At 37.3% G+C, this 72089-nt stretch overlaps 1 protein-coding gene across 1 annotated transcript, besides 3 other annotated features; it reads right to left on the bottom strand.

The window, feature by feature from the left end:
- Nucleotides 16998-17511: an enhancer, noted in NCBI's record as "OCT4-NANOG-H3K27ac hESC enhancer chrX:110792373-110792886 (GRCh37/hg19 assembly coordinates)". NCBI's record gives its function as "activates a minimal SCP1, AML or CMV promoter by ChIP-STARR-seq in naive and primed H9 embryonic stem cells {active_cell/tissue: H9 hESC(naive and primed)}" and the evidence as "EXISTENCE:reporter gene assay evidence [ECO:0000049][PMID:30033119]".
- Nucleotides 22650-23163: an enhancer, noted in NCBI's record as "OCT4-NANOG-H3K27ac-H3K4me1 hESC enhancer chrX:110786721-110787234 (GRCh37/hg19 assembly coordinates)". NCBI's record gives its function as "activates a minimal SCP1, AML or CMV promoter by ChIP-STARR-seq in naive H9 embryonic stem cells {active_cell/tissue: H9 hESC(naive)}" and the evidence as "EXISTENCE:reporter gene assay evidence [ECO:0000049][PMID:30033119]".
- Nucleotides 27306-27807: an enhancer, noted in NCBI's record as "H3K27ac hESC enhancer chrX:110782077-110782578 (GRCh37/hg19 assembly coordinates)". NCBI's record gives its function as "activates a minimal SCP1, AML or CMV promoter by ChIP-STARR-seq in primed H9 embryonic stem cells {active_cell/tissue: H9 hESC(primed)}" and the evidence as "EXISTENCE:reporter gene assay evidence [ECO:0000049][PMID:30033119]".
- On the bottom strand, nucleotides 44257-55011 carry SERTM2 (serine rich and transmembrane domain containing 2). The gene is made up of 3 exons (NM_001354473.2): nucleotides 54822-55011; nucleotides 54562-54658; nucleotides 44257-48581 (listed from the first exon to the last, which is right to left on the bottom strand). Exon 3 carries the CDS (start codon nucleotides 47796-47798, stop codon nucleotides 47526-47528), a length of 273 nt encoding a protein of 90 aa, NP_001341402.1. The 5' UTR covers nucleotides 47799-48581; nucleotides 54562-54658; nucleotides 54822-55011; the 3' UTR covers nucleotides 44257-47525.
- Between the last annotated feature and the right edge of the window lie 17078 nt (nucleotides 55012-72089).

Here is a 72089-nt window from a genome sequence, read left to right as displayed (position 1 = left end):
AGTACCAACACAGAAGGGCTGCTTACAACCCAGCAAGTGTCACTATATATAATCAGGATCAATATTAGGGTTGCCTAACTTACCTATTTGCAAAAGCTATACCCAGGTGGGGATAGCATAGCCAGAAGGGCACTTATCACATTTAGCATCAATCTAACGGTATGCCTAATTTGCATAAATGTGAAACCTATACCAGAAGGATGGGAATAACAGAGCTAGTTGTGCACTCAATTAGTATACCACACACAAATATATTAAGGTTTTCTAAGTCTAGGAACTCTCAGGATGCATAGCTTGATGGCACTTGTTTCCACTGCAAGGCTTTATGCAGGTCCTCCACTCTTCTAAGGCTGGAATGTTGTGCCTCTAGCTGGAGACTCTTGAGCTTGCTTTGAAAAGAGCCTTTGTACCAGAGCTCATCCACAATGATGGCCTAAGTAACCACAGGAGGAAAGCACATCCATACCTAAAAAGCAACCAGTGGGCCATTTCAGGCACCAATCTAAATGTTAAACATAAGATAAAGGTTAATGTACCTTTTACCCTTGCCCCAAAGAAATATGCCTGACTGTGGTGTGTATTAATAGGAATATTTACTTAGATTAGAATTTATATTAGATAATCTTTTGTTATGCTCAGTAATTCCATAATAAATGTAAGTAATTTGAAAAAGCTACCTCCTTGTTATGTCAGTTTGCCTTTGTTATGTCAAAGCCAGTGGGAAAAATGGGACAGGGTTCCCTGTAGGTCTTAGACATGCTAACCTCCAGCTTTGACTGCTATGCTTTGTGAACTTGTTATGATTTAACTAATTAGCAGTTTTGTGAAATTATTAAGAGCATGGCTTCTGGAGCCAAGTAACTTGAGTTCTAATCCTAGCTCTGCCATTTAGTAACTGTGTATCACGGGCAAATTATTTAACCTCTCTGTTTTTCAGTTTCTTCACTTGTAAAGTGGAGGTGGTAGTAGTACCTAGCTCATAGGGTTATCATGAGGTCTGAAAAAGTTGTTACATGTACAGTACTTAGAACATAACTTAGCATATGACCTCTCAGTAAGCATAACTTAACATATGACCTCTCAGTAACTGTTATCTAATATTGTTATTATTTGATCTTTTGCTTTATGTCAGCCTTCCCTTTAAAGCTTTGATGTCCAACACAGTAGTCACTAACCGCATGTGGCTATTTGAATTTAAATTGATTAATATTAAATAAAATTTAAAATCCAGTTCCTCAGTCACAGTGGTCAATTTTCACTCAGTAACCATATGTGACTAGTGGCTAGCATTTTGGACAATTTACACAGTCATCTCTTGGTATCTGTGAGAGGATTAGTTCCAGCATCCCTGCAGATATCAAAATTTCTTGAGTAATACCCCACAAGCCCAGGCAACCAAAGCAAATATGGACAAATGGAATCACATCAAGTTAAAGAGCTTCTGCACAGCAAAGGAAACAATCAAAAAAGTGAGAAGACAACCCAAAGAATGGGAGAAAATATTTGCAAACTATCCATCTGCCAAGGGATTAATAACCAGAATATATAAGGAGCTCAAACAAATCTATAGGAAAATAATTGAATAATCTGATTTAAAAATCGGCCAAAGATTTGAATAGACATTCTTCAAAAGACATGCAAATGGCAAACAGACATATGAAAAGGTTCTCAACATCACTGATCATCAGATAAATGAAAGTCAAAATTATAAAGAGATATCATCTCATCCCAGTTAAAATGGCTTTTATCCAAAAGAAAGGCAACAACAAATGCTGGAGAAAATGTGGAGAAAAGGAAACTCTCATGCACCATTGGTGGGAATGTAAATTAGTACAACCACTATGGAATACAGTTTGGAGGTTTCTCAAAAAACTAAAAGTAGAGTTAACATATGATCCAGCTATCCCACTGCTGGGTATATACCCCAAAGAAAGGGATTCAGTATATCAAAGAGATATCTGTATTCCCGTATTTGTTGCAACACTGTTCACAATAGCCAAGATTTGGAAGCAACTTAAGTGTCCATCAGCATATGAATGGATAAAGAAAATGTGGCAATTATACACAATGGAGTACTATTCAGCCATTAAAAAAGAATGAGATTCTGTTATTTGCTACAACATGGATGTAATCGGAGGTTATTATGTTAAGTGAAATCAGCCAGGCACAGAAAGACAAACATTGCATATTCTCACTTATCTGTGGCATGGAAAAATCAAAACAATTGAACACATGGAGAAAGAGTAGAAGGATGGTTACTAGAGGCTGGGAAGGGTAGTGAAGTGTGCAGCAGGGGAGCTGGTGGTGGTTAATTACTACCAAAAAAAATGTGAAGTAGTGAATAATACCTAGTACATGATAGTACAACAGGGTGACTATAATCAAAACAATTAAATTGTACATGTTAAAGTATAATAACTATAAGCCTATAATTGCATATAAAAGCCTCTTAAATATCTGGAAGTAAAAATTCCCCTTGTTCTTCCTTTTTCAAAATACACACCACATCTAGTACAGAGTGCTAAGCTGTTAAATTTACTGAATTAATAATTTGGAAGCTGAGAGAATGAGATCTTAACAAATGTATGATAAGAAATATTGCATCTCACTGGGATTCTAATTTTAACATATGGCGATTTACTTTGGACTAGACTGTCTGGTTCTTTTTAATTGATCAGAGACATACATGGTTCATGCTTGTATTAGTCAGCTCAAGCTGCCATAACAAAATATCATGGGCTGAATGGTTTAAACAACTTAAACAACTCAATTAATTTCTTACACTTTTGAAAGCTGGAAGGCTAAGAGCAAGGTGCTGGCCAATTTGGTTCCCTAGTGAACAATTTCTTCCTGGCTTGCAGACAACTGCCTTCTTGCTGTATTCTTACATGGTGGGATGGGGGCACAGGTGGGAGAGAGAAAGCTATCTGGTTTCTTCTTTTTTTGTGAGACAGATCTAACTCTGTCATCTAGGCTGGAGTGTGCAGTGCAGTGGTGCAATCATGGCTTGCTGCAGCCTCGACCTCCTGGACTAAAGCAATCCTCCCACCTCTGCCTCCCGAGTAGATGGGACTACAATTGTGCACCACCATGATTTCTGTTTATGAGGGCACCAATCTCAACATGAAGATTTTACTCTCATGAGTAAACGTAATTACCTTCCAAACATTTAAACGTAATTACCTTCCAAAGGCCCCATCTCCAAATACCATCACATTGGAGGTTAAGGCTCTGATGTAGGAATTTGGAAGGGACACAATTCACTTCATTGCAATGTCATAAATGGGTTTACAATCTAATAAATTGAGGAGAATTCATTAATTGAATTAGTCAATGAAGCATTTATCAAGCACTCACTATGCGCTAGGCTGTGTTTTAGGTCCTGGGGGTACAGCAGTGAAGAGAAACAACCAAAAAAACTCTCCCTTCACAGAACTTTTATACCTGACTGCATCTGATGGTTTGCCTCCCTACCTAATCCCTATTTCTCAAATTTATTTCTATGTCTCTAGCCAGATTGCCTTTAGATAGGGCCCTGACTATTAATCCCAGAGATAAAGAACTTGTAATATTCCATAAGAATAGATAATTATGCTTTTGAGACCCTTTTTTTCCTCGATGGTATGAACATATAATGGAATACATTGTCAAGTAAATCCTAAGTAAAATGTACTTTTTTGAGGAATGTTTTCTTTTCATTGTCTCTTCCCTGATAAGAAATATGGACCATCTATCATCCATACAGGTGGTGAACTCTGCCATTGCTCTGATTTGATGGACTGATAACTGAAACTCTGGAATCATTTTTATAAAGGTTGATGACATGGAGATTCCAGCACACTCTCTTCTGATTGGTCTTGTGTATGCTCTCCTATATACCCATGCGAGTGAGTGTAAATTACAATGATGAAGGAATACCATCTCCACTATCCTTTCCAGTCCAACATGCCAAATTGTATAAAGTGTTGGAATGAGTGGAAAATGTAGTACAGGTACCGCAAGTTGGTTAGCATGTCAGTTAAAACACACACATGTACACATATATACCACTATCTTTTATGGTCAAAGTGGAAATATGCTACTGTTTTTATGAGTTATACAGAACTGAGGATTTTTCATATTTTCAAGTTTGTTAAGATAATGTTCAGACATACAGAAAAGGTGAAAGAATTTTACAGTGAACATCCATATTCTCACCACCTGTATTATATAATTTACATTTTACTTTACTGGCTTTATAATGCGCTCTTCCATCTATCCACATCCTTATCCATCTATCCATCTAGAACTGAAGATTTAACATCCTTTCCATAGGCTTACTCAAAATACTGGTGCACAAATAGACCTCTTGGTTGCTATACCCTTGCCTTATGCTCTTCTTTGAATTTAATCTCTTTTATTTGTCGAACTGAATTTAGCTTTCAAATACTGATGGCTCTGTAAAGATGAATTTTTCTATTAAGCTCTTGTCCAATTGAAGGGAATTAAGCTGATTGAAAGGCTTCTGGTGATTTATTTGTTTAAACATTTTTGCAGTTGCTCAGTATGTGTCCAGAAGTTCAGATAAAATGTGAACTTCTTTCATCTTAATAATAAGATATGCTTATAATAATAATTCTGTTAAATGTCACTTCTTATCCCTGGGCTCTCTTGATTTAATCCAGGACAGATGTATTGCTGCCAGCATCTTTTCGTAGACTGTACATGTTAAATTAATTATACTATTTAAAATATGATTATCTATATTCATATTCAACTTGATCTTTGTCCTTTTCACCCTTTCAATTTGTTTTTGTACACTCAGTTGTTATTCACCTCAGTGATAATATTGAGTGCAAAAGGCATTAGAGAAAGGATTAAACATGGAAAGCCAAGATTATAATATCAACTCCACATCCTAAAATATACTTATGATTTTTAACACAGTGAACTTATGTGTTAAAACATTATCCTACGATAAAACGTATGTGTGAAAGTGTGGCAGGCCAGGTCTCATTAACAACTATTTCAGTACTGACTGAGTGGTTAAGTTCAATATTAAAAGCCAGTGCCCTTATACAAAGGCTAGGATGTAACAAAAGCCTACCAAGAGTTTTGCCTCAGCCTTTCCTGGGCCTCAAAGCATGACAAAATAATGAAGGAATTCTTAACAGGACCCATTTAGGATTAAACAAGTTTATTGGGGGTCTGAAGGAACTCCTCAAACCTCCGTGATGTAGCAGGTAAGGGTAATCATCCCAGCACCTGGACCCATTTAGATTAAGTAAATTTACTGAGGCTCCAGAGGAATGTCTTCAGGACTCCAGACCTTAGTTATAGATTAAAAGAAGTTAATCACTTATGCCTTTAGATGAATGCACACTTACACGTAGACGTATAGCCTAGAAGGTATATAAGCTCTGGAAAACTTTGTAATTTTGAGTTGGTCTGGCGACAATTTCCAGGCCTTCTCCCTATAACTGGTTACATAAATAAAAACTCTCTTCCTCCCCAGTTCATCTCCATCTCGTTATTGGGCCATGAGAAATAGCAACTCAACCCTCAGTTTGGTCCGGGAACAAATTTGGTGAGCCAGCCAGTAGATAAGGACAGTGCTGCATTCAGCAGCTGGCAGCTTGTGATGAGACAGGCTTCAGGAGGATCCAGCAGCTACCAGGTGAGGTTTCCCCTGGGGACCCTCTGGAGGGCTGTTCCATGTGCAAATCTGCATGTCCTTTTCTGTACTGGGGAAGAACAATGATGAGGAGTGGACATGCTCAAAGGGTGAGTTAACTGGATCGTATGCCAGGAGCCTATTTTTTTCCTATCTGGGCTTGTTAAGCCATTTGTCCAGTACCACCAAGGGAAGTGATAGGGCTTGCTCATACCCCTGCCTTGCATTTTGGTTGAGATCAGGTTTTGAGTTGGTTTTGAGTCTGTTTTGCCTGAATGCACTCCCTTTTGTCTTGTCCAAAATTTGTCTCCACTTGTTTGTGTATCTGCTTATTTTTTTTGATACCATGTAAATTGAAAATGGGAGATATTGGGTCCATTCCTGCTGAGAGGCCTCTGGGAAGGAAAAAAATTTTTTTAGGAGTTCAATGTTTAAAAGTCAGCCTAATTAAAGCTAACATCCAGGATGTGTATATGTATGTTTGCATGTTTGTATTTAAAAGACCTTCATGTTTTTGTTTTTGTTTATTTCTCTCCTAGGAGGACCTTGTCTTTTTGAGCAAAAGTTTTTTCTTCTTAGTTGACTGAATCCTGTTTTCTTCATTAATAGCTATTACAACAGAAGCTACTCTGGGGTTTTTGAGAAAAATTTATAATTTAGACATTTAGAAATATCTTTGGGAAAAAATTTTTTTAAGTGTACTGTAAAAGCATCACGTGGTCTAGCCTCACAATAATTTTCCCTTTTGAAAAACCCAGGATTCAGTGTGGGCTCTGCCCAGAGCTCAAAGATCTAGTTAAAAGATAAGAAAAAGGAGGTCTCCTGAATCTATAAAATGTACTTCTGTTGGCATGTCTAGTACGTCTATGTATTTATGTCTTGTGTACATCATGTTTCACTACTGAAAATATATAAAAGAGTTCTAATTAATTGGCTCAAAGAAAAATAAAAGCACTTGAATACTTTAACAGCAAAGACTAGTCAAATGCTTTTTCAAGTTTATGTGACTTAAAATCTTTAATAAATAAGCTAGCTTTAAAAAGTATTGGCAAAGGCCGGGCGCGGTGGCTCACGCCTGTAATCCTAGCACTTTGGGAGGCTGAGGCGGGTGGATCACAAGTTCAGGAGTTCAAGACTAGCCTGGCCAAAATGGTGAAACCCTGTCTCTACTAAATATACAAAAATTAGCCATGCGTGGTGGTGGGTGCCTGTAATCCCAGTTACTCGCGAGGCTGAGGCAGGAGAATCGCTTGAACCCGGGAGGCGGAGGTTGCAGTGAGCCACTATCGTGCCACTGCACTCCAGCCTGGGTGACAGAGTGAGACTCTGTCTCAAAAAAAAAAAAAAATTATTGGTAAAGTAATATTAGAAATGCCTTAAGAGTTACCAGCATACATTTTTGTTTGCATTTATTGATTTAGCAATATCATACTTATCTCTGCCAAATACTATAAGGTGTCAAAATTTGGCATAGAGGCTACAAAACCATAACTCAGCCCAAATAGAATGATCTTTGCTTGGGTAATTTTTTAATAAATGAAACATTAATATTGGTTTAAGGAAGTTAGCTATATCTTGAATTATTTAGTTAAATACCCTAACTTCTAATCTTGTGGCCTTAGGCAGGCTAGTCCACAGACATGAAGGAAGTTTGTTCTGGGAAAGGACTGTTATCACCTTTGTTTCAAAGCTAAACTCTAAACTAAGTTAATGAACAAGAATAGCTTCTAGGTTAGAAGCAAGATGGAGTCAGTTCAGATCATTTTCACTGTCTTAGTTATAATTTTGCAATGGTGGTTTTATAATTTTAAATTATGACTACACAGTTTTCATAAATAATCCAGGTAAATGATTAAAATAAATAATTAGATAAATACAATGGGATAAATACTCATAAACAAACTTCTCATAATTTAGAATCTGAAGTTATATCAAATTAAACAACAGATATCTCATTATTTGGGTATTTTCCAATAAAAATATATTGTAGGAAAACATTCTTTCTAAAAATGCTTTCCTTTTTAAGGGATAACTAGTTTTTGTCTAATTCAAAGCTTATTTAAAGATTATATATAAAACAAGGTAAACAAAACTAGGAAATAAGAGAAATACAAAGAAAGTTATAAAAATAAAGAGAATTTTAAAGATTATTGGTAAAATAAAAGTATCTTCAAAAATGTAAACATTTGATCTAAATTTTGCAGGTCAAATATTAGGTTTGCTAAATGCTTTAGGTCATAAACTGCTTCTTTGACTTAAAAATTGTTCAATTTATTTTGGAGTGTTAAATTCTAGATAAAGCCTGGGACACGTGGAGTCAGACGCTGAAATAAGTCAGACCTTATCTGCACTTCTGTCTAGGTCCTAGGCTCCACACCTGGTACATAATTAAAATCCCAAACTTACCAAGGTTTTCACCAAAAGTAAAGGTTGCTCAGAGTTAACAGTGTAACATGCATTTAAGACTATTGAAGAAAAAGTTTACATGCAAGGTGTGTAAGGAAAGTAAAATATACTTTTGGTAAAAAGATTATAAGGAGGCATGAGAATGTAGATTCTTGCCTAGATTAAAAGGTTAAAGGATTATTTTAAGTTGGATAAAATAAAGATGAAGGTTTAAGCAAGCTGTGGAAGGTTGATTGTAAAGGAAATTCTGTGTGTAAACATATTGGCTAAAGTTAAAGGGCAATCATCCAGTTTTTCTGTAAATTGAGCATTAAAATAAAAGCACAATGGGTTTCCCTTAGAGCACTACCTGCTCTTTTTTTTTTTTTTTTTGAGATGGAGTCTCACTCTGTCACCCAGGCTGGAGTACAGTGGTGCAATCTTGGCTCACTGCAACCTCCAACTCCTGGGTTCAAGCGATTCTCCTGCCTCAGCCTCCTGAGTAGCTGGGACTAGAGGCACATGCTACGACGTCTGGCTAGTTTTTGTATTTTTAGTAGAGACAGGGTTTCACCACGTTGGCCAGGATGGTCTTGATCTCCTGACCTTGTGATCCACCCTCCTCGGCCTCCCAAAGTGCTGGGATTACAGGCATGAGCCACCACGTCCTGCCACTAACCTGCTCTTTAACAAAATTTGTAAACGGTTATAAAAGGTCTGTAAAAATCTTATGGTCAAACATTAAAATTGGGTAAATATGTCTATAAGATTTTATTAAGAATTGGGTTTAACATTAATAGTATGCTAATGTAAAGGTGAAAGTTTGGCTTATTTGGCATAAAAATTATACAGAAATAATTTTCAAATATGAAACGGTATTTAGTTTTCTTTGGGTATATTTGTATAAATATGTTATTGGTATGTGTTCCAAAATTATGGGAGACTCCTGTAATTCTGATATATTCTAGTGTACATTATCAGTAATAATCATAATTGTTGTGTTAAATTATTGTGTGCCACAGAGGTAACAGATATCCTAGTCAATTGTGTCTTTAACTATGGCTACCCTAAAACCTTTTGTCATCCATAAACAATTATTGTCTTGTTTTGCTCCTCTTTAGAAGGTGGTTTTATAATCAGCTATAAAGCTCTATCTGGTGCTCTTAAATGCAGGTTTCTGATAACTTTGGAGATTGTGATATCAGAATAGAGGAACAACGTTCAGGACTCTTGAAGAGCTAAAATGTTCATTAATATCAAGCAGGACAGGAATTAACTGCATGAACTGAACTAATAGGAAACTGAAGTGATCTTTTTGGCTTTTTGCTTAAAATTTTGCTAATCCTTTGTTTTGCTTTTCAGAGTCAAGGAAACTTTTGATCTATTAACAGCTTTTAAAAATTAAGTAAATTATACTCTTATGAAAAAAATTTGGAGCACATTTGTTTCTACCTGATTCTCCAGAATTTGGAAACTATATGTGAGTATTCTTAACTTATGGCAATACAGTTATTTGCATAAGTGCAATAAGAATCTGTTTTCTTTTGTAACAGGACACAATTGGAAAAACTGGTTATTTTACCAAGGGTTTGGCTGGAATGGTTTGCTCTCCTTTAAAGAATCAAACTTGACTTATGGAGCCAATAAAGCCCTTGGAAAACTGGTCAAATACTTTGTGTACAAAGTCCCTGTACAGGGTTTCTGATCTGTGGGAAGTAAAGAATGTCACTTTCTGACAGGCCAGGAACCCCAAGTTATCATGGAACCTCAAGAGGAAAGGAATTCACCCAACTTATAGGTATTTGGTGGTACAAATCCATGGCTGGGCTCGGCTTTAAAAGGCCTTATCTTAGATTCCTTTTATGGAATAAAGTTCCATCAAAGCCAATATAAAAGGCCTATGTGAAAAATAATTATTCTTGCTGCACTGTATACAAATAATCAGGCCAAGTATAATGAAGCAAACCAATCCCACCATGATTTGTCTCTTAATAAAAATGGGAAACTAGAGACAGAAAAATTATGCTTCAAAAACTATAGTATACCTGTTGTTAAATTCTAGTCTTGCCTGACGTTTTTCAATTTTTATTATTTTCTGCAGTTTGGATTAAATTCCAAAATAATGTTTTCAATTTTTTCCTTTCTCTTTTCCTTTTCCCTCATTTTTTTCCTAATTGGAAGTCACTAAAACCGAAGCTGTGCTTTCTTAAAGCCCTGTGAACTGAAGACTAAATGTTTCAGCAGGCGCTGCCTCTAAGCCCCCGAAACATAGAGTGCTACCAGGAACAAATCAACCTCTTTTACTCCAGTGCTGTGTTTGGTACCCCATAATGACAACCCTCTCTCAGCAGGAAGTAGCCAGAAATATTACGACGCCCCATCTCCCGACATGCAAGCATGGTAGAAATCATGTGCAAATTGACATTGGGGAGTGTAGCAGGCCAGGTCTCACTATCGCAGGCCTCCATAACAACTGTTTCAGTACTGATTGAGTGGTTAAGTATTAAAAGCTAAGAAAAAGCCAGTGCCCTTATACAAAGGCTGGAATGTAACAAAAGCCCACCAAGAGTTTTGCCTAGGCCTTTCCTGGGCCTTAAAGCATGACAAAATAACAAAGGAATTCTTAACAGGACCCATTTAGGATTAAACACATTTTATTGTGAGTCTCAAGAAACTCCTCAGGCATTTTTCTGGAAGTTTCATTACATAGGCATGATTGATTAAATATTGGTCATTGGTGATCAATTCAAACTTCAGCCCCTCTCCGTTCCTTTAAGTGAGAAGTGGGGCTGAAAGTTCCAGCCCTTTAATCACATAGTTGGTTCCCCTGGCAACTAGTCCCCATCCTGAGGGTATCGAGGAGCCCCAGCCATCAGTCATCTCATTAACATGCAAAAAGACACATTACTTTGGAGATTCCAAGGGTTTTGGGAGCTGAGTGCCAGAAAACTCAGCTTCCAAAGACTAAATGTATGCATCTTATTATAAATCCCAATATCCCTTGCATACATTGCCATGGGAATGTAAAATGGCACAGCTGCTCTGGAGAAGAGTTTGGCAGTTTCTTACAAAACTAAACATGCAACTTACAGCCCAGCAATTATACTCTTAGGCATTCATCCCAGAGAAATGAAAACCTATGTTCATACAAAACCCTTTACATGAATGTCCATAACAGGTTTATTTATAATAGCTACAAACTAAAAACAACCCACATATCCTTCAAATGGTGAATGCTTAAACAATTGGTGGTACATACCTACTATGAAACACTACTCAGTCATAAAAATGAACTATTGATTCACACAGAAATTGGATGAACCTCAAGGAAATTAGGCTGCATTAAAAAAATTCAGTATTAAAAGGATAGTCCATGGTTCCATTTATGTAACATTCATTAAATAGCATAATTATAGAAATAGAGAACTGATCAGTGGTTGCCAGGGGTTAGGGATGGAGAGAAAGAAAACACTTGAACACATGTGTCTACAAAGGGATAACATAAGAGAATCTTGTGGCAATGGTACAGTTGAATCTCTTGATTGCGGTGGTGGTTATGCAAGGCTACATATGTGATAATATTGCACAGTGCCACATGCTGTTGAATTTGAATAAGCTCTATAGACTGTACCAATATAAATTTCTTGGTATTGGTGACGTATTATTGTGGTTTAAGAAGTTAACATTGGAAGAGGCAAAGGAATGGGTACATGGGACTTTCCTGTACATTTCTTTTGCAACCTCTTGTGAATCTCTAATTGTTTCAAAATCAAAAGCATATATAGATATACAAAATAAAAAGCATCTATATACTATACACACACAGAGAGAGAGAGAGAGAGAGAGGGAGAGGGAGAGAGAGAGAAGTGAATGAATGTTATCTTCAATTTAAATTTTGTTTATTGAGTGCGTTCTATGGCCAAGACTCTGGTTAATGCAAACTTGAATAAATACATTTTCATTGATCATCCATTTCATTAAAGAGAGTCTTCTTGAGACATTCCAATCAATATACCATTAATCTCTCAAAGTGAAACTTGCCAGTCAGTAACATAAAGTAATTGAAATGTATCAGCTTCCTCAAAATAGATATGAGGATTACATCATTTATTCTTCCCTCCACCATGCCACTAAACTGTTTTTGCTAAATCCACCAAAGATGTCCAAATTTGCCAAATGCAAGTCTAGTTGATCTTTCTGCAACATTTGTCCTTGTTAACCACTTTCTCCTTTTTTTAATAGCTTCTGACTTCTTATTTGGCATTATTTTTCTTTTCAGCAATTTATTCTTTTTTTTTTTTTTAGTTTTCTTTATTATTATTATTATACTTTAAGTTCTGGAATTCATGTGCAGAACGTGCAGGTTTGTTACATAGGTGTACATGTGCCATGATGGTTTCCTGCACTCATCAACCTGTCATCTACATTAGGTATTTCTCCTAATGCTATCCCTCCCCTAGCCCCCCAGCCCCTGACAGGCCCCAGTGTGTGATGTTCCCCTCCCTGTGTCCATGTGTTCTCATTGTTCAACTCCCACTTGTGAGTGAGAACATGTGGTGTTTGGTTTTCTGTTCCTGTGTTAGTTTGCTGAGAGTGATGGTTTCCAGCTTCATCCATGTCCCTGCAAAGGACATGAACTCATTCTTTTTATGGCTGCATAGTATTCCATGGTGTATATGTACCACATTTTCTTTATCCAGTCTATCATTGATGGGCATTTGGGTTGGTTCCAAGTCCTTGCTATTGTGAATAGTGCTGCAATAAACATATGTGTGCATGTGTCTTTATAGTAGAATGATTTATAATCCTTTGGATATATACCCAGTAATGGGATTGCTGGGTCAAATGGTACTTCTGGTTCTAGATCCTTGAGGAATCACCACACTGTCTTCCACAATGGTTGAACTAATTTACACTCCCACCAGCAGTGTGAAAGCGCTCCTATTTCTCCACATCCTCTCCAGCATCTATTGTTTTCTGACTTTTTAATGATCGCCATTTATAATGGTGAAGTTAGGATGTTTATAAGATTGTAAAGTCTGGTCTTTTAATCATAACCAAGGGGCTTAGTTATGATTGGGTGAGGATCATGATATAATAGTTTAGTCATGGGCCAAGCAGTCCACCAATGGTCTTTCAAGACTATCCTGATGGTTCTTCCAGGAAGTTCCTGGAATGAAAAAATAGTTTATTTGCAACTTTTATCTTTCTGAGAAAGAGTTTCCTGGAATGGTAAAATTACACCGATGAAGGCAGTGAAAGAATAACGTCATGTTAATGTAGATGGTAAGCTGTGTGGGTGTATATGGTCTCAGTTTTCATTATCAAGCAGACAAGAAAGAAAGAATAAGAAAAAGAATAAAAATATATTTACATATTAAATTAGTAAAAATGGATACTGAACAAGTAATTTCCATTTATTATCATATTTTTGTTGTAACCTGACTTAAGCCAATTTGTCCTCCACAAGGGTTAAGTTTGAATATCTAGAAGCTGAGGACTATAGGGCTTCACATTGCACAATCTTGCTACTACATGGTATGTTACAATGAATGGACATTGTAGACTGAGTTATCCCGCACATGTAAACATTTATTAGCAAGCAGGCACAAGAAAGTCTTACAACTTGTTACAATAAGCTCAGAAAAGTCCTGCTCCATCTTTTTGAGCACTTTTACAAGCATCCTGCATAAAAGTTTCACCCTAAAGCAAATGTTCTGACAGTAAACTTCTGTAAACTATTTGGGTCATGGAACAAAATCCTTTCTTTTAATGGGAGTTGGGGGCGTTACAGGAAAGGAAAGAATTCTAGGTGTGAAAGACAAAATACACTGGATAATTAAAGAGATAATCTCATTGAAGCTACTATAATAGGGAGAACATTCATTAATGGGGAACATCTCCGTGAAAAGGAAGGGGGCATGGAGTTTTACAGAGGCAGGTAAACAAGGGAGTCATCCACAAGGCTTATGGGAGCCCTGAGAAGGATGAAAATGGATCTTATATGAGAATATATGAGAGTAGAGTAGTACTTTGAGGTTAGCCAGAATATAAAAGGGTGGGGAAAATTCTTAACTGTTGCTGCCTTCCAGGAGCACAGGGATCAGATAAAGTTTGGCATTGTCATCAGTACTCCTTAGAAGATATTGGGCTCTTGGCTCACCAGGTTCTTATACCCTTTTTGTGCAAGGGCAGAGCTGCCTATAGAATATTTCCAGCCAACATATATTTTTTGAACATCACTGATTAGAACCAATTATTTTGAGAAGAGTATTTTAGATAGGATGGCCACGGGAGGCCTCTCTGAGGAGGTCATTTTGGAATAGACACCTGAACTCATTAAGCGAGCAAGTCATGCAAGGGGAAGTGTATTCCAAACAGAGTAACAGAAAGAGTGAAGACCACTAGGCACAATGATCATCTGGAAATAAATTAGGCTACACAAATGGGAACAAGCACAGGCTATTTATTCAGAACTTGTTATAGCTTGGGAGTCAGCAGCCACCATTACTTGCATTTGGCAGAGACTCAATAGTAGGTAGAAGAGTAGGAAATCTTTGTCATGGGAAAAAGGGATTGCTTCAGGCATGCTCTGATTGGAGGCTGTTGGCATGGTGAAGCTATAGGCAGGCTAACTAGAAACAGGGCATCCTATGTGATCGGCTAGTGATGCATATTTGGCTTTCTCTGGTTGGTCCTAAGTTGGAAGTGGGGGCAAAAAATAGGAAAGCTGTCAGGTACTAATCAGTCCTGGCTATTATGAGCTGATTGTTACAGAGACTATTGTTTGGCTTGCTGGATTGGCTATTAGAGACAGTAGTCTGGCTTCCTACAAATCTGATTTCTGGTTAGTTAATTGACTTCCTGAACTGGTTCCTGCAGTTTATGGGTCAGAGTTCTATTTTTTTTTTTTTAATATGGTTTGGCCATTGTCTGTATATTCGGTCTCTTAAGCATGATGTGTTGGAAGAACAGCAGGAAGGCTAGTGTGATTAGCGTAGAGGGAAGGAGAAATTGTTAGGAGATGATGTTAGAGAGATCGGTAGAGAGTAGATCTGGTAGGGTCTTGAAATCCATGGTAATGAGTTTGGTTTTATTCCATATTCCCTTTGGAATATTCTCAGTGGGGAAGTGACATGAGTTGATTTAGTTTTAAAAGGTTACTTTTGCTATTATATGGGTAAAAAAGACTACAGAGAGATAAGAGTAGAAGCAGAGAGGCCACTAAGGAGATTATTGCCATAGTTTAGGTGAGAGAAGATAGTGGCCTGAACCAAAATGGTAGCTATGGAGGTAATAAGAAGCAGTGAGTTATTTGGACATGTTTGGAAGGTAGAGCCAACATGATTTGTTGATGGGTTGGATGTATGTGAGATAGAGCAGTAAAGAATATCTCCAATGGGTTTGTCCTGAGCAAATGCTACCATTACAGAGATGAAGCAAACCTTTGTGAATGTTTTTATGCTCCTTCATTAAATCATGTCTTCTTATCCAGCACACATATGCTACTTGAGGGTAGTGATGGAGCCTACTCAAGTTTTCTTTCCATTGTGCTTATTAGAGGATTATATAGCATACAGACTTAAGTGACTATTGCTGACTGACACTGCTAAATAAATTGAACAAAAAATTTTAAAGTTTTGATTCTAGGCCACCAGGTGACATTTCTAATTGGGATGCCTCTATTCTCTTTCTTTCATCATTCTTTTGATAAGTAAAAGAAATGCAGAATATTTAGCAAATCTTTAAGGGGTAAATTTACCTGCTTATTATTATTACAGTTATTCTAGGCAAAGTGGCCAGATGTTATAACTTGATATAGAAGAATACAAATATTTACATTCATTTGAATCCAGAGTTTAGAAAAAAAAACTATTTGCACATTGTACTCCTGGAGAAAAGGAAACATCAATATCAATGAGAAAATTATTGCTGAATTGTAGATTATATATAAATCTGTTAGCTGCATTCTCATTCTAAACTATTTGTTAAGTGCCTGGGTATGGAAGATTTTCTTCTGCTATGATATAAATCTGGATTTTTTGCTTCTTGTAAATCTGTAAATGCAACATAAGGACTATTTTTCTCCATTATTCTATCATGATACTCCTATTAATCATAGTGTTATGTAGAAATATTAGGGAACAGTAATGCTTGGTTAGTAATGGAATTTACATATGAAAAGCAAGTGATGCATATTCAATTGCCTCTCTTTCAGAGTCTCATCATTATCACATGAGTCATTACTGTGTAACTACCTTGTTTTGATTGATTATATATATGAATCCAATATAAATGAGCATAGCTGTTAGGAAAGCTTCCTCCCATTACATTCTCATGAAATAGCCATCAGTATATTTAAATTCTGCTTTTATAAATTTTTATATGGTACTCCCTAATTATCATATGTATCTGAATGTAAGCAAGAGTTTTTCTTTATTATCTACATTTTCATCTTTTCTACTTTCAAAATTGTGCTACAATATTAAGTTTATGACATCACCACTATTTACTTTGATAGAACAACTTACCTTGATAGTAATAGTACATATAAGGTTAAATAAAGGATCGAGCAAAGTGAATATACAGTCTAATAAACGATCAAGCAAAATGATTAACTTTGACTAAAAGTAAATGGAGTCATTTGAACCCAAATATCTACCAGCAAATGAAAAAGATTATAAAATGATTGTTGAAAAACAACCTGTTGCATAGCAAGAGTAAGGCAGTCTTGAAGCAAAACTGCTGTAGTGATTGATGTTTGACTCCTGTAGACCAAGGCATTTTGCAGTGAAGTCAAGAAGCAATGCTTGTAGCATAGATAACCACTCAAGACAAAAACAATGCCCATAGATAAGCCTCCTCCATAAAGATGCCTATCTAACTTTCCCAGTGATCAAAAGTTTTATAAAAGGGCCTGAGACATGACCAGTTGCATATGTTTTCATGCACGTCTGTGTGAAGAGACCACCAAACAGGCTTTGTGTGAGCAACATGGCTGTTTATTTCACCTGGGTGCAGGCGGGCTGAGTCCGAAAAGAGAGTCAGGGAAGGGAGATGAGGGTGTGGCCGTTTTATAGGATTTGGGAAGGTAATGGAAAATTACAGTCAAAGGGGGTTTTTTCTCTGGCGGGCAGGAGTGGGGGTCACAAGGTGCTCAGTGGGGGTGCTTTTTTGAGCCAGAATGAGCCAGGAAAAGGACTTTCACAAGGTAATGTCATCAATTAAGGCAAGGACCGGCCATTTACACTTCTTTTGTGGTGGAATGTCATCAGTTAAGGTGGGGCAGGGCATATTCACTTCTTTTGTGAATCTTCAGTTACTTCAGGCCATCTGGGCATATACGTGCAAGTCACAGGGGATGAGATGGCTTGGCTTGGGCTCAGAGGCCTGACATTCCTGCCTTCTTATATTAATAAGAAAAATAAAACAAAATAATGTTGAAGTGTTGGGGCGGTGACAATTTTTGGGGGGTGGTATGGAGAGAGAATGGGCAATGTTTCTCAGGGCTGCTTCAGGCAGGATTAGGGGCGGCGTGGGAACCTAGAGTGGGAGAGATTAAGCTGAAGGGAGGTCTTGTGGTAAGGGGTGATATTGTGGGGATGTTAGAAGAAACATTTGTCGTATAGAATGATTGATGATGGCCTGGATATGGTTTTGTATGAATTGAAAAACTAAATGGAATAACAGAAGGAGAAAAACAGGTATAAAAGGTCTAAGAATTGGGACGACTCAGGATATCTGATTAGAGAGTGCTTAAGGAGATTTGGCATAGTCCTGCCAGCAAAGATTATTTATTTACTTCAAGAGTTAAGAGTGGCAGTTTGGGGATAGCACCAGGAGATATCAGCTGTGATGGCTTGGAAAAACAGTGTAAACCGGCAGTGTAAACAAGAGCAGGGCGTGTATGAGTAGTCGAGAACGGTGAATAGGAGTATGACTAGACAGAAGATAGTAGGGATGACAAGTTTTTTGGGGCACAGTCTAAGTTGGTCTGGTGTCCGGAATGAGACTGGGGCCTAATAAAAAGGAGCGTCTATACAGGAGCTTAAATAGGCTGTACCCTGTAGCATTCCAAGGACAGGCCTGAATTCTGAGACGGGAAAGTAGTAAAAGTATTGTCCAGTCCTTTTTAAGTTGGTGGCTAAGCTTGGTGAGATGTGTTTTTAAAAGACCTTTAGTCAATTCTACTTTTCTTGAAGACGGAGGACCATAAGGGATATAAAGGTTTCACTGAATACTAAGAGCCTGAAAAACTGCTTGGCTGATTTGACTAATAAAGGCTCATCTGTTATCAGACTGTATTGAGGTGGGAAGGCTAAACTGAGGAATTATGTCTGACAGAAGGGAAGAAATGACTGTGGTGGCCTTCTCAGACCCTGTGGGAAAGGCCTTTACTTATTCAGTGAAAGTGTTTATTTAGACTAAGAGGTATTTTAGTTTCCTGACTAGGGCATGTTGAGTAAAGCTAATTTGCCAGTCCTGGGTGGGGGCAAATCCTCGAGCTTGATGTGTAGGGAAGGGAGGGGGCCTGAATAATCCCTGAGGAGTAGTAGAATAGCAGATGGAACACTGAGAAGTTATTTCCTTGAGGATAGATTTCCACGATGGAAAGGAAATGAGAGGTTCTAAGAGGCGGGCTAGTGGCTTGTACTATAGCATAACCTGCCTTTGCTGGTGTGTGGCGATTAGGCCTGGTGGAACCGCCATCAATAAATCAAGCGTGATCAGGGTGAGGAACAGGAAAGAAGGAAATTTGGGGAAATGGGGTGAATGTCAGGTGGATCAGAGAGATACAGTCATGGGGGTCAGGTGCGGTATCAGGAATAATGTGGGAGGCCGGATTGAAGTCCAGGCCAGGAACAATGGTAATTGTGGGAGACTCAACAAAGAGTGAGTATAGCTGAAGGAGCCAGAAAGCAGAAAGTATATGCGTCAGGTATGAGGAAGAAAATAGATTTTGGAAGTTATGAGAACTGTAGAGAGTGAGTTGAGCATAGTTTGTGATTTTGAGGGCCTCTAAAAGTATTAAAGCAGCGGCAGCTGCTGCACACAGGCATGAGGGCTAGGCTAAAACAGTAAGGTCAAGTTGTTTGGACAGAAAGGCTACAGGGTGTGGTCCTGGCTCTTGTGTAAGAATTCTGACCGCGCTAACCATGCCTAGGAAGGAAAGGAGTTGTTGTTTTGTAGAAGGTGCTGGGGTTTGAGAGATCATTCGGACACGATTGGCAGGGAGAGCACGTGTGTTTTTATGAGAATTATGCCGAGATAGGTAACAGATGAGGAAGAAATTTGGGCTTGATTGAAGTAATGGGGGCTGTCTGTGAAGCTTTGTGGCAGTACAGCCTAGGTAATTTGCTGAGCTTGATGGGTGTCAGGGTCAGTCCAAGTGAAAGTGAAGAGAGGCTGGAATTAAGGGTGCAAAGGAATAGTAAAGAAAGCATGTTTGAGATCCAGAACAGAATAATGGGTTGTAGAGGCAGGTATTGAGGATAGGAGAGTATATGGATTTGGCACCACGGGGTGGATAGGCAAAACAATTTGGTTGATAAGGTGCAGATCCTGAACTAACTTGTAAGGCTTGTCTGGTTTTAGGACAGGTAAAATGGGGAAATTGTAAGGAGAGTTTATAGGCTTTAAACGGCCATGCTGTAGCAGGCGAGTGATAACAGGCTTTAATCTTTTTAAGGCGTGCTGCGGGATGGGATATTGGCGTTGAGTGGGGTAAGGGTGATTAGGTTTTAATGAGATGGTAAGGGGCGCATGATCGGTCACCAAGGAGGGAGTAGAGGTATCTTATACTTGTGGGTTAAGGTGGGGGAATACAGGAGGAGGACGCAAAGGAGGCTTTGGATTGGGAAGAAGGGAGGCAATGAGATTTAGCTGTAGTCCAGGAATAGTCAGGGAAGCAGATAATTTAGTTAAAGTGTCTCAGCCTAATAAGGGAACTGGGCAGGTGGGGATAACTAAAAAGGAATGTTTAAAAGAGTATTGTCTAAGTTGGCACCAGAGTTGGGGAGTTTTAAGAGGTTTAGAAGCCTGGCCGTCAATACCCACAACAGTTATGGAGGCAAGGGAAACAGGCCCTTGAAAAGAAGGTAATGTGGAGTGGGTAGCCTCCGTATTGATTAAGAAGGGGACGGGCTTACCTTCCACTGTGAGAGTTACCCGAAGCTCGGCGTCTGTGATGGTCTAGGGGGGCTTCCGAGGCAATCGGGCAGTGTCAGTCTTCAGCCGCTAAGCCGAGAAGATCTGGGAAGGAGTCAGTCAGAGAGCCTTGGGCCAGAGTTCCAGGGGCTCTGGGAATGGCTGCCAGGTGAGTTGAACAGTCCGATTTTCAGTGGGGTCCCACATAGATGGGACGCGGCTTAGGAGGAATCCGGCGCTGCGGGCATTCCTTGGCCCAGTGGCCAGATTTCTGGCACATGTAGCAAGCTCCTGTGGGAGGAGGTTCTGGAGGAATGCTTGGCCGCTGCGGTTCAGGCGTTTGGAAGTTCTTGTGTGCTGGAGATGTGGCTGGAGTTTGTCTCAGAGTGGAGGCAAGGAATTGCAACTTTTTTCTATTATTGTACACCTTGAAGGCGAGGTTAATTAAATCCTGTTGTGGGGTTTGAGGGCCGGAATTTAATTTTTGGAGTTTTATTTAATGTCGGGAGCAGATTGGGTAATAAAATGTACTTTGAGAATAAGATGGCCTTTTGACCTTTTAGGGTCTAGGGCTGTAAAGTGTCTCAGGGTTGCTGCCAAAGAAGTCATGAACTGGGCTGGATTTTTATATTTGATGAAAAAGAGCCTAAACGCTATCTGATTTGGGATAAAGAAAAAGGAGTATTAACCTTGACTATGCCTTTAGCTCCAGCCACCTTTTTAAGAGTAAATTGCTGGGCAGGAGGGGGAGGGCTAGTCATGGTACGAAACTGTAAGCCGGACCAGATGTGAAGAGGGGAGGTGATAAAAAGATTATAGGGTGGAGGAGCGGAGGCTGAGGAAGAATTGGGACCTAGCTCGGCCTGGCGAGGAGCAGCCTGGGGAGGAAGGGAGAGGTCAGATGGGTCTGTAGAAAAGGAAGATTAGAAAGACTCAGCAACGCTTGGGGTTGGTACAGAGGGGACAGGCGGGAGGGAAAGAAGGAAGATTTCGGATGAGTTGCACTGGGCACAGAGACTAGGAAGGGACTGATGTGTAAAAGAATGCCTGGACGTCAGGCACCTCAGACCATTTGCCTATTTTATGACAAGAATTATTTAGATTTTGCAGGATGGAAAAATTCAAAGTGCCATTTTCTGGCTATTTGGAACTACTGTCGAGTTGGTATTGGGGTGAAGCGGCATTGCAGAAGAAAATAAGGCATTTAGGTTTTAGGTCAGGTATGAGTTGAAGAGGTTTTAAGTTTTTGAGAACACAGGCCAAGGGAGTAGAAGGAGGAATGGAGGGTGGAAGGTTGCCTATAGTGAAGGAAGCAAGCCTAGAGAAAAGAGAGAGTAGGGAAAGGAGGGAAGGGGTTCGGGGGTTCTTACCTTCCAGAAAAGTGGGAAAAGGGGTTGGGGCGCAGAGATAAGAGGTCGGGGCACAGAAATAAGGGATGGGGCACAGAGATAAGGGGTTGGGGCATGGAAATAAGGGGTAGGTGCATGGAAATAAGGGGTCAGGGCACAGAAATAAGGGCTCGGGGCATGGAAATAAGGGATTGGGGTGCAGAGATATAAGAGGTTGGGGCACGGAAATAAGGGATTGGGGCACAGAGATACGAGGTTGGGGTACTTGCCCCTCCTCTAGAAAAGCAGGACTTGCTGCTCAGAGTGAAGGAGAAGGGGTTGAGGGGTACTTGCCCCTCCCCCAGAAAAGCAGAGAAGGGGTAGAGACAAGGAGAGAAGGGGTTGGGGTACTTGCCCCTTTCCCAGAAAAGTGGGACTTGCCGCTAAGGGTGAAGGACCAAGGCAGGCGTCCCTGCGTGGTCTGACACCTTTGAATCGTGGGTGAATAATCAGAGAAGTGTCCCTGTAATGATTAAACACCAAGGGAAGTCTGCCTTCCCAGTCCGTGACTGGCACCGGAGTTTTGGGTCCACGGATAAAACGTGTCTCCTTTGTCTCTCCCAGAAAATGAAAGGAATTGAAATTAAGAGAAGGGAGAGATTGAAGAGTGGAAAGGAGAAAGTGGTTGAGGGACAGTGAGAGAGGTTGGAGAAGAGAGTAAGAAGAGGCCGCTTACCTGATTTAAAATTGGTGAGATGTTCCTTGGGCTGGTTGGTCTTAGGACCTGAGGTCATAGGTGGATCTTTCTCATGGAGCAAAGAACAGGAGGACAGGGGATTGATCTCCCAAGGGAGGTCCCCCGATCTGAGTCACGGCACCAAATTTCATGCGCGTCCATGTGAAGAGACCACCAAACAGGCTTTGTGTGAGCAACATGGCTGTTTATTTCACCTGGGTGCAGGTGGGCTGAGTCCGAAAAGAGAGTCAGGGAAGGGAGATAAGGGTGGGGCCTTTTTATAGGATTTGGGTAGGTAAAGGAAAATTACAGTCAAAGGGGGTTTGTTCTCTGGCGGGCAGGAGTGGGGGTCGCAAGGTGCTCAGTGGGGGTGCTTTTTTGTGCCAGGATGAGCTAGGGAAAGGACTTTCACAAGGTAATGTCATCAGTTAAGGCAAGGACCGGCCATTTACACTTCTTTTGTGGTGGAATGTCATCAGTTAAGGTGGGGCAGGGCATATTCACTTCTTTTGTGAATCTTCAGTTACTTCAGGCCATCTGGGCGTATACGTGCAAGTCACAGGGGATGAGATGGCTTGGCTTGGGCTCAGAGGCCTGACATATGTTTCACTGTTTTACTGGAAAAAAAAAAAAAAAAAAGCTTGCCATATAAAGAATACTTTCTGGAGGGCAGGTGTGGGAATCTATAGTCTCTCTGCTGCTGGAGACATCTCTTCTGTTTGTAAGCTCCTATTAGATGTTTCTTTCAAGAAACTGGATTTATCATCCTCTTTCTTCAACTCTCAGCTTCCTCGGCCTTTGGGGAGTAGGTATGCATATACTGTTCACTGCAAAACAGTGGTACTAGGAGCCTATGCTACAAAGAACCATTTGTTTTCTTCCAAATTTATTATGATGTAAATCAAAAATAAAATTCTAAGGCCCCCCAACTGAGGCAGGAGAATAAGGCCTGGAGGCAGGGAACCTAAGGACTTCCTAGAACTAAATCAAATGGAAACATTTCAGCAATGACAGGAATGTGAATGGCTTTGTAACTTGACTTCATCCTCTTCATTTACATATGGCATATACCAAGTAACCAATGGGAAACTTCTATAGGGTATTTAAACCTCAGAAAACTCTGTAACGGGGCCCTTGAACCCCTTGCTCAGCCCGCTCCCACCCTGTGAAGTGTGCTTTCATTTTCAATAAATCTCTGCTTTTGTTTCTTCATTCTTTCTTTGCTTTATTTGTGCGTTTTGTCCAGTTCTTTGTTCAAAACACCAAGAACCTGGACACCCTCAACAGGTAACCCAGCCATCTGAATGGAATTCCTCCTGAGCCAGAGCTCTTGAAATTTAACCTGAGAGACTGTTTCAGGCCATGATGGGAAGTGGGGGTTGAACGGGTCTCAGTATACCTTTCCAGCATTAACATCAACACAGACTTTAAGTGTGATAAGAAATATTTTACAACCTATTCTCTCTGAAGCCTGCTAGGTAAAAGTCTCATCTGTATAGTTAAAACTTTGCTTTCCACAATCTCTTATCTTAGACAGATCCCACCTCTTTAGACAAACTCAACCATTTGTCAACAAGAAAATGTTTAAATTTACCTATGGCCTGGAAGCTCCCACCCCCCACCCCTTTCTGGACCAAACCAATGTATTTCTTAAATGTGTTTGATTGATGTCTCACGCTTCCCTAAAATGTATAAAAGCAAGGTGCACCCCAACCACCTTGGACACATGTTCTCAGGACCTCCTGATGGCTGTGTCACAGGCCATGGTCACTCATATGTGGCTCAGAATAAATCACTTCAAATATTTTACAGTTTGGCTCTTTTCATTGACAATGATTATCCTTTTCCATATGTAAAATAAAAGCTCACTGATTTAGGCTGTACTAAATCACAATGTTCAGAATTCAACATTTGAAGAACACGGAAATGATTTGGTGAGTAAATATGTAAAGAACACTGTTAGTATCATATTTAGGTCATACATGTGAACAACCTGTTTACTAAAAGTAAATTCCCAGTAATAACGACTAAAATGTTCACAGTATATGTCAGTCTTTCATATATTTTAAGTCCCAGCAGGGCCCAATCAAGATGAACTGCATCTAGTTGAAAGAGAGAGTGGTAGGCCAGGTTATGGACTTAGACCTTCCACTGAGCAGATCTAGCTATAAGCGTCAGAGACAGTGCAGTATGAGAGTCAGAGTATGACATTTAGCCATGCAGTCACTCATCCAGTATTACTGAATGGTCAACTATGTGCCAGGGTTTGTGCTGGTCACTGAGGATGTAGAGATGAATGTCATCCCTCCAGGAGCTCATGTATATGCAAAAGAATGTATTGCAATGCAGGGATTTAATGCAAGAGTATAAGGAATTATAACCACCAAAGTCATGCAAAGGAAATAGTTATTAACTGTATTCTAGGGAGAGATTAAGGAAAATGATAGACTTGAATAATAGGGATGGGCCAAGTTGTTTTAAAGGGCAAATAGCAGTATGCCGAGGATGCAGAGGTGAAGGGAACTTTCCAGGATGCAGGAACAGAATGTGACCTAGCTAGAGTGTATTGCAGAAGAGAAAGGAGTGGGGTCTGAGGATTAAACAGAGCAAGTAAGGTGATGCAAAGTTTTTTACTCATGCTAAGGATTTTGAACTGATGTCTGATCATCATACAGTGACGCTTGTGAGTAAACTTAGCTTTTTAGTGTCTCATTCTTAAGTATGAATATCCAGTCAAGGATCACCAGACATGAGGAAATCTTTCAACGTCAGAGCTGCACATAGTTAAAGGTGCATAATTGGAATATATATACATATATATTTATATAAACTTGTGTAAATATGTACATATAAGTATTTCATAAAACCATCCTCACAATCAAGATAGTAAACTTATCTACCACCCAAAAAGTTTTGTTAGGCCACCAGAAGTGGTTAGTCTTTTTTATTCTAGACATTTTAATAACTGTGCAATGGTATCTCATTGTGGTTTTAACTTACATTTTCCTAATGATGATAAACAACTTTTTATGTGCTTATTTTTCACTCATACATCTTCAAAGAAATGTCTATTCAAATATTTTTCCAGTTTTTCAAATTGGGTAAGTTATTATCTTTTTCTTCAGTTTTGAGAGTTCTTTATGAATACTGGATTTGTCAGTTACATGCTTTGCAAAGATTTTCTCACAGTCTGTGGCTTGTTTTTCATTCTCTTATCAGTTTCTTTTGAAGATCCAAAGTTTTTAATTTAGACGAAATCCAATTTATCATTTTTTTTCTCTTATGGATTGTGCTTTTGTTTTCAAGTTCAGTAAATCTTTTCTTATCCCAAGGTCACAAAGATTTTATTCTGTTTTGTTCTAGAAGTTTTAGGTTTTACATTTAGATGTAAGATCCATTTTGAGTTAATTCTTGTATATCATGCAAAATATGGACATCCGATTGTTTCAGCAGCATTTGTTAAAAAGGCTTTTCTCTCGCCACTCCTTTGATTTTGCATATTTGTCAAAAATCTGCTGTCCATAACCACAATCTGTTGTCCATATAGAGGTGGGTTTATGTATGGACTCTGTTATGTTTCATTAACCTATTTGTCTACTTTTATGCCAATAACACACTGTCTTTATTCTGTAGCTTTTAAAAAATAGATTTTATTTTAATTGACAAATAGTGCTGCAAAATCAGATGTTACCCCCAATTTTATTTTCAGAATTCTTTTGGCTATTCTAGGTCTTCTGCATTTCCTTATGATGTTTAAAACCTGCTCATCAATTCCTAAGAAAAAAAAAAGTCTGCTGGGATTTTGATTGGGATTGTGTTGAATTTATAGATCAGTTTTGTAAAGAGTTGACACCTTAACAATATTGAGTTGTCCAATCCATGAACAAGGACTACCTATTTATTTATGTTTTCTACAATTTCTTTCAAGCAATGTTTAGCAGTTATCAGTGTACAGGTCTTTCACATCATTTATTAGACAGTCCTAAAGATTTCATATTTTTGATGCTATTGAAAATGTTATTGTTTTTTAAATTTCAATTTCCAATAGTTTGTTGTTATTGTATACAATATAATTGATCTATATTCATCTTGTGTTCTGCAACCTTGCTAAATTCATTTATTAGCCTTAGTAGATGCTTTTGGTAGATTCTATCAGATATTTTGCATAGGCAATCATGTCATCAGAAAATATAGTTTTACTTCTTCCTTTCCAATCTGGATGTCTTTGTGTATTTATTTTTTCTTGCTTGATTACATTGACTAGAATGTTGCATAAAAATGGAAAAGCAGACATTTGCCTGTCTTATTCCTGATCTTAGGGGTAAAGCACTTCATCTTTTACCACTAAATAGGATGTTACCATTGATTTTTTGGAAGGAGAACTGTATCAGGTTGAGGAAGTTCCCTTCTCTTCCCAGTTTGTTGAGTGCTTTTATCATGACCTGCTATTAGGTTTTGTAAAATGCTTCTTCTGTGTCTATTGAAATAATCATATATTTTTTCCTTTTTAGTTTTTTAAATATTGTTGATTATGTTGATTTTTAAAAAACTGTTCATCCAAACTTGCATTTCTGGGATAAAACCCATTTGGTCATGATGTATTCTATTTTTCACATATTGCTGAACTCAATTTGCTAAATTTTTGTTATGAATTTCTTCATAATGTGAAACGGGAAAGGTTCCCTTGTCCCCCTCGCAGGGCATGTGATGGGGTTGTGGCTCGCTTCTAAAGTGCCCCACTGCTCAAACCTCCAGGGAAGCATACAGACGGCCAGGCTGTGGGGCTCCGACCCCACGGCAGTGTCTAGGGGTGAATGTTTACAACTGGAGCCCCAGTGGGCGTGCGTTACAGGGTGCTCTTTTAGGTTGCTGTCTATAGGCAGCTTGTGTTAGTCAGCTCAATTAGACCCTCTACCTTGTCTCAAGGACAGAGGGCTTTCTGTATCCTGGGGTTTCTTGCCTTGGTGTACTGGAAGAATCAGATCACACGTGGGCTTGGAGAATGAATGAGTGCAAGGTTTTATTGAGTAGAAGCAGCTCTCACCAGATGGGGGAACCAGAAGGGAGATGGTTTTCCTCTGTAGTTGGGCTGGTTGCCTGGCTCTTCTCTGACTGTTCTGGCCAAACTTGACATTGTGCCATTGGTTGATGGCCTGCCGGTCCCCGTCAGCGTGCTCTTCGGCTGGTGGGCTCTCCATGACCAGCTGCTTGTGTCTTCTTCCACCAGTGTGTTCCTCACGATGTCCAGCCACTTCTGTGTCTGCCCACTAGGTTCTCCGGTTTTTATGGGCCCAGGATAGGGGTGTGACAGGCCAGGGTGGTCTTGGGAAATGCAACATTTGGGCAGGAAATTCCTGTCGTCACCTAGGTCTGTGGGGGTGAAGCCCTAGCTAGGGACCAGCCTTTCTCTACCCAGCATTTTCCTGTAATGTCTTTGTGTGGTTTCAGTATCAAGGTAATGATGGCGTCATAGCATGAGTTGGGAAGTGTTTTCTTCCTTTCACTTTTTTGGAAGAGTTTGTGTAGAATTGGTATTATTTATTTATTTATTTTTATTGTTTCTGAAATGAGGCCTTACTCTGTTGCCCAGGCTGGAATGCAATGGTGCAAACACAGTTCACTGCAGTCTCAACATCCTGGGCTCAAGCAACCCTCTCATTTTAGCCTTGTGCCACCACGCCTGGCTAAATTTTTTACTTTTTTTGTAGAGTCGAGGTCTTGCCATGTTGCCCAGGTGGGTATTACTTACTTTTTAAAGGTATAGAAGAATTTACCAGTGAAGCCATATAGACCTGGAGATTTTTTGTGAGAAGGCTTTAAACTATAATTTTAACTTCTCTCTCTCACACACACACACAGACACACACACATGTGCACACACACACCATAACATGTATACAGGTTGCTATTTCAGGTTATCTATTTCTTCTTCAGTAAGCTTTGATAATTTGCATCTTTTAAAGAATTTTCCCATTTCACCTAATTCATTAAATTTATGGGAATAGAGTTGTTTAAGGTGTTCCCTTATCTTTTTAATATCTATAGATCCTGTCATTATGACACTTCTCTCATTCTAGATATTTGTAATTTTTGTCTTCTCTCTTTTTTCCTGAGAAAAATCTGGCTAGCAGTTTATCAATTTTATTGATCTCAAAGAATTTACCTTTGGTTTTATTGACTTTTTCAGCTGCTTTTCTGTTTTTTATTTCACAGTTTTCTGCTTTGATCTTCATTATTTCCTTTCTTCTATTTCCTTTAGGTTTCATTTGTTCTTCTTTTTCTAGTTTTCAAGATAGAAAATGATATTATAATTTGAAGCTGTTCTTCTTTCCTAATATAGGCATTTTTTATAAGCACAGCTTTGGTAGCATTCTGTAATTTTTGATATGTTGTCTTTTCGTTTTTATTCAGTTAAAATCACTTTCCAATTTTCTTTTTGGTTCCTTCTTTGATCCATGTATTATTTAGAAGTGTGTTATTTCATTTGCAAATATTATGGGAATCCTCAAAGATCATTTTGTTATTAATTTCTGATTTAATTCCATTATGGTCAGAGGACATACTATGCAAGAGTTGGATACTTTTTAATTTATGGAGGCCTGTTTTATAGTTCTGAATATGGTCTATCTTAGTAAATATGTCCTGGGTTCTTGAGAATAAAGTGCATTCTAATGTTGTTGGGTGGAGTGTTCTATAAAAGTCAATCAGGTCAAGTTAGTTGATAGTTTTGTTCAAATCTACTATATACATTTGCTGATTTTTCTACCCACTTGTTTTGTCAGTTATTGAGAGAGAGGTATATAGATTCTTAGATTATCATCATGGGTTTGTTTGTTTTTCCTTGTGGTTCTATTAGTTTTTGTTTCATATGTTTTGAAGTTCTGTTATTCAGTGTATAAACATTTAGGATTGTTACATCTTCTTGATAAATTCACACCATTATCATTATAAAATGACTTACTTTATACCTGGCAGTATTATCTGTTCTGAAACCTACTTTGTCAGATAATACAACCACACCAGCTTTCTTGTGAATAGTGTTAGCATGCTATATCTTTTTCTATCCTTTTATGTTTAGCATATTTGTGTCTTTATATTTAAAGTACATTTTCTGCAGGCAGAATATAGTTGTGTCTTAATATTGTATCTAATATGACAATCTCTGCCTTTTAATTTGGGTGTTTGGACCATTTAAATTTATATGACTATCAATATGGTAAGGATTAAGCCTATAATCTGATTGTTTGTTTATATTTGTCCCATCTATTTTTTCCCTCTTTTTCCTTTATTTCCACCTTCTTTTGGATTAATCAAATTTTCTTTGTGATCCTATTTTATTTTCCTTGTTGGCTTAGTAGCTATAACATTTTGTTTTGTTATTTTAGTGGTTGCTTTAAGGTTTATAATGTATACATTTAATTTGCTACAGTATATCTTCAAGTGCTATTATACCATTTCACATATAGTATAAAAACCTTACAATTATATTTTTTATTTCTTTCTCCCAGCCTTTATGCTATTGTTGTCATGTTTTACTTTTATATATGTTCCAAATCCCACAATGCATTGTTATTATTTTTGTTTAAACAGTCTTTTAAAGAGGTTGAAATAAGAAAAAAGTCTTATATACTTACCCATATAGTTACCAATTCCTGTTCTCTTCTGTTTGCTCTTTGTCTAAATCAATATTTTCATCTGTTTTGTTGTCCTTCTGCCTGATGGATGTCCTTTAATATTTCTTGCAATGGACATCTGCTGGTGATGATTTCTTTCAGGTTATGTATGCCTAAAAATGACTTTATTTTGTATTTGAAAAATATATTGCCAGGTATAGAATTCCAGGCTGACAGATTTTAAAAAATACTTTAAAGATGTCCACTATCTTTTCCATAGCATTTTTCTCTGACAAGAAATCTGATATCATTGTTATCTGTTCCCCTTAACAGACAGGTTTGCCTGCTTTTAAGATTTTCTTTTTGTCACTTATTTTGAACAATATGATTATGATGAATCTTAGTGTAGTTTTCTTCGTACTTATTGTGCTTTGGGCTCCTTCAGTTTTTTGTATTTGCGAGTTTATATTTTTTATTAATGTTGGAAATTTTCAGCCATTATTTCTTCATATGTTTTTTTCCCCTTCACACCCTCAGAGATTCCCACTGTGCATATATGAGGTCATTTACTGTTGTCCCATAGTTCACTAATGCACTTTTCTTTTATCAATATTATTTTTTTCTATGTGTCTTTTGTGTAATTTCTATTGCTATACATTCAAATGCACTTATCTTTTCTTCTGTAGTGGCTAGTCTTCCATGAATCCCATCCTGTGATTTTTTTTTCCTTCTCAGACATTATCGTTTTTATCTCTGGAAGTTCAATTTCGGTCATCTTTTTATATATTTTGTATATCTATTTAACTTGTTAAACATATTAAGTAACATTATAATAACCATTTTAATGTCCTTGTCTAATTTTAATATCTCTGTCTGTTATGGGTCAATTTTGATTGACCTTTCTTCACTTCATTATGGGTCATATGTCTCTTTTTCTTTGAATACCTAGTAATCTTTGATTCAGTGTTAGACATTGTGAATTTTAACTTTTTGGGTGCTAGATATATGTGTGTCCCTATAAATCTTTATGAGTTTTGTTCTTGGATGCAGTTAAGTTGCTTAGAAACAATTAGATTCATTTAGGTCTTATTTTTATGGTGTATTAAGTGAGTCCAAAGCAGAGCTCAGACTAGGGCTATTTTTTCACTACTGAGGCAAGCCCTTCCTGGTACCCTACCCAATGCTCTGTAAGTTATTAGTTATTCTAATCTCACTGGTGGGAATAGGCACTATTTCTGGCCCTCTGTGGGTGTATGGCACTGTACCCTGTAATATAATTCTTTCACATTGTTCTTTCCTTGGCCTTAGGTAGATTTTTCTCATACATGCACTGATAAGTATTCTGTTGAATACCTGAGGGGAGCTCTCTGCATGTATCTGGGGTTCTGTCTCTGTTCTCTTAGCTCTAGCTCTATTAGTCTCCCTGCACTCTCAGCTCCATATCCTCAACAAGAGTCCAGTATCCTTCACCTTAATACATCCTTCCTGTGCCATGGCCTGGAAAATATCTTAAGGGAGTAAGCTAGGGCAATCATAGAGATTACCTAATTTGTTTCTCATAGCTCCAGACTAATGTTCTTCATTTTCTGACGTCTAGTGCCTTGAAAAGCATTATTTCATATATTTTATCTGTTTTTATTTTATTTTTTGCTCGTTGCAGCCAGGAGAGTAAATCTGATTCCTGTTACTCCATTATCTGGAAGCAGAAATCCTGTTTAATTTTTAAAATTATCTACATTTATTATTTGATTTATCATTTAATAATGAACATTTCCAAACATATCGAAAAATTTAAAGCATTATACAATACACATCTGTATGCCCACACTCTAGATTCTACAATTAGCAATTTGCTATATTTGCTTTATTATATAACTGTTTCTTCATCCATTCACCAAAACATCTTGTTTGTTGATGCACTTCAAATTGAAAATATCAATACAATTCACCTTAAGCCTTGAGCATGCACATCATTCATTACAGTCTAATATTTGTTTTTGGCTCTTTGTCAAGGAAAAAGATACATATATTCAAATGCACAAATCTTAAGTGTACCAATTAACAAGTTTTGACAAATTAAAAACCTATGTAATACTATCTTCCATCAAGCCACAAAACATACTTATCACCCCAGAAATTTTCTTCCTGACGTTACCAGTCAATTCCCCCACCTTCCCAAAAGAAACCACTCTTTAGATATTTTCACAATAAAAAGTTTAACGTTTTTAGGAATAGCACTGTTATATAGAAATATAATGTTAGCAAAAAACAGGGCCACATGCGTAATTTTACATTTTCTACTAGCCACAATTCTAAAGGTGAAAAGAAACAGGTGATATTAATTTAAATATTGCATGTTGGATTTTGATTCCAAAATGGCAGGATAGAAACAAGTTGGCTTTACTCCCCAATAAAAAAAAACCCAAGAACCAATATACAGTACCAAGTTTCTCAGCAGCACTATCCCAGAGCTCAAATATGAGGATGAGACAGTTCCCATGGCCATACAGAAGTGAAAAAACTCTGAGCAGATGGTAAGAGAATAGGATTTCGATATTCACAATGCCCTTCCACTCAATCTGCCCTGCACCACAGGCATGGAAAAGTTTGCCCTGATTCATGGTTTCTGCACTGGAAAAAGTGAGATAGAGGTAGACAATCAGCTTCCCCAGCATCTTGGGTTCCTTGGCAGGAGACCTGTCCCTGCTTCATCCCATTGAAAGCATCAGGAATGCCTAAAGAAATAAATATCCCTGAGGACAAATGGAAACCAAAAAAAGAACAGGAGTAGCTTTGCTTATATCAGATAAAAATAGACTACAAATTAAAGACTGTAAAAAGAGACAAAGAAGGTCACTATATAATGATAAAGGGGTCAATTTAGCAAGAAGATATGACAATTATAAATATTTATGCACCCAACACCAGAGCTTCCAAGTATACAAAGCAAACATGCATAGATTTAGAGGGAAAGATAGAATACAATACAATAATAGAAGGAGGCTTTAACACCCTCCTTTCAGTAGTGGACAGATCATCCAGGGAGGAAATAAACAAAGAAACATTTGAATTGAAGTACACACTAGACCAGCTAGGCCTAACTGACGTTTACAGAACATTTCAAACAACTGCTGTAGAATGCACATTCTTTTCATCAGCACATGGAACATTCTCCAGAATAGATCATATCTTAGGTCACATAATAATTCTCAACAAAATTTAAAAGATAGAAATCATATCAATTATCTTTTCTGACCACAATGGAACAAAAGTTGCAATCAATTACAAGAGGAACCTTAGAAACTTCATGAACATGTAGAGATTAAACAACATTCTCTTGAACAACCACTGTATTAATTAAGAAATTAATAAGGAAATTAAAAAATTTCTTTAAACAAATGAAAATGGAAATACAATATACCAAAATATATGGGATATAGCAAAAGCAGCACTAAGAGGGATCTTAATAGCAATAAATGCCTACATCAAATAAATAGAAAGACTTCAAAAACCTATCAATGCACCTCAAAGAACTAGAAAATAAAAAAAATCTAACCCAAAATTAGTAGAAGGAAAGAAATAATAAACATCAGAGAAAAACTAAAATTTAGATTAAAAAACAATACAAAAGCTCAATTAAACCACAAGTTGTTTTTTTAAAAAAGATAAATAAAATCAGCAAACCTTTAGGTAGACTAAGGAAAAGGAGATACTATATAAATCAATAAAATCATAAATGAAAACTGAGACAACAGAAATACAAAGAACAATTAGAGACTATTAGGCACAACTATATGCCAACAAACTGGAAAACCTAGAAAACATGGGTAAATTCCTGCACACATATAACCTACCAAAATTGAACCATGAAGAAAAGGATGTGGGGGAAATGGACTCCCCCCAACACACACTATTGATAGGAATCTAAATTGGAAGTAAACAGCTATTAGGAAGTAAACGGCTATTACGGGAAACTATAGAGAGGTTCCTCAAAAATCTAAAAACAGAATTACTGTATGATTCAGAAATTCCACTACTGTGCATATATTCAAAAGAAAGAAAATCAATATATTGAAGAGATATCTGCACTCCCATGTTTATTGCAGCACTATTCACAATAGCCAAAATATGGGTTTAACCTAAGGGCCCATCAATGATTGGAATGGATAAAGAAAATGTGATATATATACACAATGGAATATTATTCAGGCATAAAAAGAATGAAAGCATGTCATTTGCAGAAACTTGGATGGAGCTGGAGGTCATTATGTTAAGTGAAATAAGCCAAGCACAGAAAGACAAATATTGCATGTTCTCACTCATAGGTAGGAGCTAAAAAAGTGCATCTCATGAAGATAGAGAGTAGATTGGTGGTTATCAAAGGCCAAGAGTATGGGAGAAAGAGGGAATAAAGAGAGGTTGATTAATGGGTACAGCCATACAATCTGATGGAAGAAATAGGCCTAGTGTTTGATAAATCACTAGGGTGACTATAATTTACAAGAATCTATTGTATATTTCAAAATCGCTAGAAGAGAATAATTGGAATGTTTCTAGCATTAAGATATTTGAAAGATATTTAAGGTGATGGATAACATTTATACTGATTTGATCTTTACAAATTATATGAATATATTAAATTATCAGGTGTACCTCAAAATATGTACATCCATTATGTATCAATAAAAAATAAAAATATTGTATTTTATATAATCTAATGTATCCCCAAAGGTTATCATTTTCAACATACAATCAGTGCAAAAATTTTGAATGATATATTTTACATTTTTTAATATTATGTCTTTGAAATCCAAAGTGCAATTTATACTTATAGTGCATCTTAATTTGGACTAGTCATATATCAAGTGCTCAATAGCCACATGTACCTACTAAATACCATATTGGACAGTAGAGTTCTAGAACTTTATATAAATGTGAGTATAAAATGTGTACTCTTTGTCCAAGACTTATTTACTTAGCGTGATGTTTTTGAGATTCATTGATTTATTTTTTTAATCAAAATAAAAATTAAAACAAAGTAGAAATAAATGTTCAAGAGTAATATAGAAGATGAAAGGAAAGAAATTGGACTCAAAAAATTCTACTGTGTAATCCTATGTTACAAAACAGCAGATTAGACATACTGATGAACTTTATCCTTTACAATAAGTATGATAAAATATGTTAATATTTTAGTCTGGTCACTAAAATAATAAAAATAGAATATTTAATTCCAAAATCAGTAGAGGAAATAAAAGGAAATTAAAAACTCAAGCAACTGAATGAAATGTGGGGAAAAAAAAGCAAAGAAAAAAATAACAAAGTGATAGTAAGAAATCTAAATAAATTGGTAATCCCAATAAATATAAATGGGCTTAATGCACCAATTAAAAGAGACATTTTTAAATAAAATAAGAATATTAAACCCAACGGATATTCTAATTGTAAGATATACACCTAAATATAACAACACACATAGGTAGGGTGCTGTAGCTCATGTCTGTAATTCTAGCACTTTGGGAGGCCAAGTGGGAGGATCGATTGAGGCCAGGAGTTGAAGACCAGCCTGGGTAACATAATGAGACTTCATCTATATTAAAAATAAAAACAAATTAGTTGGGAGTAGTGGTGTGTGCTTGTAGTCGTACTTATTTGAGAGGCTGAGTGGGAGGATCACTTGAGCCCAGGAGGTCGAGGCTGCAGAGGGCTATGATTGCATCACTGCACTCCAGCCTGGGTGACAAAGTGAGACCCTGTATCAAAACACACACAAGCACACACACACTTTAAGTAAAAGAATGGAAAATGTGTGTCTGGCAGATACCAAAAGAAAGCTGATATATCTCTATTAATATCAGGCAAAATATTCATGAGGAAAATGGATCAAACATGCTTATGCAATGTAATACAATAGTGAAAATTAATGACACCTTAAGATACGTACATATGTAGTGAAACAAATTAAATCATATATTATAATGATAAAACAAATTCTAAATAGTAGTGTTGAATGCTGGTTCTCTCAGTATTATCAACATAACCTGTTGAGTTTGTTTGCTTACCATGGTAAGAGATAACACCAACTTCCCAAAACTTTGGTAGTATCTCAGAGGAGAAAAGACAAGGTCAGAATTTATTCAGAATTGAAAGTTTGTTTAAAAGTGGCTCTTTCAATATTGGGACTTCGTTAGGACTGGGTAAGTATCATAATACAACAGTCTTGGATTAGTGGAAACAGAGGAGGATTTTAAGGAGAGGTATTCGAAGAGTGCAAGGCACAAATTGTCTTCTGACACTTTATTGACACTGATGATTCTCTTGGGAAGTTCCTATAATGAACGGCCAAACCACCTTCCTGCACAAGAGACTCCTGGAAGACTCATTTTAATGTAGACAGTTAGGTATATTGGGGGTAGAAGTGTACATAAATTTAGTCCCCAGTGTTCAAGCTGGGAGTAGGGGTAGATCATTTTAGCTCTAAGTATTTAACTCTAGGGAAGAGGAATAGGATCATAGAGATGTACACAGGGACACAGGGGCTTCAACTCTGCCTATAATGTTTTATATCTCTTAAAAGATCTGAAGCTAATATGGTAAAATGTTAAGAATTGTCAAAAGTGGTTCACAGGTAAAATGGTTTTTCTTTCCTAATATTTTTTGCATTTTTCTATAGGCTTAAAATAGTCCATAATTTAAAAAATAGTGCTTTTGCTTCATAAACAAAGACCAATTATTTGTCTCCTTTTTTTTAATGAAGATGTTGTATAGATTTCCCTTTTTCTGATTCAGCATCATAGACAGTCTACCTACAGTACAGTTGAGATAGTTGACGTTTCTTCACATCTCAGTCATAGCTTCCAGGCTATCTAGCTCTACCTAGGTCAACTTCATAGGACTTGGTGGTCACTTTCCATGTCTTGTTAACCAAAATTTTACAAATCACTTCTCAGTTTGTATTGATTTTAAATTGCGCTGAATTTTGCTATTGAGAGGGCCATCTTTTTCTCACCTTTTCCTTGGATTAAGGAGTTTCTATCTCTAGTGTTTTATGTATGGAGATATAGACATATATATGTGTATGTATGTACTATTTATGGAGCTATATAAATATGTGTTTCTTTCATGTATGGAGATATAGACATATACACACATACATTTTTTGTGTGTAAATATGTCTGTTTATGTGTGTATATGCATATTATATTATAAACAGACATATTTACACACACAAACAGAATCTCAGAATTAGGGCTGGGCGCAGTGGCTCATGCCTGTAATCCCAGCACTTTGGGAGGCCGAGGTGGGCGGATCACAAGGTCAGGAGATAGAGACCATCCTGGCTAACACGGTGAAACCCAGTCTCTACCAAAAATACAAAAAATTAGCCGGGCGTGGTGGCGGATACCTGTAGTCCCAGCTACTCGGGAGGCTGAGGCAGGAGAATGGCGTGAACCCGGGAGGCAGAGCTCTCAGTGAGCCGAGATCGAGCCACTGCACTCCAGCCTGGGTGACAGAGCAAGACTCCGTGTCAAAAAAAAAAAAAAAAAAAAAAAAGACCCCCAGCTCATCTGATCTAACTTCTTAGCAAATATAAAAATCACTTCTATAGAATTTGGTAGGCAGTATAGCATAATGGTAGTATATGGGTTCTGGAGTCAGTTGGCTATGGGTGAGAATCTCAGTTATGTGTCATTTGTCAGCTGTGTGACCTGGGGCAACTTATTTAATCTTTTTAAACCTCAATGTCTCATAGATAAAATGGGAATAATAATACTTATTTTGCAGGCTTTTGTTAAGTTTAAATAAGAATGCATGTAGAATATTAAGCATAGAGCTTGACATATAATAAATCTTCAAAATATATCAATTATTGTTAGTATAATTATCTTTTATAGGTATGTCCATTAACCTTTACTTTAACTGTTTCAATAATATTCTACTTTGCAAGAAAGTCTGCCCTATTTTGGGGAATCTGTCACTAGAAATACAATGCATCAAAATTCTTTTCCTATAAACTCTACTCCCCTTAAATTCTACTTGTTGGTCCTAGTTCTGTCCTTTGAAACTACATGGGTTAGGTCTCTACTGCATCATTGTAGAAATTCTTCAAAGGTTGGAAGGAAATATCTTATTCTGCAGGGCATTCTCTACTTATGAGTCTAAACTCTAGAGTATAAATAATGTTAGAATTAGCTAACAGATTTCAGCATCACCTACAAATATATTAAATTGGTGAACAAATATTGGATATTCTGGTAGTTTGAAATGTTAAATGTTGAAGAGATTGTTTTAGACATTTAATTAGCCTGTCTCCAGGCATCTAATGAGTTTTAGAATCTAAGGTTCAGGTAAAGTCTTGTATTTCTTTCACTTATCTCTGGGTTGAAATTCCTACTTTTAGTAAATTTACCATTTTTGTTCTATGTTTTGTCTTCTCTCTGTGTGTGGTCTCTTTTATCCACCATGTTACCACTCAAGACATCATAATAATCCCTTCACTCAACCAAAGTACTGCTATCTCTAGGCTATGTGAGTTTCAGACTTTAGTGAAGGTTCAGTTATGGTGGAGGGTTATACTTTAGGGCATCACAGCAAAAGACTTAGAATTGAGCATTCACCATTGCTATTCTTCTGAGGAAAGAACCTTCACTGGTTACTCTTCTGCTTGGTCTCCAGCCTCTCGCCATGTTGATAGACCTCTTTCTACTTTGTATTCTTTACACTTAATCTCTGGTTCATGCTCAAAAATTCTTCAAATAACTGTTCATTTCTATTTCTTTTTCCGATTTTTTAACATTTTTAATTTTTGTGAGTACATAGTAGGTGTATGTACATATGGGGTAAATGAGAAATTTTGATACAGGGATGTAATATGTAATAACAAAATTATGAAAAATGGAGTATTCATCCCCTGAAGCATTCATCCTTTGTGTTACAAACAATCCAATTATACTTTTTTAGTTATTTTAAAATGTACAATTAAGTTTTTATTGATATAGTCACCTTGTTGTGCTATCAAATACTAGGTCTTGTGATATCAAATACTAGGTCTCGTTCATTCTTTCTATTTTTCTTCAACCCATTAACCATCTCCACCTCCCCCTCATCCCCCAACTACTATTTCCAGCCTCTGGTAACCATTCTTCTACTCTCTATGTCGATGAATTCAATCGTTTTGGTTTGAAGATACCACAAATAAGTGAAAACATGTGGTGTCTGTCTTTCTGTACGTGGCTTATTTCACTTAACGTAACGACATCCAGTTCCATCCATGTTGTTGCAAATGACAGGATCTCATTCTTTTTATGGCTGAATAGTACTCCATTGCGTATAAGCACCACATTTTCTTCATCCATTCATCTGATGATGAACACTTAGGTCACTTCCAAATCTTGGCTATTGTGAACAGTGCTGCAACAAACATGTGAGTGCAGATATCTCTTCGACATACCGATTTCCCTTCTTTTGAGTATATACCCAGCAGTGGGATTGCTGGATGATATGGCAGGTCAGTTTTTCATTTTTTTGAGGAACCTCCAAACTGTTTTCCATAGTGGTTGTACTAATTTACATTCCCACTAACAGTGTAAAAATGTTCCCTTTTCTCCACATCCTCACCAGCATTTGTTATTGCTGGTCTTTTGGATGAAAGCCATTTTAACTGGGATGAAATGATATCTCATTGTACTTTTGATATGCGTTTCTCTGATTATCAATGATGTTGAGCACCTTTTCATATGCTTATTTGTCATTTGTGTGTTTTCTTTTGAGAACTGTGTATTTAAATCTTTGGCCCATTTTTAAATTGGATTATTAGGCTTTTCCCTATAGAGTTGCTGGAGCTTCTTATATATTCTGGTTATTAATCCCTCATCAGATGGGTAGTTTGCAAATATTTTCTGTCACTCTTCGCTTTGTTGATCATTTCCTTTGCTGTGCAGAAGTTTCAGCTTGATGTGACTCGTTTCCTCCACTTTTGCTTTGTTGCCTCTACTTGTGGGGTATTACTCAGGAAATCTTTGCCCAGGCAGATGTCCTGGAGAGTTTCCCCAATGTTTTCCTGTAGCATTTTTATAATTCAAGGTCTTAGATTTAATTCTTTAATTCATTTTTATTTTATTTTTGTATATGGCAAGATATGGGATCTAGTTTCATTCTTCTGCATATGGATATCCAGTTTTCCCAGCACCACTATTGAAGAGACTGTTCTTTCTCTAACACATGTTCTTGACACCTCTGTTAAAAATGAGTTCACTGTAGGTGTGTGGATATGTTTCTGGGTTCTCTATTCTGTTCCATTGGTCTATGTGTCTGTTTTTATGCCAGTACCATGCTGTCTTAGTTACTCTAGCTCTATAGTATAATTTGATGTTAGGTAATGTGATTCCTCCAGTTTTGTTCTTTTTGCTCAGGATAGCTTTAGCTACTCTGGGTCTTTTGTGGTTCCATATAAAATTTAGGATTTTTTTTCCTATTTTTGTGAAGCATGTCATTGGTATTTTGATAGGGATTGTATTGAATCTATAGATTGCTGAGGTTAGTATGGACATTTTAACAGTATTGATTGTTCCAATCCATGAACATGGAATATCTTTCCATTTTTTTGTGTGTCCTCTTCAATTGCTTTCATCAGTGTTTTGTAATTTTCATTGCAGAAGATCTTTCACTTCTTTAGTTAATTCTTAGGTGATTAATTTTATTTGTAGCTATTGTAAGTGAGATTACTTTCTTGATTTCTTTTTCAGATTGTTCACTGTTAGCATGTAAAAATGCTACTGATATTTGCATGTTGATTTTGTATCCTGCAACTTTACTGAATTTGTTTAAAAATCCTAATAGATTTTGGTGGTCTCTTTAGGTTTTTCCAAATAGAAGATCATATCGTCTGCAAACAGATATAATTCGACTTCCTTCTTTCCATTTTGGATGCCCTTTATTTCTTTCTCTTGTCTGATTGCTCTAGCTAGGACTTTCAGTACTATGTTCAGTAACAGTGGTGCAAGTGGGCATTTTTGTCGTGTTCCAAAGCTTAGAAGAAAGGCTTTCAGTTTTTCCCCATTCAATATAATACTAGCTGTGGGTCTGTCATATATGGCTTTTTTCATGTTGAGGTATGTTCCTTCTATAGCCAGTTTTTGAGGGTTTCATCATGAAGGGATGTTGAATTTTATAAAATGCTTTTTAAGCATCAATTCAAATGATTATATGGTTTTGGCTTTCATTCTATTATTATGATGTATCACATTCATTGGTTTGTGTATATTGAACCATCCGTGCATCCCTGGAATAAATCTCACTTGGTCGTGATGAGTGATCTTTTTAATGTATTGTTGAAATTAGTTCGCTAGTATTTTGTTGAGGACTTTTGCATCAATATTCATCGTCACCCTTATTCACTGCAACCTCTCAGGGCTGTCTTCTGACGTGTACCTACACTGCTCCATTGGTTTCTGACTTCTAATTATTGGCTTTATTTACCTCTTATTTATGGTCTTGCTCTTAATCTTTGTACTTAATGTTTATATTTGGTCTCCCCAGCTTGGAGTCTTACCTCTCTCCCAAGGACTTTGACTCTGACACACTCTTTTACTTCTCCTGCTTGCAAGTTTCTCTGGGCAATGTACCTTAGTTTGAGAACCCTTAAACCTAATCTTCTTTTCAATCTGCTTGAAAAGTGGCCTACGCTCCAAAAATGGGGAGGAGCATGTTTGGGTATATTTTACATACATTATTGTCATTTCCTCAGTTTTATTTATAACCCCTCCCCTGGGTAATCTCATCCTTTATCAGCTCCTAAATTTATGACTCCAGCCCAAACCTCTCTTCAGAGGTCCAGATCCATATTTTCAACTGCCTACTTAACATCTACACTTGGATGTCTCAGAGGCACTTCAAACTAAAATGTCCTAAATTGAATACATCTCTTTATCTGATTTTCCTCCATTGTTCTATATCTCAGTGAATAGAGTCACCAGATCCTTGTTCAAACCAGAAATCTGTAAATCATTCTAGACTTTTTCTTCTTAATTACCCCACTTAGCCAATTCATGGTCAAGTAATGCTGATTTTATCTCCTAAATCTATCGCAAAGATATCCATTTCTTCTTTCGCCTGAATCACTGCCATAGCGTTTCTTCTGGCCTCCCTGCAACCTCCTTTGCCTTTTTTCAATCCATCCTCTATATTGCTGCCAGTGTTCTCTTCTCTACACTTATAATAAAGTAAAAAGTCTATAGCACTGCCCACGAAGGCCTGCATGTTCTGGTTCCTGTAAACCTTTCCAGGCTTCTGAAGACTTCTCTCCCTCACTCACTGTGCTTCTTCAAGTGTGTCAAGTGTATTTGATCTCAGAATCTTTACTCCTGTCATTCTCTCTATGGCATGTTTGCCTTACTCTCTCCTTTTACTCATTCACTAAACTTTAGCATATATATATATATATATATATATATATATATATATATATACACACACACACACACACACACATATACACATATATACACACACACACACATATATATATACACACACACACACACATATATATATAGTAACGTCTTCTCTGCCACTCTAAGCCAGGTTAGGAAGCATCCCTTCCACTTTATAAGTGCCCAAGCACCTTATACTTCTTTATAACACAGTATTCTTGCAATTATGTGGTTGGTGTTATCCATCCTAGTAGGCTATAACCTTCACCAGGACACAGACTATGTGCTAAATAAATGTTTACTGAATGAATGAATGGATGGATGGATGAATTTCTGTTTGTCATTTTTGCCAGATTGCAAACTTTTTGATTGCAAACTTTAGATTCCTGCAGAGCCTAGCCCAGTACGTTGTGTAATCTGTCTCTTTTATTCTCCTCCACATATATGTTTGATTTAATCAATAGACACTTGAATGAATTGGAATACCGGGAATTGCTCAAGTTATTCTTCAAAATCTCCTCACTTATATTTATTATGTGTATTTTCTTTTTCTACTTCACATATGTTCCATATTTTGTCTCCTTCAACAATTCATTCTTTGTGGCTACAGGAAGCTTTTTTTTTTAGTTGGTAATTCTTTCCTTTTTTAATGTCATAGCATTTATTCTAGAGGGCAAATGGAATTGCTGTGTATACTCAAGGCATCATATAATTTTAAAGAACAACATTATCTTTACCTAAGATGAGGTGTTTTCATTTCTGGGAGGTGTTCTCATTTCTGGGAGGCAAGGGGAGAGATAGCAATCATACATATGAAGAACTTGCATTGACTGTGAACATTAAATCCAATGATCAGATGATTGGGATTTGCATTGTGGGTAATAATTCATCCATATTACTGTCTATTCTCTTCATTTATGTAAATCAAAGCTGCAGGGGTTGCCTTTGTGCAAACTTTCCCTCAGTCTGGGAATGTGTCTTGCCACACTACACAACGATTTGAAGAGATGGCAGAATTGTATTAATTTGTTTTGAATTATTGGAATCAAGGAGTTAATCACCCACAGAGCTCAATTGTTGTTTGCAGAACTTGGAGTGTTATAGAATGAATAGCTCTGAAATATCTCTTCAGTGCTCAGAAAGAAAAGCATGGTGGAATGAGTATTAAAACAGGAGTCCAAAGCCTTACAGTGTAATCTTGACTCTGCCTCTGTGTAACCACGAATGCCTCACAAATCTCTCTGTACCTGTTTTTTCTTTTGTCAAGCAGACTTCATATTATCTCCACTCACTACTCACAGGGTTACTGTGAGGATCAAATGAAGAAAGTACAAAATGGAAGCTACATTAAAAAAAAAATCTGGCCAGGCTTGGTGGCTCACACCTGTAATCCCAGCACTTTGGGAAGTCGAGGCAGGTGGATCACTTGAGCCCAGGAGTTGGAGACCACCCTAGCCAACATGGCAAAACCTCATTTCTACTAAAAATACCAAAAAAAGAAAAAAAAAAATTAGCATGCGCCTGTAGTCCCAGCTACTTGGGAGGCCAAGGTGAGAGGATCGCCTGATCCTGGGAAGATGAGGCTGCAGTGATCCATGATCGGGCCATTGTACTGCAGCCTGGGTGATTGGAGTGAGACCCTGTCTCAAAAAAAAAAAAAAAAAAAAAAAAAAAATCCTATCAGCAGAGGAATGTGGAAGGCTATTGGCACTTTAGACACCTTATCTCAATCTTCCCTCAGGTCACTCTTATTGACAGCTGGAAGTCATTCTTTTTTTTTGACAATTTACTACTAAACAAACAAATGCACCAATCACTTGACAAGTGGAGAGAGAATCAGAGAATAAGAAAAAATGAGACCTCAAAATTATAAAAGTCCCACAAATGTGCAGTCGTTACAATTTATACCGGGATGAAGAGACTAATGTCATTCTCTTTACATTCTTCAGACAATAGATACGTGTTATCATCAAACCAGTCATTATTTATTGTCCAGGGATCAAAAATGACATGCTAAATATTAATGCAAATATATTTCCATTTTTATACAATATGAATCTATTTCAAACATTAATAATTTCAAACAAAAGAAACTCAATTTTTTATTCCACACAATTCTTCATTTTGTTAAAAAAAAGTTCTTTTGTACAAATGCAAGTGAATAAAATGTATTACTAAATATAACCATTGAAATGTATTAAAATGGATCCCTTATACCTACTTAGTAAGTATGGTGGGATCTGCAGCAGTCAAACTCAGTTATGAGTCCAAAGCTTCAGATTTGGCATGGATGGAAAGGTTAGGCTGGATGAATTCATCTTTACTTGATTAACCTTAATATTTCCTACTTAATACATAATACATAATACATAAGCCTTTTACAATATACTTCATTTTGTACAACCCATGATTCTGAAATATATGCAAAATATATTTTAAAAAATTGGATTCTTTTTAAACATATTAGGAGAATTTACTATTTACAGAATTAATGTGGTGAGTCTTTGTATTAGGTTGAATTTTATGAAGTTGGTGATATTTGAGCATTTTTTGGCCTATCAAATGGCAATTTCATATGGTTCAGCTAATAAAAAGTGAAGAATTGTTCTTTTCATCTTAAAACAGAGTACACATATATATAAATAACCTACCTGTTTATATACTGGCTAATGTGCAATTTTGGAGGGAGTGGGGGTGGGGGAAGGCAATCCAAGTCAGCATTTCGAATAGAAGGATAAATTCAAATTGTGCCGTCTGGTTACTCTGGCTGCCTTTTTGAGCAGTAATATATGTTAATACATTGGGGAATAAATATAATGTAAAAATTCTTTTCTTTACAGTAAGTTTGCTACAATAAAAACATTCAGTTTATTTTCCTAAAGATTAAATACCATGTGAGTCATTATAATGACACATCTGCTTAAAAGCATTTCCATTTATATTGTCACTGGAAATTGGGTGGGGGGTGTTATGCTGCTATTTTGGTGTAATCTGTGCTGTGTGCTTTGGTTAATGCTCAGTGACGAGCTGGATCCCCATGGGGTAGTTGTGATGAAAGAGGTTGATAGTTTTCCATGTGAGTAACCTAATCATAAATTAGAAATCTTCATCCAAGTCAGTGCTTAAAAAGCAGTTTTATTCTCCTGAAATTTGGGTTGGGAAGGTCAGATGGGCAGAGAATAGATTTTCAGTCTGTATCTCTATTAGATTCAGCAACAAGGTATTTTGTATCTTGCTATTCACTGCTGTTGAAAGTATAATCAGTTCCTTCATTTAGCCAGCCACTGACTTCTCAAATGTAAAGTGCATTCAAATACTGTGGGCACAAAAGTGAGAGCCTGGAATGAGGGAAGATGTGTGTTCTTAAGAAGTTCTGGAGGGGGGGTGTTGCCAGTCTTGAGGAAGTCCATGTTTGGCTGCCAAAGCTCAAATTTTAAAGGGTCCACTGAATCTGGGTGTTGAATAAACACACAACTTAGACCATCAAGGTGTAATAATGTGAGTCACTTTGAGTTTTGAAAAATATATGCCCTATCCAAGTCTTAGCCTATCTGCTAATTTGTTTTGAATGATGCAGAGTGCAGCTCCCATCTCTGACAGTGCACAGTTGTAACAGGTGTGGCAGAGTCAGTCTTACTGCTAAGTTTAGCTCTGCATGTAGGGATTTCACACTTGCAGCCCCTTGGAGAGAGGAGCATTGACAAATGACTGTGTATAAAAGTGGAAAGCACTTGGGAATTTCACTACCAATCTAGATTTAGATCAGAGAAAAAGGGCCAATCTAAATTGGTTACAGACTACAAAGAGCTACATTTCTGGTGGAGGTGGCATTAATCTAACATCTATTTGATTTCTCTCTTACCATCATTACAGTTCCTGAGAGAGTACTCTGTGAAATTTGATGACCCCCCTTTAGGTACAAAAGATAACTTATTTTTTGTTTTAGCAAGTAAAATTTAACACAGGTGTACTCGTCCTTTGGTGGCAAGAATATGACCAGTTTTTTAAATTCTGATTTGTAAATGGTACTCATCTCCTTTGGTTTCCCTTTGAAAAGTTAGTTTTAAAAATTAAATTCTCTCCACACTACTGGCATACTAGGGCTACTTATGAGAATGGAATTTTTCAAAATATAATTCTCTTATAGGTAATAAGTGAAACACTTCATCTTTTGGCAGGGATCAGGAAGGGAGGAACATTTTCTGGGAAATACAAATGTGACATTTGAGGACATTGATCTCAATAAGGATTTGTTGGAGGATGTTGTTTAGTCCTTTCCTCCTTTGTCTCTCTCTCTTTTTTTTATGCTCAGATCTAAAGAGTATAGTGATGACTAAATAGCTCTCTAATCATTTTTCAGCACAAAAACCCTGGGACTCAGAAGGCTTGAATGTTTTGTCCAAAGCCATATTCAACAACAGAATACCAACATCATTTTATTTCTGCTCTAAAGTACAGTTGAGTCTTGTTTGCAAAGGCACCTTTTAAACAAAGCTCATATTTGTGTGCAACTCTATCCTAGAGTGTGAGAGGGAGAGAGAAAAAGACAAAGAAGCTGCATGAATAGAATTAATATGGATATAATATGCACATTTTTCTCTCTCTAGATGAGTTTGTTTACTAGAAACTTCTTTCTGAAAACTTGCTCTCTAAACTGAAACAGTTTCTTTAAATCTCTTCTTTCATTTGAAACAAACCGGATTGCCTAAGATGATCAAATCACTGCTGTTTAGGGAAAGGGCTTCTCTTCCATTAACTTCTGACATAATTTAACTTTGTATAGAGGTGATTCTCTAGGATCAAAACACTAAATTAGAACTTGTCCTTTTCTTGGGATATCCTCTTTGAAGGATCAGCCCTTTCAAAAGCAAATCTTCTTTGTTTGTTTTTGGAGCTTCCAGGGACCCTGTGCTTCTTACAACCACTGCGCATGAATTTCTGTGGTCTGAGGTTTGTGCAAGGCCCAGGCACTGTTTGGTTACTATGGAAACCAGCCCTCCCAACCAGCTGTCTTTTCCTATATTCCTTTCAGAGTGAGTCTTAAACGTTTTAGATAGCCCACAAGCAGAGTAAAGATGAAGAATAACACAAAGAAAACATGAACAGCTTGCTGTTAAATGAACAACTTGTGGATTCCCTACATGGGAAGCTTCATGCAAGAAAGCAAGCTCTCCTGGACATCCATATATAAGGGTTTACCCAGATCCACTAAAGCTCACCTTCATCCTGGCTTTAGGGAGTGGGGATTCGACTCTGCATCTCTACATCTGTGAACTGAGGAACACTTTCTGTGCTGTCAGAGTTGATGGGCGAGATGACATGTTTGAGCCGAAGGAGCATTGTGAAGAGCAGGATGAGGAGAATGGCCAGGAGGCTCAGGAATAAGCCCACATACATGTACAGGTTGGAATACTTGTCTGAAGAGGTATCAACCTCTGTTGCCAGAGTGGGAAAATGGGCACGCCCAGTGAGATTTCCATGGTATTTAAAATGCGCCTCCATCATCACTCAAGACTTGAGTTAGTATGTGTTTCTATTTGATTTCTACTGCCCTTGAGGCATTTCACAGTCACTTAGACTGTCTCTAAATCTATTGGACGTGTTCTAACAATCTGGTAAAAACCAATCACTCTCAGAGCTAAGGCAATAGCACACAAGCAGAAAATGGTGATGCTATTTGACAATTGCAACACCCTCTCTATCCTTCAGCACAGCAATCGCCCCTCCAATAGGTTTTATCAGAGCTTCTTAATCAATTTTTAAAAATACAAGTAATGTTTTATTTTCCACACTCCTACTTTTATACTGATTAAAATAAATATGGGTGAAACTGCTTTATAATACTGTTATTAGAACAAGAATCTTTTAGAGTATTATATCAGTGTTTTGCTCTGTTTTCGTAGATGGAGAAAAGGCTCGTTTTGCCTATACCTAATCTAGATGTGTGGACTAATTATGTGGACTTAATTGGGCTCTTCTGCGAGGAGACTATCTGAAGGCTTTTGTATATATCAGGCTCAGCTTATCTGAGTTTTCACCCCGTTTATCTGTATTTCTGAACCTTCCCTAAGGATGGAGATTGTAAGGTTCCTGCCCAGCTGCACAGCTTGTAAGTCTACAGAATGTGAGTTTTCTGTAGCTTTGTTGACATCCCTCACTGTAGGCTGGAGGGAAAGTGTTGTCAGACCTGGTAATTCTCAGGTGAGAGAGGTCTCAGAGATGCTGACAGCAGTAGGCCTAGGCTCAGGAGATTTGGCTCTTCAGATTCTCCAACAGATATTGATTTTCCTGAAAATCAAAAACAAAAATAAAAGATTCAGTTATCTCTAAGAAAAACAAATGGCAATGTATTTTGAAATAAAAATAAATTGATAAATTGCAAAATGGTTTGCTATATGCAAACTAATTTTAGAATGCTTTTTCTTCTCTGTAGAAAATAGCTTTTAAAAGGTTAAAGAAAAAAATCACATCAGTAAACAGCAGCTAATGACTAACCTATATTAGAACAACGTTTTCTAAACCAACTGATCATAAGATTTACTTGGGGGTACTTATTAATATACAGATCCTGGGCCCAAACCTAGACTTCCTGAATCATAATCTCCACAGTAGGGGCCTGGGCACCACTCTAGAGATTCAGACTTTATTGGTCTGGGATGGGACCCAAGCACTGCTATTAAAAAAAAAAATAGCCACCCATATTCAAAGTTCATGTTTAGAATGCCAAGTTAAATCATTTTGGAAGACTTCAGCAGTAAATAGTTGACCCTATTTACATGGTGGAATGCTTTTGCCCACAAAAAGAAGGTTCTATCTATACCAATGATGAAGGATGCATTTATTTGCTCAGAATAGGCACACCCTCTCAATTCCTTCTGGTCTAAAAACACTGGGGAAAAATGTCTATTTTTACCCCACATATCTAAATAAGAGAGATAGAAGAAAAGCAATAAAGTCTTTTCCAAGTAACTTCAAAGCGCAGCCAGGACTAAGAACCACTGATCTAGTTGAACCAGAAAGCCTAGCACTGAAACAAAGGAATCCTAAGTTTAAGGAATTGTTTTTCAATCTCCAGATCCCAGTGACAATTGTTACTTTAATGAATCAGGGGAACATTCAGGAATGCAGGCTTCCTCCAATTTTCTTTTTTTGTTCTATCTCTCTCATTTAGATCTGTAGAGTGGAAATAGACATTTCCCCCCAATAGTTATAGACCAGAAGGAATTGAGAGGGTATGCCTATTCTGAGCAAATAAATGCACTGCATGCTTTATCGTTGGTAAAGCTAGAACCTTCTTTTTATTGGCAAAAACATTCCACTGTGTAAATAGGGTCAACTATTCACTGCTGAAGTCTTCCAAAATGATTTAACTTGCCATTCTAAACATGAATTTTGAATATGGGTGGCTAAAATAAACAATATAAACAACCATCACCTGTCACACTTCTATGTGCAATAGTAGATTGCTAACAATGTAGCCTAGTTCTGTCTGTTGTTAACATACCCAAGGAGAGTTCATAGAAATAGCTCCAACGGTCACATTATTTTTCCTATCATATTGAATTTTGCCCCCAGCTTGGGAACACTTCAGCTTAAAGTTTGTATTCCCTAGCCCACGTTACTATACTTTCCATAATCCATATTTTTCTTAGTCTACCTGCTTACTGTTCCTATTGCCCATACAGAATAACTTGGTTCATAAGAAACAAGAGCAGAGAGAGAGAGAGAGATATATAATATCTTTCCACTATATTTGGAGCAATGGTCTAGGAAACATTTTTCTATCCTTACAAGTGCAGCTATTTTGATATTTGATTAGCTGGGATCAAGGCCCAGGAATACGCATACTAAACACAAGCCTTTCAAGTATTTCTTTGTATACTGAGCTTTGAGAGTTAATTATTGTTTTTTCTCTCTAGATAGCCCAGCTAAAGAATACAGCTAATCTATCTTATTGGTTGTTTGGAGGCTGTACTTTTAAAAGCATTTAAAACAGTGTTATGGGTGAATAGTGTCACCCCCCAAAAATGGTGAAGTCCTAAACTCCAGTAACTGTGAATGTAACCTTATTTGGAAATAAGACCTTGTAGATGGAATCAAGTCAATATATTAGGTTGGCCCTAATATAATGACTGGTGTTCTCACAAGAAGAGGAGAAGACAGAGGCATACAAGCAGAAGACAGAGGCAGAGATTAGAGTGGTGCATCTACCAGCCAAGGAATGCTGAGGATTGCCAGCAAATACCAGAGGCTCGAAGTGGCAAGGAAGGAGTCTACCCTACAGATTTCAGAGAGTGCACGGCCCTACTGATGCCATGATTCCAGACTTCTATACTCCAGGCCTGAAAGAATAAATTTCTGTTGTTTTAAGTCACCTAGCTTATACAATTTTTTATGGCAGTTTTAGGAAGCAAATATATGGACTAATCACCCTGAAACCCTAGTGTTTTGGAACCTTTGGGGCAGTGTTTCTCAGAGTGGTCAAGGGAAGTGCCTTCATCAGAATCACCTACAGGGTGTTTATTATGAATAAAAACACGGACCCTTTCCCAGACCCTTTCCCTTTTTTCTTAGATTAGAATCTCTGGGGACAGTATCCTGGAATCAATGTTTGAAACAAGTTACCCACTTGTTTCTAAGCACACTCTTCAGGGAATGTTTTTCAGTCCTTGCTCTACTTTAATATTACTTAGTATGTTTTTGAAAATATATATAACTGGGTCTTTTCTTCAGGGTTTCTGATTCAGTAGCTCTGTATGGGGCATGAACATCTGTATTGCTTAAAAGCTCCACAGGTGATTTTGATATGCAGCCAGGGCTGAGAAACACCAGTCTACAAATAGAACAGAGCACTTCAAATCAGGACTCTAACAGTCCCAGACAGCCCACACAGCTCAATTGCTTCACTATGTATTCAGAGTGCTTCATATATAGGTTGTCAGTCTCACTGGCCTTCCTCCTCACCACTTCTCCCAGCAGCTCCTTTCCTTAAGAATGGTAGTAACCTAGAGATAAGAGCTTAATGGATTTTTCACCCATGTATCTCCTAAGTTACTTTTTCACCTGCCTTCCAGAAAAGAAGGGTAAGGAAAAATAAACACTCACTGCTAGTGCAAGTCAAGTGGGAGAAACCTCTACACTATTCTAGTATCTTTATACTCCCTTTTGGACCCCAAGTATACAGAATCAGGTAAGTCATACTCCTTGGTTTATGGCACATTGTCATCACTGGTAAATTTGAGCTCTTTTTATTCACTTATTTAATAATATATTGAACACCCATGGACAAACATCTGTGGGCAAACATCTACCAACTTTAAGATTGAGAATAACTAATAATTTACACGACATCTACCTATGCTCCTCCCATCTCATCCTCTTACCTATCCTTCTCCAGAAATAACCAATAACCAATATTCTGAATTTTGTGACTCATTACCTTCCTTTTATTTACACACACACACACACACACACCCCTATGCCTAAACGATGTTAGTATTATTTGTTTTGAACTTTATAAAAAATATACCAAACTGTGTAATCTTCAACTTGCTATTTTATTCTATATTTTATTACTATACAATTTATTTATAACTAGTCTAGTGGAATGAAAAAGGAAAAAGAAATAAAATGTTGGAAGTCTACATGTTGCCTTTGGATTTTACTCCATTCTCCTTAGCTTGACATTTAAGGCTGTCAATGCCTTGGCCCTGGCTTACCTTAATTCCTTCCATTACCCTCTTTCCAATAAAACTGTAATGCTCACTCTTACCTACTTCCCTGCTTCCACATTTTTGTTTGACCAGTTCCTTCTATCTTCACACATCTCTGGGTGAGGAAATACTACAATTCTTCAAGATTTAGTTCATGAAGCTGATCTTGACTTTCCACCCTAACCCTAATTTCCACAATGCTTTGTATTTCTCTTAGAGGAATTAAATTTGACAAATATTGCAGGTATCTAGTTGATATGTTTTCTTCTAAATTGTAACTTACAAAATTCTTGAGGATCATTTTCAGCAGTCTATCCCTGATACAGCTTTGCTTGCAGTAGCTGCTCAAGAATTATTGAATAAATGCATGGGTATGATGAAGAAATGTACCTAACATTTACAGTTCAAAGAGAGGCACAGTCTTATCTCTGATCCGATTGCTAATATAGCTTGGAGAAGAATATAACTTTCTCTTTTCTTTTTATTCCCTTCCCCCACTGTTCAATTTCTTATTGGAGACTAAATTCCAGATTATAATCTAGAATTAAGAAATTATCACCTTGTTAGAAACTCTCTTCATGAAGTGCTATTTCAGTTACAAGATTTTAAAGGAAAACTACATGGGATTGGTTAGATTTTAAATTAAATTTTAGAAAGTTCACTTGTGTCTGCAGATAATTTTCAATAACAATTGATACTACATTTTCTGCCTCCTACACAATTGACTCTGAATCTTCCTTAGGTCTGAATACTTATTCAATATTTATTAGAATTCTATGAAGCTTGGAGAAGCTTAGAGAACAATGATCTCAGCTAACCTTGTCAATTTCTTTAAACATTTCCTTTGAAAGTTTGGAAAACTAGCTAATCACATATTTCTTAAAGCCTCTACAGTCTTCGGGAGACCAAACAGTCTGGTCAATTTAGGGAGGTTTATCAATTTAATTCCTTAAATCCATTAAGGACTTTGAAATGAATAAATGCAACGTTAGATATTAGGAAATCCTCTTTTTTGTTACTCTGGTCCTATATCTGTGACTACTTCTCATAAAAGCTTTTCAAACAGGATTGTCATGGCTCTCTTTGCTAACTAATTAATGAGTTGCACAGATAATATGATTGCTCTGTTAAAAGCTCTGCACCATTTGGAAAGAAAAACAACCATGCAATTTCAAAAGGAATTCAAATTCTATTAATTCTGAAGGATATGATTTTTTGTGGAAAGAATTATTTTAGTATCCTGCAGTTCTTTCTGGAAAGCTCATGCAATAAAAATCAGTTTCTAGTCTTTGTAAAAGTGATTGAAAGCTGTTGAGGGAAAAGGAGGAGAGTGAGGAATGGAAAAGGGGGTAAGGAATTAGGGAAAGAAAGAAAGGAAGATAGAGGAAGAGGGAAGGGAGAGAGGAGGAAAAGAAAGAAATGTGAGAAATGAGTAAAGACTATGAGGGATGTGGGATGGAGATAAGATGGGGCAGGAAATGAGTGATTATGAGGGGGAGAAGGAAGGGAAGGAGGTAATATTGAGAAAGAATGGAGCAAAAAAAGAGGAAGAGAAGTTTGGGGGAAAGGGAAAAGAGAAAGTGTTTAATAACTGGTCAATGTCCAATATTAACTTGTACATCTGGTTTACTTCACTTCTAATGTAAACCAAAATACTCACAAGTGACATGAATATGCACCTTTGGTTTTCTAATTGCATATTTTGTCATTAATTTGGTAAATAAAATCTTAGTAACAAAAAGTCTTGTGTTTTTAGTATAAACATTGAAATGTCAAGTTCTCACTAATTTTTGACATCAGCATAGTGTATATAACCTCATAGGAGCAAAATAACATACACTCCTAGATCATGAATTTTGCTCCCCAGAATGATAAGGGAATAACTTTCTGCATCAATCAAGCCCGAGAGGGATTCTTTGAGTGAAACTTATTTGTAGCAAGAGCAACCAAGTTCTCCACAGGCCTCCAAAATCAGATTAACATTTCTTTGGCAAACATTTATTGAGTGCCAATCAAGTTCCAGACACTTTTTTAGGTGCTGGAGATATAAAATAAGTGTACCCTGATCTCTGTTTGGTTCTCAGGGTGCTCCTAGTAGTTACTTTTATTTTCTTTAACATGATAAGGTTCTGGGAACAACCCACTGGTAATTTTACATTTTTCTGCATGACACCTGCCTATATAATTCCAGAGCTGAAATCTCATCAAGTAGTTAAGGAAAACCTTCAGTGGAACAATTCAGAAAAGAAATTCAAAACTATCAACTGATATCAGCTTTTAAGAGTTAATACATTCTATTTATATTTATCTTCCTAGCTGAGGAGAAAAAACTGAGAGAGAGAAGTGTGTCTAGTTCCACATCACCCTGTGAAAAAACGATTCCAGCAGCAAATGCTTCTTCAGTGGCTGGAGCCATTAAGTAATAAGCTCGCTCAAGTAGGAGTTGCTGTATCTTCTGCAGCAGATGGTGCCTATTTGTCACACCTGCCGATAAATAAAATAATGCCTCTCACTTCACCGGGATTAACATCGTAATATTTCCAAATATTTCTTACCTCTCCTGGCCCACAGTATGAATAGGATTGGTCACTTAAGTATCCCTTTTGAAGCTTTCACCAACAGGTAACTTGTTCAGGAACATCTCTGGAATAGCTGGAACATAGAATGAAAGCCTTGTTTTGCCAAAGAAGCAGGACTATGTTCATGCAAAGTATGGTTTCTCTTTCATCTTCCTAAAGAGTAATCCCTTTGCAGAAAAACAGAAAAACACCTTCTATTACTTAAAATGTTACTTAAAATGTCAGTTACCACTTACAGCTTCAGAGTGCAGCTTCAGATGCCTGCTCCTTATAAGCTCTGAAAAGCAAAGAGAAGTCTGTTTGGATGTGTGTGTGCCCTCTGGAACATTTGAATGAAAGCAGCCTGAATTAGTCTAAGTCCCCAGTTCCTCTTTCGCAGGCAACAGTTTAGAGTATGCGGGAAAGGTAGTGATTCAGCTCTGCTCTGTCTCAGCGGTGTGGAGAGGGAGGAGATAAGAGAGGCTGAGAAGCAAAGTTTGTATAAGCTTTCTACTTTAACCCCTTAGAGGCTTCCTCATGAATCTGTAAGACTAGCTGAGGCTCCCTATCTTTATAAAAGCTGCTTCATATGTCATTTAAGAGGATCAAATCTCTAGCTAAATTCAAGAGGTTTTTCATCCTGGGTCTTACAGTAATATATGCTTAGAATTGAAACCAAACATTCCAGGATGTGATAGTGCTTAAATAATTCCATCTTTACAAACAGAATGTTTGCATGTGTATATTTCTAGGTTTGAAAAAGATTTTTTAGGCACCAACTTAATACATTTGATTTAAATATTTTGTGGAAATGTAACATCAGCCTGAGTTTCTGGTTGGGGTTCTAAGATTAAAGTAGAACATTTTCTAAGTAGTCATATCTAGCCAGGGTATATATTCCACTATAAGTTATTCATCCATTTGTAGTCAAAGGCCCTTATCATCTTTTACATATTGTGGCAGGAGGAAGGAGATTAACGTTTCTTGAGTGCCTACTCTATATCAAACATTTAACATAAAGAACTTAATTTAATCCTCACAACAGCCCTGTGATTTGGGTATTATGATCCTCATTTTACAAATGGGGAACCTGAGACTTAGAGAGAAAGTATATCATGTAGTTTAGTAAGCCTAGAGCCAGCACTGGAGAACAAGGCCATGTGATCCCAAAATCTCTGCTGTTTTCTCTGTAGCAGTGTTTCTTAATCTTTGTGGATCTTGGATTCCTTTGAGAGTCTAAGGAAAGCTACAGACCTTCCCCTTCCTCAGAAATAGGGATAAAATTTCTGTGCTCCATGGCCTCCAGGTTAAGAACAGCTGAATGTCCCAATGTTACTTCTCCAATATTATACCATCATTAGTGCATTGCTCATCCAACAACACATGATCATAAACAATTTTTATTATGGTATCAATAATCACAATAGTATTAATTATAGTGTCATGCCAATCTTTAAGAAATTACTGCAGTGATTTTCACTTTATTCCCAAATTCTCCTTAACAATTCTTGCATACTATGTCTTTCCATTTCCCTCATTCCAGTGGTTAAAATCAATTGAGGCTGTCCTTGAAATCCTTGCCTTACCAGCATATTCTAGTACCTTCTTTCTCAAACTGTGGAATATGCTGGTGTTTCTCAAACTACAGTAGTATGCTCAAGAAAGTACAGGATAAACATAGTGTATTTTCCTAGATGATTGAATTTACTTGAATATTTGGACAAGGAGAACGTAGATAGTTTAAGTGATAATTTTAAACATAGTTTATATGATAATAAACACACAGAATAGAATGCAAATTTATGCATTTTTATGATCAAGCATGAGATTTTAGAGAAATTTTACACTTGTGGTAGGGCCTCTTTGGGCCACCCATACTTCCCCAGGGATACGTGTTCACTCTTCTCTGCCATTCGGGATTTTTGGATGAAAAAGTTCAAAGATCATGGTATAGCAGAAAGATCAGGGTCTTTGAAATCATATTGACCTGGGTTTTCACCTTAGCTTTGATCTATATTTTCTGGATTACCTTAAGAAGGTCAATTAATTTCTCTGAGACTCAGTTTTCACCTATAAAAGAGGGAAAATTATAAAAGGGGGGTTAGATGAGAAAATATCTCTAAAGCATACGCTACAGATGCTCAACAAATCTTAATGCTGTTGCTTCAAATTGGTAGATATCAATAGACAATGAGGCTACGTGAATCTAACCAGAGGTTTCACCATGGATAATTGACCTTTTCTTACATAATTAGAAAAAATAAGCCTTATTTAACACAATATTAAATTCGAGTTTCCAGGAAGACATAATTAATGACCCACAATAGTTGGGAATTCCAAAGCCAGGTCATCATATACAAAATTTACAATGGAAATACTCCAGAAGAGGCTCCAAGAAATAAAAGGGAGTCAGATTGTGAAAGGGAGTGGGAAGGGAAATTTGTGAAAATGTTTCTTTGCCCAGAGCTGTTGCCAGGCCAAGACTCCACTCCACCTTCCACAGGAGTAGAAGCCTAGTGGGTACTTCACTGGATCACTCATAGAACTTGACATTTATTCCCTGCAGTAGAAGGGGAGCGATTTGGAACTGTACTCCATTCTGAGAAAGCTAATGTGGCCCTTGGCAGGAGAACAGGATTGACTGTGTTGGGATTGGCCTTCATTCCCAGAGTTTGTTAGGGCAGGGGATGTTTGATTTTTTCCTAGAAACCAAATGGGGATCATGCAAGAAAGAGAGCCAGGGTAAGGTCATCCTGAACCCTGTTCAATGCGGCCATCTGGAGGGGAGAAAGGACCCCATCAACAGGAAGCTGAAGATAACTGCTGGATTCCCAAAGGCTGAGGAAGGAGCTGTTAAGTACCAACCTAAATAAAAATGCATCAACCCAGGTCTCCCAAGTTACAGTAGAGGGGTCTTCAGTGACAGAGGCCTTTGAAGAACCCACAGAAGAGCCAAAGACCCAGAGAGTGGGAAGCCATTCCACCAAGGAAGAAATGACCAATCCCTTACCTCTCTTCCCTACTCCTATTTCCACCCTGGTGAGGATCCAAATAGGAACTGGCAAGTGGAGAGAGAAAGAAGAAAACCTATCACTCCTCCTTTTCCAAAGGCATTTAGCCACCACTACAGGCCTTAGCATGGGCTTAGTGGGAAACAAAGCCTCACCATTAAGTGAAGATGGAGAAAGTTGAGTAATATCTTGGACTGAATACATTCTAATTACTAAATCAAGGTTGTGTTTTGTGACTTAGAGTGACCTAAGGACTGTTTATTTTTGAAGAAGTGAGCAGAAAATCATGTGCTCTATCCAAACTTCCATCTATGGTCAGGAAAAGGTTACCTCAATGGGGTACATTTTATTGGAACATGGGGAGACAAAATAAAGTTGTGTTTTGATTCTACAATAAATAATACTGTAGAAAATACTGGTTGTACTGACTAATTCATCCCTTCAACAAGCATGTGATTCCTTTCATGCGTCAGACATTGTGCTAGGAATAGGACATACAGTGAAATAAAACATAGTTCTTGCCCTCAAATTACTTATGATATATGGCAGGGGTCAGCAAATTCTTCTCTAAAGAGCCAGATAATAAATATTTTAGGCTTTAAGGGACACGTACAATCTCAATTGCATATTCTACTTCTTTTGGTAACTAACCTTTTAAAAATGCAAAAACCATTCTTATTTTGAAGGCTGTACTAAAAGAGGCCATGGGTCAGATTTGGCCTGTGCACTCTAATTTTCTGGCTCCTAAATGATGGAAGTAACAAATTTTTATAAACCACCAATTACCATACATTTATTATGATTGAAGATATGTTTAGGGCACTTGGGGGAGGAGACACAGAAGAGCATTTGCTAATTCTGATGGGGAAATCAGGGTTTGCAGGAAGAGGCAGTGTTGATTTGTAACCTGAAGGATGAGTAAGAATTAATCAGAGTTAAAGGAGGTGAGTGGTAAGCTGCCTGTACAGAGGCACCAAAGCTTGAGAGAGCTTGGTTTACTTAAGAAACTACAAAAGGGGAAAACTGAACCTTAGAGAGGTTAAGTAGTTTTCTCAAGGTCACATAACTAGTAAGTGATGGAGCCTAACCTCTTAACCCAGGTATGTCTGACTCCAAACCTGTCCTGTTAGCCACTGTTATCATATTCCTGCCCTAGTATTGAAGCTATGTCTAAGGTCTACTTCTAGTACCTACAAATCAGCAGCTCTGCTTGGCTCACTTCTGATTTCCCTGGGGGTAAAAATGACAACGTTCTAAAAGGTCTTGCAGACCTTATTTTTAAATAAGACAGTGAATCAATAACGTTGGGTTGTCTAAATTAGAACTCTAATTTTCCTTTTTAAAAATAACCCCCTGCCCCAATAAAACCTAGCACACATTGTTCAAATTCAAGTAATTTTCTTGTTTCATCCTTGCAGAAGAGGTTTTTTTTTTTTTTTTTTTTTTTTTCCTGGTAGCTAAGCTCTGGCACTGCTATAATGTAATTTCTTACCTTCTCATTATAGATTTAGACATTTATAAGGAATGGCAATATCTGGCTTCGACTATATACTGTGACTGATCCAAATACTGTTCCCATCTTCATCATTCACATTGATGACCTTGGGACCTTGGGCAAGTGAGTTCACTCAGCACAGATGAACCTGTCAATTTTTTCTACGTTGCTTGGTGGATTTTTATTGAGGTAGTATGGTTTTAAAAGCTAGATTAGCCATGCAGCAACTACTCTGAACAATTCTTCCATTAAAGATTGCCATGTATTTTGGAGTCAGCAAGAATAGGGATTGAAATGAGGAGAAAGAGGGAATGAGAATAGCCCAACTCGCTGTTGCTGGACTTCCAGTGGTCAGTGGTTCTTAACCATAGTTGTGCTTTTCACTCAAGGGGCTCTTACAAAATACAGAGTATTGGCCCTATCCCAGACCTTCTGCAGAGCTGAGGCCTGAGAATATATATTTTTAACAAGCTCCCCAGCTTAAGAATCTCAAGAACCACTACCTTGAGGGAACAAATAGGTATCTAATGAACTGACTGTACTAAATAACATACCAGACATTCTTGGACTATGCACAGAAATTCTGCTTAAGAAATATATACAAGCCAGGCATGGTGGCTCATGCCTGTAATTCCAGCACTTTGGGAGGCTGAGGTGGGCGGAGCATCTGAGGTCAGGAGTTCAAGACCAGCCTGGTCAACACTGTGAAACCTTGCCTCTACTGAAAACACAAAAATTAGCTGGGTGTGCTGGTGCATGCCTGTAGTCCCAGCTACTGTAGGCTGAGGCAGAAGAATCACTTGAACCCAGGAGGTGGAGGTTGCAGTGAGCTGAGATTGTGCCACTGCACTTCAGACTGGGCGACAGAGTGAAACTCTTTAAAAAAAAAATAATAAATACAAGTTTATTGTTCTAATGTTTCAGTGTGTTACACTGTAAAATGGGTTTTTATTGCCAAATCAGTTTGATGCTATCACAGCAGTGAGTATGATGTTATTTAGTGCTCTACTCTCAGAAGAAATAGAAAAAATAGCAAAGTGGGAGCTTAAGCTGTAATTGAAATAAGTTTATGTATTTCAATGAGTTAATGATGGAATACAGATTATATGCATGTATTGCCTCTACATCCAAAGATAGCAAAGGAACACAAAAGATATAAACTCACAACAATGAAGAAAATGGGAAAGGGACCATTGATGGATGAAGGTTGGATGAAAGCTAAAAAGTAGATGAAGGAGTGGTAATTGATGAAGCAGAATAGGAGATGCCACAGTTTAGAATACTTTAAGTGGGTTGATACAATGAGAGAAAGTCAGCCTTCCCTGCATAAATGCTAGGGTTGACAAAGAAACCAGGTGAGATATAAGGCAGAAAGGGGAGGGTGAAGCCATTTTTACACAGCTAATCCTCCCATTGTCCTCCTCAATCTGGTGTACAGAATGCCCTGTATCCGGCTATATCCTCCATGAGCGCCAAAAAATTAGAGTGTTATTCTTGAAAGTAATTGAGAGATCCAAGAGAAAAATCATCTGTATTTCTGCATTTAGGCAACCTCTGAACAAAATGGCCAACTCCCTACTTATGTATATGAAGCTTCCAATCACTTTTTATTGCACCATTCTTCTATGTAAACAAAATATCAATGATTAGCAAATATTTGAGGAACACTTTCAACATGAAACAGAATGGTAAACAAACAGAAAAAAAAGAAAAGACAGATAAGAGAGAAAAAAAGAAAGAGAGAAAAAATTCTAGAATTAGTATACTTAGGTTCAATAAAACATTGCATTCATATAACATAAATAGGATATTTGAAAATAAATATTAAGATGACAAGAAGGACCTCTTGGAAATAAAAATATGATTGCAGAGATCAAATTCAAAGGAAGAGTTGGAAGACAGACTTGAGGAAATATCAAAAAAAAAAGTTAGAACAAAAAGACTAAGAGAGGAAGATAAGATAGAAGGTAATCCTGGAGATCTAACATTTGACTAATAGAAATTTAAGAGAGAGAGAGAACAAAGGAGAGGGAATTATCAAAGAAACAATACAAGATCATTTTCCAAAGTACATTCATGTGAAATTTCAGAATACAAAGTATAGAGATATCCTAAGGCTTCCAGAGAGAAAAGCAAGTAAACTACAAAGAGATGAAAATGATATTGACATCAGATTTCTCATCATCAGTCTCACAGGAGACAACATTGGAGCAATACCTTCACAGTTCTAAAGGAAAATGACTTTCTTCAGCACGACATTCTAAAATCAGTTAAACTATCAGTCAAGTATGAGAATAAAATCAAAGCATTTTCAGATATGAGATGACTCCCGAAATTACTCTGCAACAAATACTTTTAAAGGAAGTTGAGGATTTAGTCCAGTGAAAAAGAGGAAATAAACCAAGAAAGAGGAAGACATGAATTCTTGAAAAGAGCAGATCAAACCCCGGGAAGCAGTGACGTCCCAGGATGGTAGCTTTAGAGTAAGTCTAAAGAGCAACTGGCCTACAGTGGAGCCTGAGGTTGGAGGCCTTGGGGAGTGAATTTCCAGGAAAAAACGGGGCTTCACCTGTTATGACGAAGACTTTGAAAAGAAACCAACAAACTGAGGATATGACACAGGAAAATAGTGTATGGTGGGGGGAAAAGCTATTAGAAAGTCCAGGAAAAATTTAAAACCTGTACAAAGAAGAAAATATAATTTAATTATTGTCCCTGAAGTGAACACTATTGACATAGTCACAAAAATGTAAACACTGGTGACTAATTTTAACTTTTAAGCTAACTGTAGTTATAGAAATAATGCAATAGAAAAGTACAAATGAAGAAAGTTGGGAGGTAAAAGGAAGAGTAGAGAGCTGAAGGAACATGTAATAAACATTCTACATCCAAGAAATTAAAATTTAAAATAACGGATAGAGGAGTCAACATAACTATATAATTATATTAAATGAATGGAAGAAGGGAGAAGAAATGATTTCAGTAAGACCCAGTGGTCTAGGCATTTTATGCAGAGGCGGTAACTATAAGAAGAAACAGTTTTAAACAAGTTAAAAGTGTTGCCCCTGGAGAGCAAACATATGCGCTGTGGCATGATGGAGCAGAAGTGTTGCTTTCCATCATAAGTCCTCCTGTATTTTATTATGTTTTGATACTGTGTGTGTATTACTTCAATAAATAATTTGAAACTGTTTAAGAAATTGATCTATTTGGTTTTTTCAGGTTTTTGTCCAATGAAGATGGTTACCGTGGATAATGGAATTTAGATCAGAAGAAATCAAGGAATAAGCACTTGTTGAACACTTGTTATGTGCCAAGAACCCCGCCAGGTGCTAAAGGGAGCTCCAAGGCTGTTGAAGACACAGTCTCTGCCCACAAAATACTTTAAAAAAAAATCTAGTTTGGCAAAGCAAACTAATACAAGAAACAATTAGAGAATTAAAATACATGGTAAAAGGCTGAACTGTTAGAATGCTAAATTATGCCCAGTAGAAAATATGACAGCGAGAAAATGAAATTAGTTTGGATTGAAATTAGGGAAGGCTTCGGGTAGAGCTAGGGCTTGTTTTTGGCCTAAAATGATGGAAAAGATAGGAATAGGTCACTAGAGGAAGGAGCTTTAGAGGAAGGAAAGGCAACATGAGCAATGTTGGCCTGGAGAAGAATTTTTTCTACTTAGTTATGTATTATTAGGTAGAAACTTTTATCCTCTCTAATATCACAGAAAAGGTCTTTCTCTTTAAATCTTCCTAATATAACAACTTTCTCTGAGTGGATTATTTTTTTCTTGCTGACAGTGCAGTAAATTTTCTGTCGCTTTGCAGAATGGGAACTGCCATTTACTAAATGAGCTCTTCTCTTTTCTGTGCTCCCTTGGTGCCAAGTCTTAATAAAGACAGATGGGTTTCCCCCATCGTGCTACTGCTTCCCATCTCAGGCTGATGAATATGAGACTGAGAGCCTGACCCCTTCATTGTCAAGTAATGTAAAAGGCTTCATCCATATTTATTGCCATACTTTAATTACTAAGGGGAAGTATCAATTAAGGGACAAAGATTTTTAAAAATCATTTCAACAAAACCAAGATGTCTGAGCAAATTAAAATCTTTTTTCCTTTCTATTTTCTCTTCTTTAGTAGTGGGGGGAAAAAGGTGGTGGGATATTTGGTGTTGTTTAGGTTAAATTTAATTAATAGGAACTCAGAGTAGAATGTTCCATGGAAGAATGCACATGTCAAAAACCATGTCTTCATAGGAGGTTGTCAATTCAAATATTTGGGCTCAATTCAGTGAAAACTTTAGCCAAGTTATTAGACTTTACTGGTCATTAGAGAAACCTTTTATAGATACGAGGGAGTCCAAGCATCACTTTCGAGTGGTTTCCTGGTACTAAATCTGAAGATTTAGAAAGTCATTGACTCCATAAACCATTTGAGAGAAGGGGTTTGCTCCCCATATGTTGTAATGTAATGTGGAAACACCAAGAATACCCCTTGTCCCCAATCCACATTGAAATATTCCTGACTTGTTTCTAACTGCCTGAAATCTAAAATGTTATTCATTAATTAATTCATTCATTCATTGGTGGTAGGATTTTGCATCTCTATAGAGCCTCAGCTAAATTGTACCTGCTCCCAGGTCAGATTTTATAGCTCCAATCAGCTTCTAACATGTTAATATGAATCAGTCTGTCTGATTGTGTGTGTGTGTGTGTGTGTGTGTGTGTGTGTAATGATTGTTTTCAGGATAACATAAATGTTTTTCTTTTGTTTAAATTTTTAGTTATGAAATCTATAATGTAATTTTCATGTATGAAATCTATTGTATATATGAGAGCATACGCAACATAATGAATATTGTTTAAAGAATAATAATGAAATGAATACTCGTTTACCCAACTACCCAGCCTAAAAAAATAGAATTAACCCAAATCCTTGAAGCATCTGGGTGCCCCTTCCTCGTCTCCAGAAGTAACTACTACTCTAAATTTTATGTTTGTCATTCCCTTCCTCTTTTTCATATGTGTATCTCTAAACAATGTTGTTTAGGGTTTATGCATGTTTTGGATCTTTACATACATGGATCCACACTGCGTATATTTTTCTGAAACTCTTCTCAACATTATGTTTGTGGTTCATCCATGTTGACATGTAAGGCTATAATTCATCTGTTTTAATGCCTAACTATGCTATTGTACAGATATAGTACAATTTATCCATTCTGTCAGATGCTTACTTTGGGTGAAAAGGCTTTTTAACAAGATAATACACGCTTATGATTTTAAAAAAAACCCCGAAGCAACATGTAGATATATAAAGAGAACTGTCCACTCTTTCCCCTCACCTCTACAGAAGTAACCACTGTTAACAGTTTAGTCTCTAGATTTTTTCTATGAACATACAAGTGTATTTGTGTAGATATAAAAATAGGATTACACACACATTGTTCTACATTTTTTTCATTCAACCACATTATACGGACAGCTTTCTATGTCATAACATACATATTTATCTTGTTTTTAAAAATGTCTTCCATTCATTCCTTAGCAAGTATGTACCTTAATTTATTTAATAAATATCCTATTGATGAACACTAGGTTGCTCATCAATAGTAAAATAAAATGCTGTTATAATAAAGTTGCAATGTTTGTCCTGGTACATATAGATGTCTGCACAGAAAAGTAGAATTATTGGGTTGAAGATATTCAAGTTTAAAAATTTTACTGATACAACCAATTGCCTTCCAAAAAGGGGTCAGTAATTTACACTGTATTGGAACAATCCTTTTCCTCATGCTCCCTCCAGTGATGGATAGGAGCTGACTCAATGCTTTTTGTTTCTGATTAAAATGACGAGTTAATGGGTGCAGCACACCAACATGGCACATGTATACATATGTAACAAACCTGCACATTGTGCACATGTACCCTAAAACTTAAAGTATAATAATAATAAAAAAAGACAATATTTCATTTCTAGATAAATTTGGAAAAAACAAAAAAGATTACTAAGGAATAACCAAAATAGCTTGTATTCCCATTAATCAGCAAGAACTATCATTACTCTTTTGGTGTAATTTCTACCCTTTTTTCTTTTTGTATACTGACGATCTTTAACATTCAAGGGAGATATGTCCTGAGACATTGACAACTCCCCAAAGTCTTGAATATGTCTATGACATATTTCCTTCACAAAACAGTTTCTGCACAGACTGTATTCCCCTCACTGAAATTTTCTAATCACTTTTACTTATTTCCATATATAACATACAGTGAACTTGTTTATATCAAAGATCCACGCCATCATCAAATCCAAACAACTCTACGTTGTTATTTATTTAAAACTTCCGTCACTGGAAATTGTATTTGGCTTTTTTTTAGGCTACTTTACAAGAAATGGAAAATCATGCCTGTTTGTTTTCATTCTATTTTTTTCATTCGTCTTTGAATGCTCACATGTTTTCTGGTGAGATTATATGACACTATAATTCTTAGTTATTCCAGATTTCTCTATTCTTTCATGTATTTGGGATAAATTTTTCAAAATTCCTAGGCCTGAGGTAATAGAGCTATTAATTATTGCCCTAATGACCTCTCAGAATATATGAGTCATCCCTGTGTTAGCCACTACAAAAATGGATTTTTAAAATGCCAAGTTATTTTTTCATTTTTAGGATTGGGTCTACTGTGCAAAACTGATCATGTGGCCGGGCGCGGTGGCTCACGCCTGTAATCCCAGCACTTTGGGAGGCCGAGGCGGGCGGATCACGAGGTCAGGAGATCGAGACCATCCCGGCTAAAACGGTGAAACCCCGTCTCTACTAAAAATACAAAAAATTAGCTGGGCGTAGTGGCGGGCGCCTGTAGTCCCAGCTACTTGGGAGGCTGAGGCAGGAGAATGGCGTGAACCCGGGAGGCGGAGCTTGCAGTGAGCCGAGATCGCGCCACTGCACTCCAGCCTGGGCGACAGAGCGAGACTCCGTCTCAAAACAAACAAACAAACAAACAAACAAAAAACAAAAAACTGATCATGTTACTTTTCTAACTTAATTGTCTTTTTTAAATGTTTTCACCAAAATTGTATCATACTAGACATATTATTATATAATTGGCTTTTTCATTTGATAATTCCTGTAGTCATCTTTTCTATTCAATATATATTTACTTCATTTTTTAAGTAGTTGGATAGTATTCTATAAAATGATGTGTCATAATTTACTCAAGTATTACCCTATTGGTGAACATTTAGTTAGTTTGTTTGTTTTTTTCTGTTTTTTGCTTACTGTAAACAATACTCCTTGGGTTGCCAACTTGTTTCAGGTCATCTGAGACTTTACTGGTTTAAGCACTGAAAGTCCCATTCCGAGGAAACTCTTCAGTCTTGGGAAAACTGGGACAGCTGGTCACTCTACTCTTACATCTTCCTACATCTATTTTTACTGCCTGGTAATTTATATCTGTCACATCCATTCCCAGAAGTGGGATTGTCAGGTCACCTGATTGCTTTCCTACATGACACTTTTTGTAGGAAGTCCTATTGCAATGCAACTCAGGTAATTTCTAGAGTGGGAGATGTGGAGAGGAAGTCACAAAGTATAGATCTGGTCCATATTAGAAGCCATAAGTAAAGTATTTTAGCATTGCGCCATTTGAGCAGAGGGGGAGAAAATCACAGAAAGGGCATGAAGATTGCTGAATGGGTAAAGAAAAATGCAGAAGGGCCCAAAGACAAATTTCACCTTTGTATTTTTACCTAGAATCAGTCCTGCTATGTAGACCCTCTATGTAGTTTAAGGACACAGCAGTGAGTTGAAAATTTGGAAACCTGTCTTGTTTAATATGATTGTGCCTCAATTTTTAAAATTCAAATAGGAAGGACTAAAGATTTGCCCCTTTCTTATAACTTGGGTGTGTTAGAAGGCTAAGTTCCAGTGTTTATAAAAGTAACATGAACTACTTAAATTATAAGGGTTATACAAATAGGAAATACTTGTCCCAGTATCCACAGGTATCTTCTTGGCTTGTTCACAGAGGTTGGGTTATATTAGCATCACTTAATTAATATTGAACAAACAAGGTTTCAATAGGCCTATTTAATAGGTATACGTACAGCTTCTTCTGCCATCTGAGGTAGTGCATTTCAGAGATAAGATTCTCAATAGTGGCTGAGTGCCATGGCTCATGTTTGTAATCCCAAAACTTTGGGAGGTTGAGGCAGGAGAATGGCTTGAGGCCAGGAGTTTGAGACCAGCCTGGACAAAATAGCGAGACCCTATCTCTACAAAAATAAAATAAAGTAAGTTAGCTGGGCTTGGTGGCACATGTCTGTAGTTCCAGCTACATGGGGGCTGAGGTGGGAAGACCCGTTGAGTCTAGGAGTTCAAGGCTGCAGTGAGTCATGATCATGTCACTGCACTACAGCCTGGGAGACAGAGCAAGACCCCAACTCAAAAAAAAAAAAAAAAAAAGAAAAAGAAAGATTCTCAATATTGTTTGCTTTTAGTTAGGCAGCAATTAAGGAAGAAAGAACATGTGCTTTCCAGGACCTTGTACTCATCCGTCGCTTTTAAAATAGTTTCAAGGAGATTTGTTAGGTAATGCTGGCTGAATTACTGAGTTTCCTTTGATTATTGCCAATATATTTCCTGTAAGTCCTGAAGAGGGAGAGGGTAAGGGTTAGAGACAAACAGTCCAGGGCTATTTATTTCTTATAATCTTCTTAGATTAACTCTTTAGAAATTGTTAGCTTTGGAATACCAGAAAAGAACAGCAAATAATTCACCAAACTGTTGTGTAATAACCAAAGACTAAAAAAGTGCCTTTGAGTTACCTATTTGACAACGAGGCAGAACTACAAAAGGCCTTGAAAACTAAAGTCCCAAACCACAGGACAGTCTCTATGGTAAGGGGTCAGGTAGCCTAGTAAAAATAAAACTTTAGGGACTCTGAATTTAGGACCTATTTCTGCTGAGTGACTGTGGCACCTCAGCCACTGAACACCAGTTTCTCATCTGTTAGATGTGCTTAATACAGGTTGAGCATCCCTAATCTGAAAATCCAAAATCTGAAATGCTCCAGAATCCAAAACTTTTGGATTGCCAACATGATGCCACAAGTGGAAAATTCTACACGTGCATATTTAAAACTTTATTTCATGCACAAAATTATTTAAAATACTGCATAAAATTACCTATAGGTTATGTGCATAAGGTATATATGAAACCTAAATGAATTTCATGCTTATACTTGGTTCCCATCCTCAGGATATCTCATTATATATATGTGAATATTCCAAATACAATAAAATCCAAAATCAGATACATTTCTGCTCCCACCCATTTCAGATAAGTAATACTCAACCTGTATCATTGTGTCTGGAGATGCAGTATCAGATGGGAGTGCAGGCCACAGAACCAAAATGCACGGTTCTGAATCTTGGCTGTGTCACTGATTTGCTTGCTTTCTTTTTTCTTTCTTTCTTTCTCTCTTTCTTTCTTTTCTTTCTTTCTTTCTTTCTTTCTTTCTTTCTTTCTTTCTTTCTTTCTTTCTTTCTTTCCTTCTTTTCCTTCCTTCCTTCCTTCCTTCTTTCTTTCTTTTCTTTTCTTTTTTTTTTTTTTGACAAGGTCTCAATACATTGCCTAGGCTGGTCTTGAACTCCCGGGTTCAAGTGATCCTGCCTCCTCAGCTTCCCAAAACACTGTGATTACAGGCACGGGCCACCACATCCAGTTATTTCCCTCCCCCCCACCCTTGAGAATTAGTTTCTTCATCTGTCAAATAGAGTTAATAATGGTATTGGCTCCTAAGGATTGTTGAAGAATCATGAGATAATTAATGAGAAGTGCTTAGAACTATGTCTTGTACCTTTTTCCATCAACATAGGTGAAGCTTGAAATCACAGGATCAGGATTCAGCCAGCCTGTATCCAAATCCTGATTCTGCCAATAAATGACCTTGGAAAATTATTTTACCTCTCTGTGCCTCAGTATTTTCATTTACAAAACTGGAATAGTAATTATAATAACCTAAGAGGGTTATTTCATGAAAGAATCCATGTAAAGGCTTAGAACAGTGCAGGGCACATATTATTTAATAACAATAATTATTATTACCTAAGAGTCTTGATGTAGGCCAAGCTTATATTTAGGGCTTTTCTTTTTCTGACTTCACTCATCTCTACTCTTTGGTGTTAGCCTTTTTCTATGGCCCAATATCTTCATCATTGTTTATTTTCTCCTTTTGTTTATAACAAAACCTGTTTCCAGATTCTTCTTTAATGCTCCATAAAAGTTTAATTGTCACTGAGGCTTTCAATTTAGCTGATCTGTAAGCTGGAACTAAAGGGATTTCAGATTTCAGATTGAGGATGAATGAAGATTGTGAAGCTTTTAGAAGGAAATTACACCACTTGGAATTTAACCTCATAGGCACTGTTTAGTATTCCATAGTTGTTAGATAAAAACGTGAACTATTAGTTCATGCAAAAATCCAAAACTATCAAGTACATACCAAATACTCAAGGGACAAGACTCTTTGTTACCCACCAGCCTTTGCTGACAACTGATAATCATGGATTACAGATATTATTAAATGCATGCTTCCTGTGTGCTGAGCTCTTCATCATTTCAGTGTTGCATTACAATAATCCAATGTGGTAGACAACTCCATTTTACAGTTTAAGAAATAGATAAGTACTTCAAGAATCTTAAGTAATTTGTACCAACTTCACGTAGTGAGCTTCCATAAATGATAAGGCGAAGATTTAAGCTCAGATTTATCAAATTTCAAACACCCCAATCTTTTTACTTCACCATATTAAAAGAGTTGTTATTTTCAGAACACAGTGTCACTGAGTACAAATCACTTTGGGGATTCAGAGGCTTGTCTGGTAGCCTGGCTGAAGAAAAAGCAGAGATTGCTAGACATTTTTCTTATTATTGCATCTCCCCATACAATCTCTTCTGCTATTCAGCCAAAAGGACTGTAGTGGTGAATACCTTGATATTCATTTTAGAACTTTTGTTCCCAGAGTCCCAACTGGGCCCAGATATTAGACTAAACTGATTCAAAGTGCTTATTTTAGAAGTTCGTTGTTTGCAAGGATGTGTCTGAAATAATGAAAGAAGGAAATCCAGTTGATGACTGGGTAGGTTGCTCTTCCCTTGAGCCCTACCAGACTGAAATGAGAGCCAGATCAACATGGTGTTCCTCCCAACAACTGTGTGTTGGAAATATGTGGCTACTTATCTAACTTCACCTCTAGGTTAGAGCCCAGACATCAGTTGATTATGAAGCTGGCTGATAAGATGGGAAAAGCTGTGCTCCACACATTTTCTAAAATCCCTTCTTTTCCATGAAGATAGCAAGAACAGATTTTGAGGAATAGGTAATAGACATAAGCATAGATTTTAGTGGTGGTTGGCTAATGTTTTCTAAGGAGTACACTGGAGACTTTCCATAATACTCTTTTTAGGTTAGATTTTAGAGGTATATCTTAAGGAGGGCTTTCTGCGCTTGCAATACAAACATTCCATTGGATGAAGCAGATAGCCTTTTTTTTTTTTTTTTTTTTTTTTTTTGAAACAGGGTCTCGCTCTTTTACCCCAGGCTGTAGTGCAGTGGCATGATATTGGCTCACTGCAATCTCCGCCTCCAAGTTTCAAGTGATTCTCCTGCCTCAGCCTCCCGAGTAGCTGGGACTACAAGCATGCACCACCACTCCTGACTAATTTTTGTATTTGTAATAGAGACGGGATTTCGCCATGTTGGCCAGACTGGTCTCCAATTCCTGACCTCAAGTGATCCGCCCACCTCTGCCTCCCAAAGTTCTGGGATTACAGGCACGAACCACTGGGCCTGGCCTACTCTTTTGTTAAATATAATACTGGCTCATAGTGTATTAAGTCTTTGGAGGACTTTTTGACTCAATCAATGCATGTTTTATCTGTGGTGAATAAGAAAAAAGAATGACTGTTTACCTTTTCCCCAAATAATATAATGGGATGAGGACCACTTTGAACAAAGAGCCACAAGGGCTGGGAGATTCTATGTCTTGAACAAAGATGAACTAACATCTGCCCCCAGACCACAAATTGTTCACAATATAGTGGAAGAGACAATTATATAAACATTCTTCATACAAAACAGAATGAAATGCATGCTAGACAGAGTTATCAGTGCTAAGCAAAGTGGTGTGAAAATATAGAGGAAGATTAAGTTAGTTCTGCCTGAAGAAATTAGGGATGGCTTCACAGAAGAGGTTAGCTATTCATGTGGGCCTTGGAAAATGAGTCCAGTTTGGTAAAGAAGATGCAGGAAGAATATTCCAGGCTGAGGGAATCTCATAATCAAAGGTGCAAATATGTGGAAGCAAATGCCATTTTTTTCCCTTTGACAATAAGGAGATATAGCCATGCAGTTAGAGTATATAGTATGTGCAGCCACCTGTGCAAGCTGGTGAATCTGAGTGTGGAAGTAGGAGTTAAGTACTGAACTGCAGTGATGCTCACAACTCTATCCCTGGACTTTGCTTTGGAAGCTACTGGGTGAGAACATGCTGGAGTAGTTGGTGATCCTCCTGTTTCCAGAATTGGCTCTTACACTTGGAAAAGTTGGGAATTAGGGAGCCAGCAGTTATCTTATGGAGTATCTAGTTTTGCTATAGAATAAACTCTTGCTTATACAGGAAATCATTAGTAAGTTGAATATACAAATAGCTCTAAAATTAAGTTTTATCTCATTATTTCAATTTCTTTTCTTACCTGACTCTTTCTGTAACTGCTTAAATGATAAATGCATTCGTCTTTTATTTACAGTGCATCCCTCTACACATTTCAGGTGAAGGTAAAGGACCGAATGATGTCCCTGAGGGTAAATAAGGATTCTGGAAACCCACAAAATGAATATGATAGTTTACTAATGAATTAAAGGGCCTAGGTGGAGTATCCAACACACTTCTATGTCAGACAGACAAGAAGCACAGCTCAAATAATACCTCTGATCATCTTCCAAACAGTTTAGGA

Source organism: Homo sapiens, chromosome X (assembly GCF_000001405.40).
Source record: "Homo sapiens chromosome X, GRCh38.p14 Primary Assembly".
Classification (NCBI taxonomy): domain Eukaryota; kingdom Metazoa; phylum Chordata; class Mammalia; order Primates; family Hominidae; genus Homo; species Homo sapiens.
This window is presented reverse-complemented; position numbering and strand designations above follow the sequence as displayed.

What these genes read in the sequence shown, in the direction of transcription:
- SERTM2 (NM_001354473.2), bottom strand. Translation starts at nt 47,798, where the DNA reads ATGATGGAGGCGCATTTTAAATACCATGGAAATCTCACTGGGCGTGCC.